Source organism: Trifolium pratense, linkage group LG2 (assembly GCF_020283565.1).
Source record: "Trifolium pratense cultivar HEN17-A07 linkage group LG2, ARS_RC_1.1, whole genome shotgun sequence".
Lineage (NCBI taxonomy): Eukaryota > Viridiplantae > Streptophyta > Magnoliopsida > Fabales > Fabaceae > Trifolium > Trifolium pratense.
Genome location: NC_060060.1, coordinates 54543322 through 54613344, shown reverse-complemented (window position 1 = coordinate 54613344; position 70023 = coordinate 54543322). Strand labels below are relative to the sequence as shown.

The following is a 70023-nucleotide window of genomic DNA, read 5'->3' as shown; positions in this document are numbered from 1 at the left end:
CACTCCAATCATAATTATTCACATGATAATTATCTGCATACTCATTTTATACACACAAGGTTTCATTTACACTTATGTCATAAAACATACCTCATTCTCTTATCATTGCAAATTAATGATAAACCATCACATTGCTCACTTTAAACTGCAACTTATTGCATACACGTTTATCAATCATATAACGATTAACAATAAGCATTAACAACATCAACATGTATCAACAAACATGTAAGGATACCCTTAAACCATGTTACAAGTGCCTAATTGCACTTAAAACAATTATCAAAAAGTTGCTGTCACAGTGCTGTTCGCTAAGCGAATCCGTAGCGAACACGTAGCGAACCCGTAGCGAACACGTAGCGAACCCGTAGCGAACATGTTCGCTGTAGCGAACAGGTAGCGAACTACATCAGAGGGTTACAGGTACATGGCGAACAGATAGCGAATCCGTAGCGAGCATGTTCGCTGTAGCGAACAGGTAGCGAACCACACCAGAAAATATCTGTTCTTGAGTTTCTAAGGCGGTTTAACCTTGAATCCACTCAAAAATCCATCTAGACATGTTATAAATTCTTATAAACAGCTAATTCAAGCATATATGATATCAAGGAACATTAATCATCCCTTCCAAACATCCAAATACATCAAACAATCAAAATCATGCCAATTTCTTGCAAAATAAGCAAAGTTGCATAAACATGCAAATCATTGATCAAACATCTACATATTACCATTTTCAACTCCCCAAAGTTGTTTACCTCATCTACCATGAGTTCACTACACATGTTAGGATCAAAAGAATCCATTTTCCATTAAGAAAATCACCCACAAAACCCACAAGAAAATAGAGTGGAAAGAGTTTGGGAATGGAGGAATCGACATCCTCCCCTCTTCCGAATCACTCACGAATATGTAATCTAACTCTCGTACCTTAGCTCGACGAATCCACAAGCTTGCTCTTCTCTTTCTCTCCCACGAGCTCTCCCTCTCCCTCATGAGCTCCTCCTCTTGCTCTTTCTCAAGAATTGCAACTTATGAGACTATTCATTGGTTTGACTTGCTACTTATAGCTCTCTCTATTCTCATGGATCAAAGCCCAATTGGCTTAGGCCCAATGCCTATTCCACGCCCAAAGGCCCAAACAACATAACTTCTCGCTCATTAACTTACGTTCTCGCTAAACGATTATTCGCCGCTTAATAATTTAATTATAAATCACGCCCTCGCGAAATAAAATAATTAAATAACGAATACTAAATTTTGGGTCGTTACAATTCTCCCCCACTTAAAAATATTTTCGCCCTCGAAAATGGCTCGACTAAGAACAACCTCGGATGAACTCTCTCATCCGACTTTCTAATTCCAACTTACATTCTAACCAATGGGTTTCCTCATACCTTAACCAAAACATACAAAACACTTCATGCAAATTCGCCCATGATGGCGGCAAAGCAATCCTATACGTCACTTTTCCGAATCATTTTACTTCCCTCAGTATTCCTTTATACTATCTCCGGTCAAAATAACACTTCTTCCGGATTCGTACCAACAAAACATACAAACTCCAAACCAAACCAAGTTTGACAAAATCAGTCAATCCCAATCGACACAATCTCGTCTACTCATCAACAATAGATCAAGGACAGCTAATCCCTTGATTTGTCGATAGATAGTCAACAATCGTGATGATGGCATAAACCATTCTCATCAAACTACTTAAAACTTTCTCTTAACATCCTACGGTACTCGCAGCACCACTCCAAAACAAAACCACTTAACCCAAAATACTCCAAAAGACCCTTCCGTTGCATACTTCACAACTTTCCAAATTCCATAAGTTCTTAACTGCGTCGAATCTTACTCCAACCATTCATTCGGTAGCACAACTTCTACACTCATTTGTTGTCCAACTTCTCAAAGTTCTTAACACATTCCAAAAATATATTATCTCCAACCGTCAAATTCTTTTCCTTCGCAATTCCCAAATCGTTTCGTCGAACCCCATCATAACTGTTTTATTTTCCAAACAATCTCTTATCCAAATTTCTAGGTTCCTTAACACGACATTTCCAATGTCACTTTTCCGTCGAGGTACTTTTACCCAAAACATTACCTTAAGTCACTCGTCGACTAACTATCATTTCATCGTCCATGATGAAAATATCCAAAATATTTTATTTCCTTACCACATAGTATTACTATACTACTCCTACATATACGATGTTCCCAACATCACTTAGTCTCCACCGACTATTTCCATTCCAAGAAATAATTTTCCAATTGCTACAAAACATCTCTGATACTTACTTCAAGCATCACTTCTAAATTCTCAACACACATTTTCCAAACACAACAATCACTTATGTGTGAGATAGTCCTTTCCGCAAATTCTTACTTGACATAAGTCACTTTCTTACGTCTCTCTAATACTCGTGCTCGACACGTTTCCAAAGGCTAACTTTCTTATCCCCAAACATCCAAAGGTAACACTTCGCACTTAGCTTCTCATCAACCTCTAAGGTTTCGTCCAATCTTAGACACTAGTTGTCTGATTATCGTCCAAATGGATTCATTTCCTTCCTCTATAAACTTCTTATGAAATCCTTCGATTTGTTATCCCACTTCCATCTTGGAATAACTCTACTACTTGTACAATCATATGCCACTTGGTAACTTAAAAAGTTTGCTAATCTTATTATGATATCTTCATAACTTCATTCTCATTCCGTGGTTAACTAACACTAACGGTTTACAAGGCTCCACCTCTATTTCTAAGCTTCTCAAATCCTTCCAAGAAATGACTACTCGGTTCAAACATACTCAACCTTTATAAATCCTTCTTAGGCTCTTCTTGATCACCTAGTAATTCTGTATTTAAATCTCAGCTACTATCAAAAGTTGATTTCCAAACAATCATGATCTCCGTCTTGTTGATTCCAACACAACTCTCATCAGATTCCTCCGAAAACTTTTCATCAACAAAGCTTCCATCTTTATCACTCTTCCTCCTCTTTGAGGATGAACCATCAAGTGAAAGACAACCAAACAATGGAACATTCTTCCTACGAGTTCCGCTAGAAACACCACCAGTCCCACTTATTGTAGTCGGGTTTTCAGTTCCCTAACCACACCTTCAATCCTTGACATCAATCTCCCACTTAACTTAACCCTCAAGGTATCCACCATTCGCATACTCGTCGTATGATCATCACTAGGTTTTCTTACCCTCGACGCACACGTCTTCTCCGTTTCCCAGCAACGGTTTTCACTTAACATTCAATCTGCTCCATCGTTCCCCAATGGCCACATTCTCCTTACGGCTAAACAACTTCATTCCGACTCACTCCGAAATGATCATCTGATACTTCCTCCAAAATATTCTCCAAATAAGAACTCCACTTCGAACAACGCTACTCAATCTTAAACAATCCTCTTCAAGAACATCTCTATTCGTCCTTACTTCTCGCGTTCGAACATCTTGGAGAGACAAAATCTTCTCCCCCACTTATCTCAAACCCACCTTTACACTTCCACTAGAACATTCGGTGTAAGCACCTAACCGTCCTATCGATTCCAAATCTATTCCTCCCAAGAGAAATCTAATACCGACAGCATTCACATGCATGTCGCATGAAAAGGGTAAACATAAGGTAAGATATCTAAGCATCTACTCAAAACCCCGGTGCAGTCCTCTTGACACACACACCACTACAAAATACATAAACACACTATTCCCATCTATGCTAATGTAACAACCTACGTAACAACTAGCATACATAATTACTACCACATGTCTATACATATATTTATAACTAAACTATATGTAAGACAATGAAACATCCATGTACACAAGACATCGAGTCAAGTACATGCATTACATTTCATATCACTCACAGATATGAATCCCACAAAATCAATTCAAACATGTATATATATATATATACATATAAAATATAGCATGTTCTCAAACAAGTTCTCATCATGAGAATACATTCACATAGTTCAATTAAAGAACCACACTAAGTAGTAGTAATCAATCTACCACATGTTATAAACAAACATATAACAACACACATCAGGATCTACTTACATCCTACTCCTTTCTCACTCTAGTGAAAAATTCATTTTCACTTACTCAAAAGAAAATAATCTTATATTTTCAACAAAATCTTCAAGAAATAATATTAGTTTTTAAAATTATTTCAAATCATTACCACATGCAGTTTTATATCATGCCGGATCGTCACATGCAGTTTTACATCATGCCGGATCATCAACAATTAGCAATAAGCATCAATCCACCAAGTTTAAACTACAAAAAGGTTAAACTCTAAGCATATACAACTATTATAAAGAAAGAAGTATAGCACTCACACTACTACTCAACAAAAGAATGGATAATCTAATCCAATTCACACCACTCATAGTTCCTAAATGAACAACATGAATGATCTCACAAAACAAACAACACAAAATCGTTAGACAAACACGACTGGCACACACGCTCACTCGATCTGACTGCACAGAACGGCTCTGATTGACACATAACCTCACAGTCCGAAGACAACCAGGCTCTGATACCACTTTGTAACACCCAAACCCGTTATTTAATTAACTCTGCCTTTATAAAATCTTTTTCGAAAATACGCAGCGGAAAAATTGAAAATCTGATTTATAGAGCGCTGGTTTGAGTATCACAAACTTCATTCAAAGATAATACTAATACATTTATCTAGTAAAATATTCGAATGAACTAAAAACAAAACCTCGCATCGAACGATGCGTTATTAGTTATACAAAACGGATACTTTTCAAATGAAAGCTTAAGACCAACAGAGTATACTAAGAGGACTACATGCATATACATATAAAAACCCCTTTTTCCCGTGTCTCAATCAGAGCAGAGCTTCACCATTGCACTCGGACGAGGCTAACATATAACCTGTCAACCTGGACCCCCAAAGGTCCAGCAATTACACATAGCAGAGAGTTAGAAAACATAAACATAAATATAAGTGTGAGTAGTATACTACACACTTCACACGCTATCATGCATTTCTAACTCACGCACATACATCGTCAAATACGACTACCAATTAATCATTCATTTACAAATACACCAATCATATAGTTTCACGTCTTCTCGGACACTACCAAAGTGTTCATTTTATAGTCATGACGGACTCTACACTTGTTCATTTTATAGTCATGACGGACTCTACACTTGTTCATTTTATAGTCATGACGGACTCTACTCACATACCAAGTCATGGTAACAATCATAGTATTAAACAATTAGTAAATACCAAAGCTTAACACATACGGAAAACACATTACAATCCAATCAGATAATGTCACTTAACAATTATCAAATACATGTGCATTTACCCTAATGCATCTAATGCCAATTATCCAATGTCATGTCATCCCTAGACACGACTAATGCATGTGGTACCAATTGCCTTTTACCCCTCATGGATAAGTTAAACAGTTTTACATCTTGCCGGATTGTTCGGAACTTACCAAACCTTCATATCCCTCATGGATAAGTTAAACAGTTTTATATCCTGCTGGATAGCAGCTCTAGATCTTATGGATTCATCTAATCCGATCCTCGGCTTCCTTATGGACTCAAAAATCCATTTAAATCTATTGGAACCCAAGTTTCCAATTCAACATATATATATACATGAATGCATGTATGTTTGCACATATCATCAATATGATATTTCTAGCTCGAAGCTACTCATTATGAATGCGGAAACACAATTCCAACATCTAACACATTAGGATAACACAATATCCTATCACTCCAATCATAATTATTCACATGATAATTATCTGCATACTCATTTTATACACACAAGGTTTCATTTACACTTATGTCATAAAACATACCTCATTCTCTTATCATTGCAAATTAATGATAAACCATCACATTGCTCACTTTAAACTGCAACTTATTGCATACACGTTTATCAATCATATAACGATTAACAATAAGCATTAACAACATCAACATGTATCAACAAACATGTAAGGATACCCTTAAACCATGTTACAAGTGCCTAATTGCACTTAAAACAATTATCAAAAAGTTGCTGTCACAGTGCTGTTCGCTAAGCGAATCCGTAGCGAACACGTAGCGAACCCGTAGCGAACACGTAGCGAACCCGTAGCGAACATGTTCGCTGTAGCGAACAGGTAGCGAACTACATCAGAGGGTTACAGGTACATGGCGAACAGATAGCGAATCCGTAGCGAGCATGTTCGCTGTAGCGAACAGGTAGCGAACCACACCAGAAAATATCTGTTCTTGAGTTTCTAAGGCGGTTTAACCTTGAATCCACTCAAAAATCCATCTAGACATGTTATAAATTCTTATAAACAGCTAATTCAAGCATATATGATATCAAGGAACATTAATCATCCCTTCCAAACATCCAAATACATCAAACAATCAAAATCATGCCAATTTCTTGCAAAATAAGCAAAGTTGCATAAACATGCAAATCATTGATCAAACATCTACATATTCCCATTTTCAACTCCCCAAAGTTGTTTACCTCATCTACCATGAGTTCACTACACATGTTAGGATCAAAAGAATCCATTTTCCATTAAGAAAATCACCCACAAAACCCACAAGAAAATAGAGTGGAAAGAGTTTGGGAATGGAGGAATCGACATCCTCCCCTCTTCCGAATCACTCACGAATATGTAATCTAACTCTTGTACCTTAGCTCGACGAATCCACAAGCTTGCTCTTCTCTTTCTCTCCCACGAGCTCTCCCTCTCCCTCATGAGCTCCTCCTCTTGCTCTTTCTCAAGAATTGCAACTTATGAGACTATTCATTGGTTTGACTTGCTACTTATAGCTCTCTCTATTCTCATGGATCAAAGCCCAATTGGCTTAGGCCCAATGCCTATTCCACGCCCAAAGGCCCAAACAACATAACTTCTCGCTCATTAACTTACGTTCTCGCTAAACGATTATTCGCCGCTTAATAATTTAATTATAAATCACGCCCTCGCGAAATAAAATAATTAAATAACGAATACTAAATTTTGGGTCGTTACAGCGAACCTCACCAGGAAGTCACCTGCTCATGGCGAGCATTGGCGAGCTTCAGCGAACATGTTCGCTACAGCGAACTCCTGGTCGCTTAGCGAACTACACCAGAAAAATATCTGTTCTTGAGTTTCAATAAGGCGGTTTAACATTGAATCCAACCAAAAATTCATTCAAACATGTTATAAATTCTCTTAAACAACAATTCCAAGCATATATGATATCAAGGAACATTAATCATCCCTTCCAAACATCCAAATACATCAAACAATCAAAATCATGTCAATTTCTTGCAAAATAAGCAAAGTTGCATAAACATGCAAAACCATCATCAAACATATACATATTCCCTCCTAGATGTTCATTAAGCATACTAAGATGAAAAGGACATGTTTATGATAAAGAAATTTCACCCAAACCCAAAGAAATTGGGTGAGAGAGTTTGGGAATGGAGGCTAGACACCTCCCCTCTCTTGGATCACCCAAGCTTATGCTTAACCACTCTCACCTTGGATTGAATGATGATTCTTGGCCTCTAAATCTCTTCTCCTTGCTCGTGTTCTTCTAGCCAAAACCCTAGCTTAGCTTGTTCTTGCTTCTAAGCTTACAACTTCTAACTTCTCATGAAAAATGAATTGTGATACTATTCATGGTTTTGACTTGTTACTTATACTTCTCTCTATTGGTCATGAACCAAGCCCAATGGCTTAGGCCCATTAAGCTCTCACACACGCCCAAAGCCCACTAACACGACAAAGGTTTCGCTCACAAACTTATGTTCGCGATAAATAATTATAGGTCGCGTAAATAAATATTTAACACTAACCCAAAATATATGCAAATATATAAAATATCGATTTACTAAAAATCGGGTCGTTACAACTCTACCCCCCCTTAAAAGAATTTCGCCCTCGAAATTACCTAAGAGATAAAACAGAGAACGAACCCTCAACGCGGCATCTTCGGTTTCTTGCATGCCGGACTCTTGTGACCTTCCTCGCCACAATTGAAACAAAACACTTTCACCCGACAAGCATCGGCCTTGTGCCCAAACTGTCCACAATTGAAACACTTGTCGCTTTTCCTCGGGCAATCATATGACATATGACCCCGCTCTCCACATTTGTAACAACTTCCACTTCCTTGCTTCTTCTTTCCACTTCCATTGCCCTTGTTCTCATACGGCTTACCACGATCCAAACCTTTTCCTTTCCTATCATTCAGAACCTTATAGTAGTTGGTCTTGGCTTTGCTATCTTCATCACAAATCCTTGCCTTGGTCATAAGGGTCGGAAAATCCCTGATTTCAGAAAATCCAATCAAAAGCTTGATATCCGGACGAAGTCCACTCTCGAACTTGACACACTTATCCTCTTCGGCTCCCACCGTGTTGTAGTGTGGACTAAACACACACAAAGCTTCAAACTTAGCCGAATACTCGGCGACCGATAAATTTCCTTGCTTGAGCTCCATGAACTCGATCACTTTCTTATTCTTCACATCAGCCGGAAAGTACTTCCTTAAAAATTCCCTTTTGAAAGTTTCCCAAACGATAGCAACACCGTCCACTCCTATCCTGAGTCTCACATTCCTCCACCAAACGATTGCCTCCTCTCTAAGGGCGTAAGTTCCCAAAGTAGTCTTGTTCTCCTCAGAACAACCCATTGCTTCAAAGATGATCTCAACCTCATCTAACCACTTGATAGCCCCCTCCGGGTTATAGCCTCCGGTAAACAGAGTTGGTTTATGCGACATAAACCTTTCCAATCTTTTCTCACTATCCCTTCCCGGGTCATTATCCCTTACCACCAATGTAGTCAAAGCAGTCAAAGCTTGTGCAATCTGAGCGTTGGTCCTAGCAGCAGCCATGATTCCTGAACGAATCACAACTCGACGTTAGAATGTATTAACAGTGTACCCAACACATGCTTCATACAAGAGAAAGAAAATCCTAATGGCTCACATGAACCGACCTGCTCTGATACCACTATTGTAACACCCCGAACTAACTACCCTTAAAAGACGTGATCTTAAAAACTTTTTAAAGATAAGTAGCCGGAGCGCTACGGAAAACATTTTATAAAACGATCGTGCACATGACACGAAACGTCGCAGCGGAAAACACAACATAAAGGATTTTCAAAGCAATGAACAAAATAGTTCAAAAGATAATTCATCTACATAAAACATAAGTTAAGATGTTCGCATTGATATACGACGGAATACAAACGATCCCCGACTCGATGTTACAACATACCAGAGCACTAATATACATCACAACCCAACTAAACTTAACAAAACTATACAAAGGTAGCCTACACTAGCTCCTCACCAAAAGTGCTCCACACCAAAACGATCTGCAGCTAAAGCTCGATCGAAACCTCGACCTGAATACCTGAACCCCCAAAGGTCCAGCACATAACAATTAGGTAGAGAGTTAGTAAACATAATCACATACATACGAATATAGAAACGCACCTATATTCAACCTATCACGTATTACTAACTCACACACATGCCTCAATAAGCAATACACCAAATAACACATACTCACAAATACACAACCAGATAGTTTCACGTCGTTTCGGACAACACAAAGAACTCACATAACACATAACACATTTACTCAAGTGCGACTAATGACAAACATTCAATGTCATGCCAACCTAGACACGACTAATGCATGTGGTACCATCTTCTTTATCAAGGAACTTACCATTGATATCCTTCTTTATTGGACAAGTCCAATATCCTTCTTTATCAGACAAGTCTGATATCCCTAAATAATGCATGAATTTATGAATGCCATGCATTTACCAAACATATGATAATCACTTAGCACGAAGCTACTGCTCACTACATGGATAACATAATCCATTAAACTTCTTTATCAGACAAACTGATATTCTTCTTTATCGGACAACCCGATATACAAAAATACATATACTTCTTTGACATTTTATATAAATGCCATTACACAACACAATTATTAAACATATAATAATTCCAAACCAAAACGAAACCAAATACATGGATACACACTTTACAAACATTAACAAAAATTGCTGTCCCAGAGGCCTTCGCTAAGCGAGGGCTTAGCGAGACATGGCGAACCTCACCAGGAAGTCACCTGCTCATGGCGAGCATTGGCGAGCTTCAGCGAACATGTTCGCTACAGCGAACTCCTGGTCGCTTAGCGAACTACACCAGAAAAATATCTGTTCTTGAGTTTCAATAAGGCGGTTTAACATTGAATCCAACCAAAAATTCATTCAAACATGTTATAAATTCTCTTAAACAACAATTCCAAGCATATATGATATCAAGGAACATTAATCATCCCTTCCAAACATCCAAATACATCAAACAATCAAAATCATGTCAATTTCTTGCAAAATAAGCAAAGTTGCATAAACATGCAAAACCATCATCAAACATATACATATTCCCTCCTAGATGTTCATTAAGCATACTAAGATGAAAAGGACATGTTTATGATAAAGAAATTTCACCCAAACCCAAAGAAATTGGGTGAGAGAGTTTGGGAATGGAGGCTAGACACCTCCCCTCTCTTGGATCACCCAAGCTTATGCTTAACCACTCTCACCTTGGATTGAATGATGATTCTTGGCCTCTAAATCTCTTCTCCTTGCTCGTGTTCTTCTAGCCAAAACCCTAGCTTAGCTTGTTCTTGCTTCTAAGCTTACAACTTCTAACTTCTCATGAAAAATGAATTGTGATACTATTCATGGTTTTGACTTGTTACTTATACTACTCTCTATTGGTCATGAACCAAGCCCAATGGCTTAGGCCCATTAAGCTCTCACACACACCCAAAGCCCACTAACACGACAAAGGTTTCGCTCACAAACTTATGTTCGCGATAAATAATTATAGGTCGCGTAAATAAATATTTAACACTAACCCAAAATATATGCAAATATATAAAATATCGATTTACTAAAAATCGGGTCGTTACAGTATGTTTCTAACAAGAGTCTTCAACAAGTTCAAAGTAAGCTTCGAAGGAGAAGAAGGAAAGAATTCATCTACCACATTCTCTCTAAAGAATATTGGAAGAATGAAGTTCATAGGAGATATTGAAGACCACACCATTAGTGAACAAAGCCAGAAAAGGAAAAGAGAAGAATTTGAAAAGGACAACAATCTGGACCTTCTAGCTGAAGTCATGACTACACAACAGGAAGACCATCCAGAGACTGTTCTCCCTGTCTCAGCCAGTGAAAAAAGCAAGGAAAGTGTAAGTGAGAAAACCACCTCCATTCAGTTTAATCCCTTTGTATCCTTAGAATTTGATAACTTAGGACACAACTCTGAAAATCAATTCACCACTGTCTTAAATGATGGTTTTTCAAACAATCCAGTGAATACATCAATTTTCTCACCTTTGATGACATCACCTCAAACCTCTTTCAACACCACCACTTCAGATTTTCTGAAAAATTTCATTTCAACTCCTTCAGATTTTTCAAAAATCCATCAGCCTATCTATACTGATGCTGGTCCATCTCTGCCATCCTTCCCTCAAAACTTTGCTTCCATGAACTCTTTCTGCACTAGCTATCCATCAACTGATTCTGCTGCATTCCAAAACTCTGCAAATATACCTCCTTTTGACTCAAGACCCATCAAAAAGTCAAAAGTTGAGAAAGATATGGCTAAGCTCTTTCAAGCCATCAAGATCAACAACACTCTGATGAACTACACTATCCATGAGCACCAGCTCTTTAGGACCTGGCTCATTGAAGAATTTTGCCCAGCAATGCGTATCAATCCACCTCCATCAAATCCTCTTCCACAAGTTCCAGATTTTCCAGCATTTGAGAAAGAATCCTCCTCTGATCCTACCTCTCCTGCAGATCCTCAGTAGCACTCCTTCATACCTCCCAGGCCTTTTTGCTGTTGACAAAAGGGGGAGAATGAATTCTGTAGTAATTAGGGGGAGATTGTGATATTTTGAAATGTTTTAAAAACTCTTTTGATCATGTTGTTATCAGTCTTAGAATTTGTAGATATAGTTGGAAGTTGTTTTGGTTTCAACTTCTAATTGTATGTTGTTTGAATTCTAAGAACTTAGATTATGTTTTTTATTATGTTTTGATCATTAATCATGTACTTGAACAATGCTATATTTCCTGATTATGAGGTTGATTAATGAATGATATGTTTGATTTATGTATTTACATATTTTACTCAATTTGCATTTGCATATTTTATAAATTGATAAAGAATGCTAAAATTGAGGGGGAGCTTTATATGATTAAATCACAAGTATTATTACTGAATATGGTTTAATCAGAATCACAATCAAAAATTAATTAAAGGTTTTGTCATCATCAAAAAGGGGGAGATTGTTGAGACAAAATCCTATTTTGATGTTTTAAAGATAACAACCCTTAATTAAATTTTAATTTGATTCTGATCATTTTGTGATCTAACAAGTGCTCTTGAGTGATTTAATTTAAGAACAGATGCAATGGATTAAATTAACCTTGTTTCACTCATAAGAAAAGAATCAAACAAGTTTTAGACAAATCTGCAGTAGAAGAATGATCTCAGATTGGTCTCCAGACTTGTGTATTCTAAGGCATAAGCACTTATTCAAGTCAACTTGGTACAAGACAAGAAAGAACTTTTAAGTTGGACTTATTAAAGGATCATAACAGTACAAATAAGTCATTTAAGGCAATGAATTAATTTTGGTTCTTGAGCTTACTCAAATAAGCTTCTTTAAGGAATAATAACTTCACATCTTGCAACAAGGCTTTATGTTCTCATAGAACATCATTAAAGAAGATAATCTAGACCAATAAGAACTCAGCAACAAGTACATACAGCTTGCATAGAAGCCTCACATCTGAATCAAGTACAAAGCTTATGACAAGGGTGGCTACATTCCCCCATAAAATAGTACTCATCTTACTATTCATGTGTCCTTTGAAGGACAAGTGAATAGTGGCTACTCTATGCCTTTGATGAAGTGTTTACAGCTGGTTTACAACTTGCAACAACTTGCAACAGCTATATTTACGTTGGACCTCATCCACACCATCTCAGAGAATGGTCTCCAACGTCCTGGAGAATGATCTCCCAGTTTCTGCACTTAGGTGGCAATCTTATCCAAATGATTTTAAATCTTATTTTCCCACATGGGAAATACATTTGCAAGGGATATACACTCAGAGACAACTCATTGACAGTTGGTGGAAGAATATTTCTGACCAACAAGTACAATGTGACAGTCAGAGACCATTAGAAGAATGATCTCCTGAAGCATCTCAAAGACAAAATCACATGGGCTGTTTTGTTTCTCTCACAACGGCTAGTTTCTCACTCACAACGTATATGTGTGATGTCCAAGCAACAAAGGAGCATCTCCATCTATAAATAGCACGTTGGTTCAATTGGAAGAGCAAGAACTTGAAACACACAAAGCAATCTAATACATTCTCAAGCAATCAAGCTCTTCTTTTCACTCTTACTCTAAAGCTCTTTAGAAATCTAGGATCTTATATTTGTAGAGTACTTTGAGTGTATCAATTTGTAAGCTTCACATCCGGTTAGGTGTATAAGCTTAGATCCAAAGAAATCATTGAAAATCTTAGGATTCTCTCAAGTCAATTGGGTATAATTGATTGAGGTAGAGCAGCTGGTTATAGCTGGTTACTTTGTGATCTTGGTTTAGATCATAAAGGGTCTTTGATCTGGGCTTAGATCAAAGGGAAGTTTTCTGTAATCTTGGTCTAGATTATAGTGGATAATCTCACGCAAGTGGGGACTGGAGTAGCCCATACTATTAAGGGGTGAACCAGGATAAAATCTTTGTGTTATCTTCTCTTCCCTTACTCTTTTATTTGTGCAAACACTAACACACTCAAATCACTATTTTGCACTCACAAGGAGAACGTTCTCCATCTAAACTAACCATTTACTTTTATAGTGTGTTATTGTGCTTAATCTATTTTGCAGTTAAAATTTTAAAGGGTCACAATTCAAACCCCCCTTTCTTGTGACAAATATTGTTACTTCAGAGCCATGAGCAATACTTCTCCAGTTTCATCAAAGGCTGCATATTTTGCATCTTTTTCTTCCCAACTTGGACAATCACTCTGATAATGACCCAACTTATGGCATTTGAAACATTCAACATTTTCTCTGTCAGTTCTTCCTCTCCCTCTGCCTCTGTAGCCACCTCTTCCTCTGCCACGTGTGCTTCCACCACGCCCAGAACCAGCTACTTTGAGGACTTGATCATCAACCTTCTCAGCCTGAGATTTCAATCTTTGTTCTTGAACCAATAAAGAACTCTGCAACTCATCAATTGACATTGTTGTAACATCATTGGATTCTTCTATTAAGCAAACAACATAGTTGAACTTAGGAGTTAAAGATCGCAAAATCTTTTCAACAATGGTATTAGTTTCCATTCTTTGGCCTTGAGCTGTCATGCGATTTGCAATCGCCAATGTTCTTGCAAAGTAGTCATTGACTGACTCACTTTCAGTCATGCCAAGAACCTCAAAATCTCTTCTCAGAGCTTGCAACTGAGCTCGTTTCACCTTGCTTGAGCCTTGGTACTTCATTCTCATAGAATCCCAAATCTCTTTTGCAGATCCTCGATTAAGAATGGTTTCAATAATCTCTCTGTCAATAGCTTGAAAGAGGTAATTCTTTACCTTTAGATCTTTCAATCTGCTATCTGATGCTGCTTTGAGTTGTTCTTCATTCGCATTTGGTGGTGCTGTTATGATTCCATCTTCAATCTGATTCCAAATTTCTTTGGAACGAAGCAAATTCTCCATTAACATGGCCCAATGCTCATAATATCCTTCGAATTTGGGAACTGAAGGACGATATTTCTCAGTCATGGTGAGAAAGGAAGAAAGAATTGCAGGATCAAGATCAAGAAAGAATGGAAGAAGATGAAGATAACCGTTTTCTGGTTTTGTAACTAACTTTTCTTATGCACACAACTAACAAACCGAGTTTGTTATGAGAAAAGATCTTTCAGGCCTGTGATACCACTTGTTAAGATCATAAGTGTGCATTCTATTCATTCACAACAAGGGAAGCTCCTTATATAGGAGTTACAACACTTAGCTTATGGGCCAAGCAAGCTAACTAGCACAAGCCACAAGCCCATAGGCAAGCCCAACGCTTACAAGCCAAACTAGATTCTTAGAGGGTAGATTACACCTAACACACCAGGGGGTTGTGATGATCTAACGTGTGGTTGTTGGGTGATTTGGAAAATAAGAAATGATGCAATTTTTGTTCTAAGATCCCACGACATATATGAGGCGGCGATTGAGAAGATTAAACGAGTTGTTTTACAATGGCTATTGGCGAAGAAAATTCGCTTTCTATGCTTGTATTATGAATGGTGTGTCAATCTTCTTTATTGTTTAGCTAGTCAATGAATATATAGCATTTGGGGTTGTAGGAGCCTTTTGTCTCTTACATTTAGAGGTTTTCGAATTGTACTTAGGATTTGTAGAGTACCATTTGTACTTGTCCGACTACGAAGAGTGAAGTACCGCTTGTACTTTATTTTGATACTTCTTTTATCAATATATATACTTTCTTGTTGCTGTTAAAAAAAATTTACTTGGAAAACCAATATTCGGGAATTTTAAATTGTCTTGCTGGTATTCTTCTCGCAGAAAAAAAAATATAAAGAAACTAGTTTAATTTTTATTCGATATTTAAGTTTGTCATTATATTATGTAGAAAATTTATTTAGAATAAAATATTTAAGAATTTATTATATATTATTGTTAAAATATAAGTGAACTATTGTGCTATTTTTTGTAAAACATATTACATGAATAAATTTGATTATAATTATCAATGATAAATTATCAAATTTTTTATGTATATGTCACAAATAATAGTCTCGTGTATATTTTTTAATAAAAAATTAGAAATTTTATTAAGAATATTTAAGATAATTTAGTAAATTTGATAGTAATTAACTTTATTGTATTATTATTAGTTAATAGTATATATTTTTTATTTTTTTTATGAAAAATATTGTTTATGTTTCTACTTCTATATTTCTAATTTTATGCATATTCATTTTATTTTTTCTATAAATTAAATTTTTATTGACTATTTTATTCTCTTTTTTCTTTTAATAGATTATTGCGTTTTGCTGTAACAAAAAAAAAAGATTATTGAGTTTTGTTGCTATTTTTATGAGTATAGAATATTCTGTTTTATTCCAATCTATAATATGTTTTGTTTCTATTTTTAAGCATATTTTTTTTGTATTTATTTTATATTCTTTCTATATATATTTTTTTAGTAAAATTACAATAAATGATATAAAACTTTCAACATAGTTAAAGCTGATAAGAATAAATTAGTAATTTTGGTGGAAATCGATTTTAATTTAGTAACTGAGTTACCGAGACATATTAGTCAGACAATTCAAAAACTAAAGAATAAAAATTGTGTGATAGGGACGAACAGCCTATTAGATAAGAACACCTGTACAATATAATTTTTTTTGGAAACCTGTACAATAATTGTGGAATGATGTTGATGGCTCAATCTCATGACGACACCACATATTCTATATTGGTTGTTTGGCTTAACAATAATTCTATATTAATTTTTTCTTATAATAATAATTCAATATTCAACTAATCAACTTCTTTAAAAATCATACACTATTATATACTTAGTTTTTTTTTTATCCTCTAGAGGAAAGAGGTCCTAATAGTTCAGAATTCAGGGCGAATTTTGACATCAAATGGTTCCAATCTCCTCCCAAATACAGTTGCGAGGATCGAACCGTAACTTTCGCTACTAAGTCAAGTGCCAAATACACTATTATACTTAGATTTACTTAGTTTTCAACATCTCTTTCTCTTTTCTTTACTACGGACTATTATTTAAACATAGAATTAACAAAATAAGCAATGCACCCAATAATTGAGACTAGTTGACCAGTGATTCTTGCCGAATGTGAAAAATGGTTTTTAATTCCAAATTATTAAAGTACTGTATGCTATACTCTTCTAAGTGACAGCTTATTTTAGAAAATAAAATGAGTAATATTACTTTCTTAAGCAAATTATTAATGAGATTTGGAAGAGGCTCTTCTTTTTTTTTGGGTACATGGAAGAGGCTCTTCTTTTGAATGAATAACAATATTTTTATAAAGGGTCTTGTACCATTAGCCTTTAAGTTATGTTTGCACTATCATCTCTCTAAAATTGAGCTCTCCATTTCTTTTGAAAATTGGAGATGATAATAGCTCCTAATTATAAGGAGACAAAGGAAGTAGTAGGCTTTTATAAGGGTATTGTTTTTTTAGTTTTGATTAGTTTGCACTAATAATATTATATAATAAAATTCTAATATTATATAATAGAATTTTATACAAATCTTAATTGATCATATTTAACCATATAGATAATAAATACTAATGATATAAAATTATGATTAACTTAGTGAACCAAAAGTGTTTCTTCCTAACCAAGACATTGAATTCAAGTGGTTAATGAACTCATCATAGGACTAATTGTTCGAGAGAACCCGAGTTCGATTCTTGACAGAAATTTTTTTGACCAGGCTTTTCTAACTTCACGGTCGAACTTTGCATTATGGGTCCCTTCCTCTGAGAACCAAAGAACTAATGTCAAAAAAAAAAGTGTCTCTTCCTTTTTATATCTATATATATGTGCTTTATTTTCCTAACATTAAAAGATTTCTGAACCATGAAAATTAAAATCCATTCATCACTTAACTAATAACTCCTTGCAATTTTAACTACTCCCTCCGTACCACAATATATGTCACTTTAGAGAGAAAATTTGTACCACAATATATGTCGCTTTATATTACCAATGAAACATTTAATGTTATTTTTCCTATTATACCCTTAACTATCTATTACTCTCTCTTCTTTCAATTCTTCAATTTATTTTTTCCATATCATAAATGAAGGACAATTTTGTAAATCAACTCATAATCTCTCTTTTCCACACAACATTAATTACCTTTCTTAATATGTATAAAAGTATCAAAGCGACATATATTGTGGTACGGAGGAAATCCAAACTTTGCTAAATAACTTTGTGTGAAGACTTTGCAATGTTAAGTAGTCTGCTAAAAAAAAACTATAAAGTATTTAATAGATTATATGAAACCTATAATGTTATGAAAATAGGAATTATTGATTATTGCAAAGTAACATAAAATATTGCAGCAATAAAACAAAAATACGTTAAACCACAGCATATTTTTCTTACACCACAAAAATAGGATCGTGACTGAATATATGAACTGTAGTACCCCACGAGATGTGGAGAAAAAGTACGGACAAGATGCATATAGAGGCCAAAGAGTAATAATAATAATAGGGTATCAATTGTGCTTTTGTGCCCATTTGCCTAATCATTGTCATTTTGATGGGATCTCCAATTTGTCCACATTGCTCGGTCATCACTCTAGCCAACAGCACTAAATTCTTTTTAATGAAATAAATATTTGGGTTAAATATGTTTTTATTAGATTTTGAATATAAAAATATTTTACATAAGTATTCAATGATGTCTTGAAACATCATTTTATTTTGTGTGGGCAAAATTAGGCCGGTACAACATAATTAAAGGTGATGTCTTGAAACATCATTTTATTTTGTGTGGGCAAAATTAGGCCGGCACAACATAATTAAAGGTCTACGAATCGTTAGTTGTTTCTGTGGTGATCGGCGCTGAACTTGGTAGGGAGGACCACGGTTCGATCTCCCGCAACTGTAATCGAGAAGAGGTTGGAACAACTTGATGTCATAACTGATTCCCAAACCAGATTAAACTGGTAATGAAACAAAAAAAAAAGTCTAAAACAAGTTTTATTATGAGCCCTTGCTTGGCCTTTAGGCCAATCTTGTGCAAAATTATATTCAATATAAACATATTTATCTTACCCTAAAACTATAATCAACACAAATATGATTCACTTGCTTAATATATAAGAAAATAATAAAATTGATGAAAAGTTAATATTTAACTTCATTTGTTGGTCCTTGTTTGGGAGTTCGGAGAAACTCAGAAGAAACATCATCAGATCAAAAGTATCATAACCATAAGAGAGATATGAGACATCTTAACCAAAAACTTTAAGACATTAGGTTAATGAGTCACATCTCTTAATCTTTTATTCACATCCGATTGGGATGCTTATGTTTTTCGTTGTTTCCGAGAGGCTAATTTTATGTGAATTTGGCGGTTCATCATGCTCCATATTTTATAATAGAAAATATCATTATTGATCTTTTATTAAATTCTTATACAGAATAATTGTAGTGGTCAAACTACTAAGTTTGATCTAGTGACAAAACATTTACGTAGTATGTTAGAGGTCATCGACAAGCATCAACTCAATTATAAACAAAAATATAAATAAAATAATAACCGTAGTGGTCTTTCTTCTCTTATAAATTTAACATTTTTTTCATGCCTAGTCGATGTAAAACTTATCACTCATTCGTGAAAAATCCAAGGATCCGGGCTTTGTGACTTTGTCTAATATGAAACAACATGGTAAGTCTTTTACGGTGCACTTGTGGCCTGGATATCTCTTAATAAGTTCTTTTTTGAAGTTGATTATCTTTTAATTATAACATAAATGATGCTTTTATATTCTATTTTAAATTATTCTCTTAAAGTCTCATAAGTTTAGTTCAAATGGTAGCTATCAAAAATATTATTGGAGTGACTGAGGTTCGAACCTCGAATTCCACACTTCTTCACAATTATGTGAGAGTCTAGCTACTAGGCTACTTGACAAAAAAAAAAACTCTCTTAGAGCTTCTTAATCTTTTATTCACATCCGATTGGGAAGCTTATGGTTTTCGTTGTTTATGAGAGGCTAATTTTATGCGAATTTGGTGGTTCATCATATATGCCATTTTTTATAATAAAAAATATCATTATTGATCTTTTATTAAATTCTTATACAAAAAGTTAGACACACCTTGTGCTTGTTTTTCACGATTGTTTTTTCGATTATAGTATTTATAAATTTTGTAATTTTTTTTGACACATCTTGTGCTGAAGAGACTAATTAGTTGATTAATATATATCTCATTTTATCTTGTTCAATTTTTTTTTTACTATAATTCAGTTGACTTATTCAAAAATAATAAAGTGTCTATGTAATAAAAGAAAATTAAATGTCGTTGTACTACATTAGTATCACCGGCAAATCTTACAAGATCTAGCATAGGAATGGCAGAAATTGTAAACTATAACCTTGCTTCAATGTTTTCGCATCCACCCAATAATATTCAATTGAATCCAATATTATAATGGCTCTCATCAATAACAACAACGAGATAAAGAAATATAGAACCGAATAATGTTATAAAAAAATGATTATAGAAGAAAATAATTTTGTTTAAATTATAATATTTTCTATATATGTGTTCAATAAAAGTTTACATATAGTTTTTGTCCACATATATTTGTTGATTCACGATTTTTGTTCATTTATTTTCGAAGAGCCACATAAATATATTAAAATAAATCCACTTATTTCCAACGGATTTTTTCATTTCAAGGATTATTTTTATAACAATTCTTTAGATGATGTAGAAAATAGGCTTAAATGCACTTAAAATTAGAAATTGGATGCTAAAAACAGGTAAAATAAGATATCAAATGTTTACATAAAAAAAAAAAAAAAAATGTGTATGTAAACTTAATAAAACATAAAATTTAATCTAAAGTTGCATTAACACACGGACTTGCAAGCTTATTATTTAACTTGACATGTTAGTAAAATTAAGTATCAAAATCTAGTGGTTGAAAAAATTTATGAAATTTTATAAACTAGTGTACAGTATTTTTAAATTTAAAAATGAATAATGAACATCATAATGAGAGATAATTGTGTTATATTTTTTTTTTACTAAATGATAATTGTGTTATTTAAACATTAAAAATTAAAATACACATATTATACGTGTGTCTTTATTTTTTCTATTTTCTCTTAATTTTTTATTTTTTAGAGCTTGCAACACATGTATTTTGTAAACGAATTGACAATAACACTATATATAAACTTATACAAATGATGTGTATGAAAAGAATTCCATTGGAAGAAAAAATTCACCTTATGTATTTATATGTTCAAATTCGTTGAGGAAGATTAATTGTCACTAATAGTGATAAAGAATTTATATGATATGATATCAATAACAATCTTTTTTTTTTTTTTTCATATGATATAGAAATTTTTTTATTTGAGTAATTATTATTTTTTTTAAACAATAAGATGAATATGAAAATCTAGTGGTTGTATATATATAAAGAGGATCGTAGGTGCTTTGAACGGACATAACTTATTCTTCAAAATGGAAGAGGTAGGTGATTGATATAGTGATTTCAGCTAGTTTATGAAAGCGAAATGTACCTGCAAAATTGTTAGTACTCGAACGCTCAAGTCGGTATTTGAAATAAAGGAAAAACTGAGTAAATTGCATACCTTAAACTATGTTTGAAATGAGATGAAATAGAATGGAAATGGATGGAATGGAATAATGTTCCATTATTTGAATTTGAAAAATAATAATGGAATGAAATTGGATGGAATGAATTTCATTTCATGGCATCACTTGCCTTCAATTTTGTTCCTCTCATTTTTAAAATATCCAAACAATGTAATGGAAGATTTGTTCCATTACGCTCCATTCCATTTCACTCTACTCTATTTCGCTCGGCACCATTCTATTATATTTCATCAATCCAAACAGAGCCTTAGGTTTTAAATGTGTGTATTTATAGGTCAAACTTTGTATGAGTATGCATGGAGAGTCACAATTTTACTATGTGAATGGGGCTCAAAATAGTACAATTTTAATACTATATGCTGAATTCTTCTTGACTAATTAAGGTCATGTGTTGTAGAGAACATGGTTGTCCTTTCCTTGAATAATTATCTAATGCTTGGTAACATGTATCGGAGATATGCGCCTTTGGGCTATTGGACTTTAGTCTAGTCTGGAACATACTCAAACCAATACACGAGTCAGGGGCAAAAAGTGAGGAACAATTAATATTACTCACTTTACACTCCAAGTGTCTGTTTGGTAAGTCTAACTTATTGGACTAGCTTATCAGATTGTTAGATAAAAACGAGACATGTTTAGTAACAAGTTTCTTTAATTAGCTTATAACATTTTTTGAGATGTTATTTAAACTACCGTTTGAGTTTATCGCTTTTTACATTTTATTCAATTTTTACCCTTATTATTTTTTAAAAAATATATAATTATTATCCACTAATCATGTACTTCTATGTCATTTTTACTTACAACAATTAAATTTGTCAAACACTAATTTCATTTTACTAGTTTTTCAGCTATAAGTTAACTTTTCAGCTATCAACTAGCTTATAGCTTAAACACTTATAGCTTATAAGTGTTTGTTTGGCAAGTTCAATAAGCTAGATAAACTTGTTCAATAAAAATAAGACATGTTTGGTAACAAACTTCTCTAATTAGCTTATAACATTTTTTGAGATGTTATTTCAACTAACGTTTGAACTTATAGCTTAACATTTATTTATTTATTTTTTTAAAAAAATATAATAATTATTCATTAACCATGTATTTTTATGTTATTTTAAACTTACAACAGCTAAATTTACCAAACATTTTAAGTTTATTCTACTAAATTTTCAGTTATAAACTACCAGTTATTAACTATCAAGTATAAACTAACTTTAGCTGAGTTTACAAAAAAAAGTATAAACTAACTTTTCAACTACCAAATAGTTTTTAACTTAATTTTACCGAACAATATATATAATAAATCACTCACTTTAAATTAGCGGAATCCATTAAAGTGACACTTAATTGACATAAAAAACTTTGATGTGAACAATTTATTTCTCATTTATAAAGGCATGACGTGGGCAAGATGAAGAAGATTCCCGCAAGCAACGGACGGCTAAGATTGAGTGTGAGGGTTGACACGTTTCGTTTATCTTTGGAGTCCCATTGCCACCATTTCTTCTCAGTCACAGACACCCTCCTCTGTTTTTGTGTGAACTCAACTCAACTCCACTCATCATCATCAATTTCTTCTTCTTCTTCTTCTTCTTCTCTCTCACACACACATAACATGTTTTGTATTATGATTTTGTAGCTATACATAACCGTTTCTAACATCTAAACATAGAATCTAAAAGAGAGGAAGAATCTAGAAGATGCTGCTTGGAAAACGTCCTCGGCCACCAGTTATGAGAAGAACAAGAAGCATGAGTGGTGGTCTATCCGTGGACATGCATACACCTGATAATCATGATCAGACAAACAACAACTTAGAACCACATCACGAGGAACAACAACAATCATCAATGATGTCTGATGTTCATAATCCCCTGCATCCACAACCAAACCATGATGATCCACATGCGGTTGTGATGACTGGAACAGAAGAAACACCAGCAGAATTAACGGTGACTGATGAGTGTTTAGTGGAAAGTACAGTGATGTTCCCTTCACACACAAACACAATCACAATCACTAACAATATTGTTAATCATAATAATATTCCTGTGAGTGCGAGTGCACATATCATACACAGTACACCTCACTTTCTCCGAATTTGTGGCCTCTGTAACTGTCGTTTGGCTCCCGGTCGAGACATCTACATGTATAGGTACCTACTATTACTTTTATATTTTATTTTTTTATTTATTTAATTTTGTCCGTAGACATGAGATATCCCAGGTTCGAATCCGAATAGCCACATAAAATGTGCAGTTCAACCTACTAATAATATTTACACCTTCAACAACATGTGCAGCCCATTGGAATCGAGCCTCCGATTTATGGGCTCAAAATTTCAATAATGTAGTTGTAGTATCAAGTCCATTAAGAGAAACAAAAATATAAAAAAAAAAGTATAAGTATAACTTAATTTGACGATTAGAATATGACCTTTTTTATGTTAATTCTATTCTCTTTAATTTTTATATTATTGATATTATTTACAATTTATCTGAATTATTTTTATTTGAATATTTTGACTTCTTGTTTTTTATTGTGATTTCATTTTTAATATTCAAGCAGAACTCCAAATAGTTAGTTCATTCAATTGTAATTTACAAGGCTATAGCGATTTAATTTAGTTTAAAGGAAATTGTGCTTATATAGTAGTTTTTTTTATACAAATTGTGCTAATTAATTTTGTTCGGAGGAAATTGTGCTTATATAGTTTTTTTTTTGGGGTACAAATTGTGCTAATTAATTTTGTTTAGAGGAAATTGTGCTTATAATATAGAGGGAGTATAAAGTAGTTAAGTCTTGTTTTGAGCTAGCTGATTAATTGATTGAAACAAAATTATTATTGATTTCAGGGGAGATACAGCATTTTGCAGTTTGGAGTGTAGGGAGGAGCAAATGAAACAAGATAGGAGGAAAGAAAAGTGGAAAATGGGCGTTTCCAAGAAAGAAGACCACCGTGTATCACCACCGTGCACGGCCACCGCTAAAGCTTCAACTGCAACTTGTACTTGAAGTTGAAGGGTTGCAAACTTGAATAATTATAATAATAGAATAGTATTAGTATTATTATTATTATTAACTAAGAATGAAAAAAGTTTGTTCACGCTTACCATGCTTCTCATGTGTGTGCACTTAGGACAAAGAAGGACCACCCCATTTCTCTCCCTTGTCCCAATCAATATGTTCCTTATGGCTATTTTATATTGATCTTTGTTAACATAATGATTCTGCTAGAAACTTTGTAAAGAAGGACTTATTGCTGTATTATTAGTATTACTACAGCTATTCAACTTTACTGATATCTTAATCTTTTAAATTTCTCATGTCTATTATTATTATTATGCCATAAATTCAAGTATTTCCTCCATAAAAAAAATACAACTTTGGTTGTAAGATACCTTATCATCTCCACAATGCTCTTAATATAGTAAGATACCTTACCTAAAGAATTTTAAGTCAAGTTTCACTTGAATAAATGATAATAATGTTGCATTAATAATTTTTCGATGGATAGACCAAATGACAACTCGTTAAAAACTCACCCATTTAAACTGGAAATTGAATTTGAATCATAATATCTAACTTAACAATTTTGACAGCGGTAAAACTATATTATACTGAATTTGCTTCCCTTTGGTTTGTTCCAAAAAGTCACACCTCATAGTATATTTATTAAGTTTTACTAGAACATCGACCCGTGCGGTGCACGGGTCTGATTAGTTGTAAGTTATATAATGATGAAATAAGATATGATAATTCCAATAATGTAAGGTATATGAAAAAAGTCGAGTAACATTAAACGATAGTTCAACAATTATTTTGGAAAAATATTCATACAAAGAAAATTTGTTATATTGTGGAAGACTTCCTTATAGACCACATTCGAAGTCTTAGTCGTATCTTCACCGTCGTCATCGATGATCAATATTTTAATCCTTTTCTAGAAGTAACTCTTGAAATTGCAATATACAACTGATCATGTGAAAACACTGGCGACGGAAGATATATCCCAACATGCTTTAAAGATTGTCCCTGACTCTTATTAATAGTCATTGCAAAAGAAATCATTATAGGAAATTGTCTCCGTTGAAATTTAAAAGGAATTCTCACGTCAGATGGTGTCAGAGAAAATCTAGGTATGAAAACCTGATCACCAATATTACTCCCTGAAATAATTTTTCCTTCAAGAGCATGTTTTCCCAATCTCATAATAATAAGTCTTGTTTCATTGCATAATCCTAATTTTTGATTCAAATTCCTTAATAGCATAACTGGAGCTACAACTTTAAGTCTCAACTTGTGATTTGGAAGTCCTGGCGTAGAAATCGTGTTAAAAAATTCGGGAGTATGAACATCATCCACTGTTTGACCGTCTACATTTTGTGTGAGTGGAATATCATAACTCAAATATGTTTTTTCTTCACCATGAATTAAATCCAACATATAATCATTTATTGTGTCGACTATTGAATTTTTAGGAGCTAGTATAGCTCTATTTTGGAAATACGTTATATCGTTCATGTATTGTAAAAGTTAGGGATAGGTGCTTTCAACGATAGAAGCAAGAGGATCACCTGAATTTGGAATCAATAAATCTGATGGAATGTCAAGTTCTAAATCATCGTCGTTGTCATCTCCAATTTCTCCATCGCCAACACCCAAAATCCATTCAAAAAACAATCTTCTTTGTTCAACGTCTGCACTCGAAGCACCACTGAGAAACCCCATGTTTTTAAAACTTCACAAAAATTCCAAAGTACCGAAGAATTAATAGTAGCATAAACAACTTCTGGCCTTGTACCTTTGGGTATTACTGGTAGAGTTTGTCTAAAATCTCCGCCAAAAACAACAATTTTTCCACCGAAGGGAACGTGTTTATTTTTTTCATCAACAGACTTGAGAATATATTTTAAAGTTCGATCAACAGCTTCGAAACAATGTTTGTGCATCATTGGTGCTTCATCCCATATAATGAGCTTTGCTTTTTGTATTAATAGCGCCAAAGGGCTTTTAGGAACTATGGTACATGTTGAAAACTCGTCAACATTTAGAGGAATACAAAACCTTGAATGTGTTGTTCTACCGCCAGGTATAAGCAATGCAGCGATCCCACTTGAGACAACTGTTAAAACTATCTCACCTTTTGAGCGTAATGCGGCTGACATGACCATCTAGATAAATGTCCTCTCTGGACCGCCATAACCATAAAGAAAAAACACACCAGGTTTGTTTTCGTAAAGTCTTGTCATGATTGTGTCGTATACTTTACGTTGCTCTAAAGTCATAGTTGACATCAATCTAATATGCTCCTCAGCTAATGATTTTCTGTTATAATTCAATTCGTCGTGTATTAAACTATTTTGTATACCAGGAACTAATAATGTGTCTGCTCTAGGCATTAGAGGATATTCTTTTAAACTCTTCCCACAACTACGTAACATCATCTCAATATCTGCTAGTGCATATTGTTTAATTGATCATCAGTTAGTATTAAATCTGCAATGTTAAAATCAAAATAATGAATTTGATTAGTGACATGACTATGGTTGTGTTTGGTTGTATTGCAAAAAAAAATTGATTTAGCAGAATTGAGTTTGATAATAACTTTCCAAATCACCCGTGATAATAACTTTCCAAATCTCACATGATAATTATTCTCTAAATTTATGATCCGGTAGAAAAAAAACATTGATCAGGAAAGACATAGGCTCTGATTGGTAAAAATAAGCTAGCTGATAGCTGATAAGCTAGCTTATAGCTGAAAAGCTAGCTTATAGCTGATAGCTAATGGCTGGTAGCTTATAGCTGAAAAGCTAGTAGAATAAAATTAAAGTGTTTGGCAAATTTAGCTGTTGTAAGTACAAAATGACATAAAAATACATGGTTAGTGGGTAGTTTTTTTTTTGGTAAGTGTTAGTGGGTAGTTATTATAATTTTTAAAAAATAAATAAATAAAATTAATGAGGGTAAATATGGAATAAAATGAAAAAGCTATAAACTATAAGCTCATACGCTACTTGAAATAGCATATCAAAAAAAGCTATAAGCTAGTTAGAGAAGCTCGTTACCAAACACTTCACATTTTTTTCAAACAAGCTTATAAGCTAGTTCAATAAGCTATAAGCTAGCTTATTGGACTTACCAAACAGTGCCATAAAAATATTTCGTGATGAATAATATAGTTAATAATAATTTTGATATGATATACTTTTAAAATTGATGATGCTTATCTATTATTGCACATAATTTTAATTATAATTGATATACTTGTCATAGTGGTTGTAAATATTGTCTTGCACCAAAGGGTTGCGGGTTCGAATCCTAATTAAGACAATTTGTATTATTTTTTAATAAAAATTGTAAGATAAAATGGAGGGAAAACATGAAAAACAAATTAGGATTTAGGATTTGCTTGTGTATACAAGCTTATAATATAAAAAATATGACGCACAGCATTAACATTTAACACTAGCAAACTCCAATATATATGTGTTACTTTTGCAAAGTGGTAAACGTAATAGAGAGGCAGTTGACAAATTCAAATACAACAAAACTAAAGAAATTAATATTGGACCCACTTCAAATTCATAAAAGCCATGTATGAGCTATCAAGTATCAACAAAAAACAAGAATCTCAAGCTTTAATTTTTTTTTAGTCCATTTCTTTATCACTCTCTCATTGAGTGGTAGATCTTAGGGCCACGAAAGCATGCACATTCTTTTCCTTTTGTCTTTTCCTCCCTAAAATAATTGAAAAGTTTAATAAACTAAAAAATGTGATTAAAGAATGAAGGAGATTGATGGTACATCAACTCATCACACCTCTAAAGATCGAAGAGGGAACTTGGTTTGGTGACGCCATGTAGCACTCTTTATTTCTCTTTATTTTCTCCCACATATTATAATGTTTTATTTAGAGCCTTAAAATATGGTCACTTACCACTATAAAAAGTAAAATAGTCACATAATTATTTAGTGTCACTCACAATGCAGACACTACTTATGTATGTCGTAATCAACTTAAGTATATACTTTAAAATTAATTTTGAATAAAATAATTTTGGAAAAATATTGAATAATGAAATGAGTTAAAAATAAAATTGAGATTAAAATCTAGATCTAACTACACAAAATCAACATAAAAAAAAAAACTACACAAAATCAAATATTAACTCTAAATTGAAATCAAACATACTTTTATAATATATTTTATTTGTGTTTTTCTTATAAACTATTAAAAACTTACACATATAAGTGGATGGACTATTTGTCAAAAAAAAAAAATTAGTGTCATTGTGTCCAACACAAAGAAGATATTAAAGTAATAATAGGAAGACAAATTATTCCCTCGACAACCGTCTCTCTCTTAGAAATTGCCACAATGGTCATCTACTCATCTTAGAGGTCGATTTCAAGAGAAGGTTAGAGTATGTATCTTATGACTCTTTCGATGATCGGCGAAGCATTATCCATGATAGAGAGGGTTTTAATTTCCAACCCATACCCTTGTGACAGTCAGATTGATGATAATTTTATTTGATATTAGTGATTGTTTAAGCGACTTTAAATCCAATGTTCACTTAACTAATTATGGGTACATATACAACTTTATCTTTCAGTCTCAAATTAAAAGCCAAGATAGACTACTACATGAAATTATATATGTGAAATTGCAATTATATAAAATTTGGCTCCCAAAATATAACTAGATTGATGATATTTTCATCTGATGGCTGAAAATAATTCATTTTATTCTCATATGGCATGCGCTACAATTGATAATTTGTAACTATTTATCCAAAATGAGAACAAGACATGCATGTGAAATAAAATATGATTAAAAATTAGTTGTGGGTATTACATGCAAATCTATTTATGTTTCATGATGAATACATAGATATAAAATGCAGTGTTCAACAATAAATGGAATAGACTGAATTGGGGTCTTGTGGCGAAAGAGATGCACCTCCGTAGGGACGTGGGGGTCGTTATAGCAAGTTGTAATAACACATAAAAGTCCCACTTCTTTTTGTCACGATCGAACCATATTTCAAGAGGTCCCCCTCCCATCCCAATTGGCACTTTTGTTCAATCAATGAACCTGAAGATTCCATGAATATCATCAGTGCACTTGAAGGTAAAAAAAGAGCTGAAGAGAAAGGAAAAGAAAAGTACAAAATAAAAAGGTGAAAAAAGAAAAAGTTTGTGACCGTGAAATGCACTGGTTGTTTGTTGGTAATAAAGGGTGAAGTTTTGGGTGGGCACAAAAATTTGGTTCATACACATAAAAAGTAGAAAAATATAATAAAAGAAAATGCTATGAATTTTACCTATTTATTTTTTTTTTATTGTTTCCATTTTTTGACACCTAATTAAATTAAATGGTACAAATATCAATTTGCAACATCTCAAGTCAAAAAAATATTAAAATAAACCTTGACAAAAAATATTAAAATAATCAACTATACACCCATATTAAAAATTATTAAAATATTAAAATAATCGACTTCATCTCAAGTCAAATTAGGAAATGAATCAAGTAAACATGATAAAAATAGTAATTTCACTTTAAAATAGTAATTCATATTTTTTTAATATTAATAATTTTTACCGAAACCTATATTCTACTGATATATATTTAGGGATGAATATAGTAATTTGTATGGATCTATATTTTTACTCATATATATTTAAAGTTGGAGGTAATAATTTTTACGGGACCTATATTTTTTTTTAAAAAATAATACAAACAAAGATTTCAAAGGTGATACTATGAAACTTAGATAATATTTTCTTAATTGGGATAGCATGCCAAAGAGATAACACATTTTCACATAAAAATTGTTGCATAATGAAAGATATTGTAGCTTCCGTTTGGTTGGCGGTAAACCAACTAACCAAACGGTGTTCAACAATATTAACAAAGTAAGTATATTCTTTTGAATTTAATTTATATGTACTGTCAGTGTAAAGTTATTTTACACATGCATTCAGTAATATACTAACACATCATGTATGGTATTTAAAAATACATGATGTGTCACGTTCATTAAGGCCATGTTTTGGATTGATGGTACATAACGGAATGAAGCAGAATGGAACATAATGGAATGGAATGGAGCGGAACGGAATGGAACACAAATTATATTCCATTGTTTGGATATTCAATGATGGAATGGAACAAAATTACCACTCCGTTGTTTGGGAAGTGAACGAAATGGAATAAAATATAACATTTTTATTCCAATTTTACCCTTATTGTAAAACATATGTTATAGACAATAACTTCAACATTGACTATCAATTTGAAAGTTTTTTCAATTATGAATTGTCTTATTTAATTAACTATACTGATGATCAAGACTTATTTAATTATCAAAACCTACTGATGGAACTAACATACTTTACTACTTTCTTATCTCTGCATATATTTGAGATATTGCTTAGCTTTCAAAGTTGGATGTTTAGGGCTCCAAAACCAATCAATCATATTGTAGCACATTCATGACTGATTTCAAAACTGAACTGACAGTCTAATAGAACACCTTCAAATGAATCTGTCATGGTGGTGGGTAGGAAGGATGAAAAAGATACAATAAAGAAAATGTTGCTATCACAGAATAGTCAAATAGCAAATAGCAAATTCATAATCAAGTCTTTTGGATTCATAATCAAATAGCAAAAGTATGGCTTTTGGAAGTCAATCCATAAGACAGAGAAAATTCCAAAACCTGGTCTTAAAATAAAATTACAATCCATAAACATCCAAATCACAACTTGGACTGAAAATCAGTACTTAAAACAAAATTACAATCCATAAGCAACTAAATCACAACTTGGACTCAAAATCAGTACTTAAACAAAATAAGTCAAGCATTAGATTCACTACATATGTTAATACTCTTCTTTAAGGTTTGTTCGGCACAATGAAAGGTAACATTGCCTTGCGCTTATCAATTGGAACTCCATTAAAAGCTTTCAATGAAAGGTATGTGGCCAAACTTTTACGCTGTTCTACTTGATTAACCAGGCTTCCTCATAATGTCTTGTTTCTTGGAACAAAATATATGTACTTAATAATTTAATCAAGCATGACACAATAAGTTAATTTGACGAGAGAAAAAAACAATTCAAGTAATCTTATATGCATAACTGAAACCAGACAACAAAGAAAAACCAACAGAACCAGGAACAATCTATTTTAAAGAAAATGCATCACAAATATATGTATTAATCAGAACAATTTATTTTCAATTTCTGGGCAAACAATGATCAATAAAAATGGCATACCTTGTTGGGAAAACGTGAAGAAATGAGCCATTAGAAGAACACAGAGGAAGAGGTGAAGTAGAGAGTGTTGTGAAAAAATAAACCCTTCTTGCGTGAAATATGAGTATTTGAGAAGAGGAAGAGACAAATAGAATAAGGGTAAAAAGGTAATATAAAAAATATGAAATTCCATTCCATTGAATACACCCCAAATTGAGGGGAATGGAAAATTGGAGGATTGACTGGTATACAATGGAATTGGTTCCATTGGGTTGGATTCCATTTCATCAGCTTTTTGCAAATCCAAACAATGGAATTCAATTATTTACCTTTCCATTCCATTTCATTCCACCATATACCACCAATCCAAACATACCCTAAATGATGTGGCAACACACCATTGAATGCATGTGTAAAAAATCTTTACACTGACAGTCCACAACAATTAAACTCTATTCTTTTAGGCCCGTGTCAAATAATAAAAGGAGAAACCTTAGGTTAAATACCATATATTTTTTTGTCCACTTCTTCACTTAAAATTTGACACATCAACAATTTTTTTTATGTCAGTTTTTAACAAATTAACGCTAAAAATGGAAACATAGGATGTATATGGAGCCCTGATACGTGACACGATATCAATACGATACTACACCGATACGGCGATATGGGAAAATTTTAAAAATTCTCGATACGATGCGTCCGGGATACGTTATTTAAAAATTAAATTTAAAATTAAATATATAAATGCATAATATATAAACATAACTAAAGTCGATAATGATAAAAATTAACATTCAAATTACTCAAAATAAGAAAACAAGTGACAATTACATATATTAAGTTAAGTACTACCCAAAAAGGGGGTTGGATGGGTAGCTTAATTGGTTAAGCTAGTTGAACTAAGGGTTAAGGAGTTTGAGGTCCAGAGTTAAAGTCATGACAAGGAGAAAAACTAATAAAAACATAGTTGGTAACATCATACTCTAACATTCAATACTTCAGAGAAAATATGAATTGTATCAGTCTCCTCTCCTACGTTTCCATCATCAAAGAACATTAATTGCCCGATACTTTTTCGATCGATACGCGTATCAGAGAAGTATCCGACAAGTATTGGTTATATTTTATTTTAAAATATGATATTAATTGTCGATACTTCTCTGATACGTGTATCGGACGAGTATCTGTATCGAGTACGTATCGGACACGATACTTTGTCATTTTTGGAGTATCGGGACTTCACGTGATGTATGGTAAAAAACTGTTGTTGTGTCAAATTTTAAGTGGAGAACAAGAGCAAAAGGATGTATGGTACTTTACCTAAGTTTTCTCCATAATAAAAATGGATTCATAACGAAGAAAAAAAAATCAACAACTTTTTTTTTAAAAAAAAAATCTCTGTTTAAATTGCAAATAACAACATAATAACATTAAAAATAATAGTCAATTATCCTAACATTAAAAAAGTTATAGTAAAAAAAAAATTAAAAAAAGTTGAAGTTGAACTAAATAGACAACGTTGAAGTTGCACTAGTAAATAAAAAATTAAGAGTTGATTAGCAAATTGGGTTGGGTTGGGGTAGCTGAATCTGTTTGAGCCGAGTTAAGAAATAAAAGTACATGATTCAAGTTATGGTGAGGTGAAAAAATTAACACTAACAACTTAATAGTAGTAACTTTGGCCGTTTAATGTACCAAAAAAAAAAAAAACTTTGGCAGTTTAAACAAAAATTATGTTGGAGAAAAAATGGTTTTTGCATTCAAATCAATGTGTAGTTACATGCCAAGAGGCTTGTTATATAGGAATACAAGCTAACTGAATTCCCTAAGAACACTCAACATAACAAACTAACTGAAAAACTACTAACTAACTAGCTTGCTTGTCGGGCAAGTTAGCTTTAAGCCACAATTAGTTCAACATTCCCTCCCTTAAACTTAGTTGTGCTGATCAACTGAGTTTACATCTTCAGCCATATTTGAGATGCTGCACAAGCCCATCATCTGTTTCAGCTTTTCAAATGATTCCAACTTTAAAGCTTTTGTCATTATGTCAGCAATTTGATTTTGAGAAGCACAGTGCTTTAATTCAACAATTCCTTCACAACTCAGATTTCTTAAGAAATGAAATCTTATATCTATATGTTTACTCCTTCCATGAAGCACAGGGTTTTTGCTCAATTTGATGGTTGAGCTGTTATCACAGAAAACATCTAGACACTTTTGCTGCTTCAAACCCATACTTTCAAGTATTCTTTTCAACCAGATTCCTTGACATACACAATGTGCTGCAGCAATGAATTCAGCTTCTGTAGTAGATAGTGTGACAATAGGTTGTTTTCTTGATGACCATGACACTGCACCTGATCCAAGCATGAATACATACCCTGATGTACTCTTTCTATCATCCACATATCCACCATAATCACTATCATAATAAGCTATGAGTTCAGTTTGATTGTCCTTCCTGTAGAGAATTCCAACCTCAAGAGTGCTTCTTATGTACCTTAGTATTCGTTTGGCTGCCATCATGTGAGTTTCAACAGGGTGTTCCATGAATCTAGCTATCATATGTACAACAAACATCAAATCTGGTCTAGTAGCAGTCAAATACATCAAGCTTCCTACAATTTGTTTGAACTGTGTAGGGTTTACTTCTTCACCTTTATCATGCTTTGAGAGTTTAGTACCCGTTACTATAGGGCTACACACAACATTACTTTTATCCATCTTGAATCTTTCCAATACTTCTTTAGCATATCTTTGTTGACATACAAAAATTCCTTTTTCACTTTGAATTACTTCAATGCCAAGAAAGTGCCTCATTTTTCCCAAATCTGTTAGGTCAAAAGTTTTCATCATAGATTCCTTGAATCTTTTGACCATAACACTATTGTTTCCAGTAAAAATCAAGTCATCAACATAGAGGCTAATGATCAACAAATCAGTATCACCATTTCTCTTCACAAATAAAGTGTGCTCATGAGGGCATTTTTCAAATCCTTCCTTAGTGAAGTATTGCTTAATTTTGCTATACCAAGCTCTTGGAGCTTGTTTCAATCCATATAGTGCTTTGTGAAGTCTATAAACTTTGTTCTCACTTCCTTCCTTTATGTAGCCTAAAAGCTGTTCTACATAAACTGTCTCATTTAGTTCTCCACGGAGGAAAGCACTCTTCACATCTAGTTGGTATACTATCCACCCCTTCATTGCTGCAATAGCCAATAAACATCTTATTGTGTCCCATCTAGCCACAGGTGCAAACACCTCCTTGTAGTCAGTACCATATTTCTGAGCATACCCTTTGGCTACAAGTCTAGCTTTGAATTTTTCAATCTCTCCTTTTTCATTTAACTTGGTCTTGTATATCCATTTAACTCCAATAACTTTGGCTCCTTTAGGGAGGTCAGTGAGTTCCCGAGTGTTATTTCTCTCTATAGATTCAATTTCATTTTTCATAGCAGCTTTCCATTTTTGACTTTTTTCTGCATCTTCAAACTTTAGAGGATCTTCTTGAACACAGGGACCAAAGACTATCAAATTCATAGATTCTTCATCTATAAAGTCCTCTTCATCCATTGTAGTATCATAATCAGCATGCCATGATGATGGCTTTCTAATTCTCCCTTGATCCAAGTTTGAATTAGAAGCACTTGCATTTGTTGTAGTAGAAGTACCTGTGTGTTCAGTGATTGGTACATCTGCAGATGTATCTTCCTGTGTGTTGTCAACAAGTTCTTCATTCACATTGTCTCCTCCACCTGCTTCTTCATCACTATCTGTACTCATAGTGTTGGCAGGATCCTTTGAGTTATTCCATTTCCATCTTTCTTGTTCAGCAAACTTCACATCTCTGCTAATAATGATTCTTTTTGTTGGTGGGTGGTAGAGTCTATATGCCTTAGATTCTTCACTGATTCCAAGAAAAATACACTTTATACTCTTATCATCTAGCTTTTTTCTTTGAGCATCTGGAACATGTGTGTATGCAATGCATCCAAAGACCTTGAAGTGTTTCACAGTGGGCTTGTTGAAACTCCATGCTTCTTCAGGTGTTTTGTCAGGTATAGCAGCTGCAAGACTTCTATTTAGCACATATATAGCCCAATTGACTGCTTCAGGCCAGAATTCTTTAGGTATACTTTTGCTTGCCAACATGCTTCTTACCATATCCATAATGGTTCTATTCTTTCTCTCTGCTATCCCATTCTGTTGAGGTGTGTAAGCTGTTGTGAGCTGTCTTTTGATACCATTTTCTTCACAAAATTCTTTGAATTCATTGGAGTTGAATTCACCTCCTCTATCAGTTCTCAAGCAGCAGATAGCTTCACTAGTTTCCTTCTCTACCATGCTTTTGAACTTCTTAAAGTAGTCAAAGGCACTTGATTTATTCTTCAGAAAATACACCCAAGTTTTCCTACTGAAATCATCAATAAAAGTAAGTACATATTTGTTGTCCCTGTTGGATGAAGGAGTTATGGGACCACATATGTCAGAGTGAATCAATTCTAACCTCTTTGTTGATTTCCAGTTACTAGTCTTTGGAATGCTGTCTTTGTGTTGCTTTCCAATTAAGCAATCTTCACACACAAGTTTTGAGTCTTTTATCTTAGGTAAGTCTCTTACCATGTTCTTCTGATTCAAGAGTTGCAGACCTTTGTAGTTAAGGTGGCCATATCTGCAGTGCCAGAGATGATTCATGTCTCCAATTTTCTCTTGAAAACATGCCATCTTTGCTTCAGTGATGATGGGATAGAGATTGTTGGAAGCAATTTGAGAAGACATAATCAACCCCTCTTCTTGATGGTAAACTTTACACCAGTTATTCTTGATCACAAAAGTGAGATTTTTCTTTTGAAGTTGTTCTATACTTAGCAGATTATTTTTCAACTCAGGGATGTAATATACTGCAGTGATGACTTGTGTTAAACCATTCATTTGCAGCTTAACATTGCCTCTTCCTACCACACTCATTTGTGAGTTATCTCCCAATCTTACAGTTTCTCTAAATTTGTATCAAGATCCAAGAACCATTCCTTAATTCCACACACATGGTTACTACAACCTGAATCTAGATACCAAATTTTACTCTTTGCACTGTTGGTTAAAGATCTATCAAATGCCATCAGCAAAACCTCTTTACTTTCATTATAGTCAGCATAATTTGCATAATCTTCACTATCAGGACATTCATATTGAAAGTGACCAAGTTTATGACATTTATAACATTCTATGCTTTCTTTATTCAATCTTTTACCTCTTCCTTGGTTAGTTCTGCCACCACGACCTCTGCCCCTAGTTGAGTTTCCACCTCCATGTGTGATCTTTAAGGCTTGATCTTCTTCTTTTGCTAGTTTCATCTTCTGCTCATGAACCAACAAAGATCCTTGGAGTTCATCAATAGACAAAGTCTCCACATTATTTGATTCTTCTATAGCACAGACCACATAGTTAAATCTTCTAGTCATGGATCTAAGAATTTTCTCAACCACAATGCGTTGTTCCATTGTTTCTCCTTGTTTACAGTGGCAAGAACTCTTCCAAAGTAATCATTCACTGATTCATCATCTTTCATACGCAAGATTTCAAATTCTCCTCTCAAAGCCTGCAACTGAGCCCTCTTGACCTTAGTTGATCCTTGATACTTGTGCTTCATGGAATCCCAAATTGCCTTTGATGAAGATTTGTCAAGAATTGTTTCAATGATTGTTCTATCAATTGCTTGAAACAAATAATTCTTGGCTTCGAGATCCTTCAATCTTGCTTCATTGACAATTCTTGTTTGTTCAGCATTAGCATTTGCTGCAAGAATTGGCACACCTGTTTCTACAATGCTCCAATATTCCTTCGATTGAAGCAGGTTTTCCATCAACATGCTCCAATGATCATAGTGACCATCGAATTTTGGTATTGGAAAACCAAAATCCTTGCTCTCCGCCATTGAAGAACCTTCAAGAAATCACCAATTGAGTTTAAAGAACACACCAAGATGTTGTGTATGCACACACACACACGTTTCCCTCTCTCAAGAAGAAAAATCAAACAAAAAACTCAAGCTCACACAGTGTTTCCCTGGATTTCTGATTGAATGCACCATCAGATGTGGCTCTGATACCACTTGTTGGAGAAAAAATGACTTTTGCATTCAAATCAATGTGTAGTTACATGCCAAGAGGCTTGTTATATAGGAATACAAGCTAACTGAATTCCCTAAGAACACTCAACATAACAAACTAACTGAAAAACTACTAACTAACTAGCTTGCTTGTCGGGCAAGTTAGCTTTAAGCCACAATTAGTTCAACAAATTAAAGGGTTGATTTGCAAATTAGTAAATAAAAGTAACTTTTAAACAACATTTACAAATTTCAATTTGATGCCAAAGTATGAAGCATCAACACAACATCATTAACAAGATATGATATAATTCTTTTTAATGATATGAAGCATTTTCACAATTAAGAATTCACACGTTAACATTACCAGGATGAAAGGGGTGTGAGTTACTGGTGTGGGAGGGAGATGGTTCCTTGATATGGTGAAAGAGGCCTAGGAGGAAGATAAGCAAGCCAACGTGACTTACAAATTCAGGAAGAGAGAAGTTTGAAATTTGATGTTCTATATGATATTTCAATTTTATCCTTGCAGAAAAATTCGGTTCGCATAAATCGAATTTTTTCTAGTGCAAATTCAGAGTAAATTTCGGTTTTTAGAAATCAAATTTTTTTTTCAAAACAAAGAAAAATTCGGTTTCTAGAAACCGAAGTTTTTTGCAAGAGCAAAATTGGAAATTCAGGGGTATAAAAAAAATACGAGGATCAGAAGGGAAAACATCTTGAAATTTGTTAGGCCTAATTGGGCTTTTTTCACATATATTCCTCTTCTTTTTTGAGATTTACTTTTACCACCCTACTAGTTTTCAGGCGCACCCTATAAAATTACCAAAATACCCCTGTCTGCTACTTAAGTAGCGAATTCTACGTAGGAGGGTGTTTTTCTCTCAAAAATCTCATTTTTATAACATCCGCTACTTAAGTAGCGGATTTTAATGAGAAATTTTCATGTTAGAGGGTTGTTTTTTCTCTCAAAATTTCTCATTTTTATAACGTCTGCTACTTAAGTAGCGGAAGGGTAAAATGGAAAACGTGTAGGGTGCGCGAATAACCAGTAGGATGACAAAAGTAAATCTCTTTTTTATTTTGGTCTGGGCTTGAACTACCTTAATTTTGTTAGGCCCTGACATCAAGATGTTTTCTCTTCCGACCCCCCCTGTTTCTTTTATACCCCCTGAATTTCCAATTTTACCCTTGAAAAAACTTCGATTTGTAGAAACCGGAGTTTTTTCTGCCTTTGAAACAAATTTCGGTTTCTAAAAACCGAAATTTACTCTGAATTTTCACTAGAAATAATTCGGTTTCTGCGAACCGAAATTTTCTGCAAGGGCAAAATTGAAATATTGGAGGGTAGAAAAGAATCACGGGGGGTCGGGAATCTGACATCAATCATTACATGAGCAAATTGTCGTATAATTCCAGAATTGGTTGCTTAATCAAGTTGTATCTTAGGCTAAATTGAGGAAAATATGTTTATGTCTTCAACACATCTTTAACTGATGTAAAAGTGTTAAAAATGTGTCGAAATAAAGATTTTTTTTTTAAAAAAAACACTTGTCAAAGTTGACGGATATGTTTCCTACGAGTGTTTGACACCGATGCGTATTGGACACACCTAATTCTAGAAAATGTATGTCCATGCTTCATAGTTTAGAGTGGGGTTGAACAACAATGATGTTGATCAACAGTGAGGTTGAATTTGGTTATGCTAACATACCGATGAATTCTCTTTAGGCTTTTAATATACCCTAACGCCCCAACGTACTTGGAAAATTTGGGGGACTTAGAGATATTGAGAAGTCCAACGAGAATCATCAAACATACTTTAAGAATTATTGTGGGTTGAGTAGAGCTTTAAACCCAATTTTATTTAATCCAATCGACCCAACTTGAATTGGGTCAGGCTGGGTCGGGTCATACATTAAGGTGTTGAAAACTACAAATCTATTACACTTACACCAGAGAAAAAGAAGAAACATAAAAAGGTAGCATATGGAAAGACCTTTGCACCAGACATCCAAACTAGGCAACAATAACTAATACAATGTAAAGTTTCCATACGTGACACGATACCGATACAATACGACATCGATACGGGAAAATTTTCAAAATTCTCGATACGATACGACCGCGATACGTTATTTAAAAATTAAATTTAAAATTAAATATACATAAATGCACAATATACAAACATAACTAAAATTGATAATGATAAAAAAATTAACATTCAAATTACTCAAATTGAGCAAACAAGTAACAATTACCAAAAAAAGGGAGTGGGATGAGTAACTTAACTGGTTAAGCTAATTGAGCTAAGAGTTAAGAAGTTGGAGATTCAGGTTCAAGTCCTGACAAGGAGAAAAACTAATATAACAATATAATATACTAATAATTTGTTTATAAAAAAAATACGTACTATCAAAAAACATAGTTGGTAACATCATACTCTAACATTCAATACTTAAGAGAAAACATGAATTGTATCAGTCTCCTTTCTTACATTTCCATTATCAAAGAATATTAATTGTCCGACATTTTTCCGATATGCGTATCTGAGAAGTATCTGACACGTATCAGTTATATTTTTTTAAAAAAAATTAATATTAATTTCTGATACTTTTCCGATACATGTATCGGAGAGTATCGAATGAGTATCGATATCGAGTACGTATCTGACATGATACTTCACTATTTTTAGAATATCGGGACTTTGCAGCTAATACAAAGATACAACTTGTGACTTCTACTCTCTTCGACCTTTTTGATGTTGTGAGATTCTTTAATGTTTCAAAGAGTTTGAGAGAGAAAAGGGGCAATTGAACTAGAACGATTTAATGTATTTTTAGAAGTTTAAAACAAATTTTAAAATGATACAGTATTTCTATATTTATACTTATATATAAATAGATACAAAAAAATTTGGTATCGACTTTTATAATACCAACAATACCCTTAACTTTTATTTTTACCAGCAAAAATTTTTTATTAACACACTCACAATAACATAAAACTTTTTTTTGACATAAATTTACATAATAAAAAATATGGATCACACATACAAGCGTGTGGTTACTAGTTTTATATAAACAAAATCATGGATGACCCCAAGGTACAATAGTATGCATCCGCACTTGACCAATTGAAGTATATGGGAATTATACAAAATATCAACTTGTTGGTCTTAAATAATTTTTTTCCAAAACCGAAAAACTTTTAAAAAAACTGTTTTTCTTTTTTTAGATTTAAAGCAAGAGTTTGAACCGTCCGACATCATCAAACACATAAAAAAGTTATGAGACTTATCAAGATAACTAAGGAAGTACATAATTAAAACATTGAATCCACATAGAAAAAATAGTTTATGATTTATCTCTCTTAACTAGTAAAAACATTGAACCATTTTTTTTTTTGGGTACAAATTGAACCATTTAATTTAGTTTTATAATATTTTATATCATATATGGTTGTCTAACATTCCTACATGGTTCGAAGATGATGATAAAAGCTAACTCAATTTCTAGGAACGTCATACATAAATATGCAGATATCAGAACTCGAACACTCCACTTAGGGATGTCAATGGGGCAGGGAATGTGCGGAGGAAGTTTCCCCGTTCCCCGCCCCAAAGTGCATGAGTGGGAGATTTTGCCTCCATCCCCGTCCCCACGAGGGAATATTTATCCCCATCCCCATCTCCACAGATCCCACAGTTCCCGCGGAGATCCACGAATATCAAATATTAACAAAATTTCTATATTTTTTTGGTCAAATAATGACAGTTGTATGACGTTATTTTTTCTTATCTTATTTAAAAAAACAAATATTTTGCATCTTTCTTTTTTAAAAAAATGAAAACAACACATAATGCATTCATAACCAAAAAATATTGTAAAAACATTTGGCTACTAATAATCATACAAAACCTAACAGCCAAATATTCCATAGGAAAGTATGCATAATCATACAAAAGTTCATATGGACGGATTCGAGGAATCCGCGGGGACGGATGCTTCGTCTTCGATCCCCGTCCCAAAGTGTCTGCGGGGGAGTTTTTGGCTCCATCTCCGTCCCCACGGGAATAAAATCCTTGTTTTCGGAGCTCCGAACGGGGCAATCCCTGCGAAGATCCGCTCTGGCAGATGCAAATTGACAACCCTAACTCCACTCATTCATTTAAGGGTGAAATTTCAACTACTAAACTATTTAACCCTTAAACAAAACAAAACAAAGAAAAGTGTCTGTAAGTGAACATGATTGAAGGTTTGATAGAAGACAGGATGTCCATTCGAAGAAATGGGCCATGGAAGAATTCTGGACTGGTACCATAAGAAAATTGCTCTTCCGACCCCCCTATGTTGCTCTAAGGACTCCCGTTCTAACTAAATTACCCCTAGTTAGTTTTGGAACTTACATTCCGAAATGACTTTTTTTTCAGATATTTCGGAAGTTACAATTCAAAATTAACTAATGTTGAAACGTACGTTCCAAAGTGACTTTTTTTTTCTTTCAATTTTTGGTATATTTCGGAAGTTACAATCCAAAATTAACTAATTTTGGATTGTAGGATCCGAAATTAATTTTTTGGATTGATAGAAGACAGGATGTCCATTCGAAGAAATGGGCCATGGAAGAATTCTGGACTGGTACCATAAGAAAATTGCTCTTCCGACCCCCCTATGTTGCTCTAAGGACTCCCGTTCTAACTAAATTACCCCTAGTTAGTTTTGGAACTTACATTCCGAAATGACTTTTTTTTCAGATATTTCGGAAGTTACAATTCAAAATTAACTAATGTTGAAACGTACGTTCCAAAGTGACTTTTTTTTTCTTTCAATTTTTGGTATATTTCGGAAGTTACAATCCAAAATTAACTAATTTTGGATTGTAGGATCCGAAATTAATTTTTTATTTTCAGTTTTTTATTTTATTTCGGAAGTTACAATCCAAAATTAGGCGTTTTCAGATTGTATCTTCCAAACCATCCCAAATCCAAAAAGCAAGTGTATTTTTGGGTTTTTGAGTGCAGTGACCAGTGATGTTGAAACCATGGAAGATCCATTCTATTGTAGGGTCTCATAACTAATTATTGTATTGGTACCACGTTGCTAAATTTCACTAATAATTCAGCTCTTTTATGTATGACTGATTGTGATTTTTTTTTTTTTTTTTATCAAGACTGATTGTGATATTGTTGATTCCTTATTGTGGAAAAAACAAACCATAGTCGACATTGTTTGGTAATGACATGTTGATAATGAGTAAATTTAATCAAGGGTTAAAGGAATAAATACACGTGATTACTCAGATGATTTGTTAAAATACCCGTGAAATATTTGGTTTGGTAGGTTGTGTAGTGTAATCTACTTGGTTAATGAGAAACAATATTTTATTTAAAGATGAGTTAGCAGGTTATAGTACATGAAGTTTTCTCTCCTGAACCCCCCAATTCTTTTATACCCCCCAAAAATCTCATTTTGCACCTTGCGGTATAAAATTTTTTTGCCAAGAAACTTCGGTTTTTACGAACCGCAGGCCATGGACTTCGGTTTATATAAACCACTCGCTGAATTACTTCGGTTTATGTTAACCGAAGTGTTTCTTTATATAAATACTCTGGTGTCAGTTCTTATTCACAAAACGAGAATTTAAAAAGGTTACGGAAAGAAGATCAATTTTTGACGCATTTGAGGCTTGAAATCAACATTGAAGCATCATCTAATGGATTCAACACGCACCAAAGCACAAAACTCAGGTAACCACCGATTTAAATTCGTTTTTTCTTGCTATCATAGGCTCTGTTTTCGTAGGGGTTCTGACAGTAACCCTTCGGGGAATATAAACCGAAGTCAAGTTATGTGACCTTCGGTTTATACGAACCGAAATGTTGATCCTCTGCCTTAGGCTTAGGCTTGGCTTGACTTGACTTCATATTGACTTATAAATTGTACTTCATATTGACTTGGCTTTATTTTGGCTTCATATTGACTTCATAGTGTCCTATGTGTTTAATTAGTGTTGTAATAGGATTGTAAATATTATGTGTGGTTGATTGATTGTTTTTTCATTTGCGTATGCTGTAGTTACGGAAGGCGAAATTAACGAAGTTGTCGAAGTTAGGCGACCTGTTGTGCTTGGCCTTTTTGCAACGGCATTGTTCCAGCTGATCAACCAAGAAGTCCTCCTAATGTGCCGCAGCCGATAGAAATTGACACATCGTCTCATTTTGCGACTGATAGGGAAGAGAACGACAGAGATGAGTTGATCAAATGGGCTCGAAGCGTGTCGCAAAGTTTAAGGTTCGCAATTATAGTTAGGCGATCCGATTCGGGCGAGAAGAGAAAGGCTCAATTGGTGTTAGAGTGTGAACGTAGTGGGAAGTATGTTCCAGCCAAGAAGAAGTTGAAATCCGATACCTCCGGAACAAGAAAATGCGAATGTCCTTTCCGACTCCGTGGGTATTACAACAAGGCAACAAAACTATGGCGTTTGACTGTTGTCAACGGTATGCATAACCACGAGTTGGACAAAGGGCTTGAAGGGCATCTCATGGCGGGGCGTTTGAAACCGCAAGAGAAGGATTTTATGGACGAGATGACAAGGAATGCGGTGGCTCCAAAAAACATATTGTCCACATTAAAGGAGAGAGATCCGGAAAACAAGACCTCTGCAAAGCAAGTGTACAACGCTCGTCATAGGTACAGAGTTAAAATGAGGGCGTCCATGACTGAGATGCAACACTTATGCAAGAAGCTTGACGATAACAAGTACTACTACAAGTATCGGACGGTTGTTGAAGATGGAGTTGAACATCTTCAAGATATATTCTTTGCACATCCGAGGTCCATAAATTTATTAAACTCTTTTCATACTGTGCTGATGATGGACTCCACATACAAAACCAGCAAGTACAAAATGCCGCTGTTTGAGATAGTCGGATTCACTTCGACCGAGAGGACATTCAACGTTGCTTTTGCCTGGCTCAGTAACGAAAAGGAAGACAACTTTATATGGGCTCTGCAACAACTACGTTGTTTGTTAAGGCGTGAGACAAATTTGCCGAAGGTTATCTTGACGGATCGAGATTTAGCTTTGATGAATGCTATTCCGGCTGTGTTTCCAGAAGCGGCGGCGTTGGTTTGTCGGTTCCATGTTAAGAAGAATGTGAGGACCAAGGCAGCCGAGCTGGTCAAGGTGAGGGATGGGGAAAAGGTCAAGGCGGCGGACATGAGGGAAAGAGTCTGTTTGGCGTTTGAGGATGTGTTAGATTCGTCTACTGAGGCCGAGTATACTGAAAATGTTATGGCTTTTAGGAAGTTATGTGAGAGGTGGCCAAAATTTGTTCGGTACGTTGAAGAGACAATTTTGGACACCGACAAAGAGAAGGTCGTGAGTGCATGGGTGGACAAGTATATGCACATGGGCAACCATACGACAAATAGAGCCGAAAGCGCACACGGTGTTTTGAAAAGTTACTTGACCGACGGTCTCGGTGATTTGGTGAAGGGTTGGGAATCGATGCACAGAATGTTAGGCAATCAATTCACCCAAGTGCAAACTGAATTTGGCCAGAACATGTCTGTGTATGGACACACATACCGGAAGAAAACACTTTACTCGACTTTGATGTTTAAAGTCTCTAGACGTGCATTGAGATACATCCACACTGAATCAAAAAGAGTCGAGTTTACTGGTATGGATAACATGAAGTGTGGTTGTCTGATGAGGACTAACTACGGGCTGCCATGTGCGTGTTTGATTGCCAAGAAACTGCACCACAATAGGCCTATTAGACTCGATGAGGTTTACAAACATTGGAAGATAATTTGTTTCCAAGATGAAGAAGTTGGTGGCGACGTCGAGGACGATTATGCGTGCACGGCAGAGTGGCAAGCAATTCAGATGCGTGTTTATTAAAGGCATAATATATTTATTTTATGATTTTACGATCATTATGCGTTGGTTTTAAATTTTTAATGGCATGTTTTTTTTTTGTTTGTTTTAGGAACGATTGAGGACAGCTGATGTAAGCATGAAAAATGAGATCCGAGATCAACTCCGAAAGATTGCGTATCCTACAACCACCGATGTGGAGCCTCCGACCACAAATGTAAAATCAAAAGGGGCTAAAAAGAAAAAGGTGGTCCGTGGAACAAGATCCACCAGCAGAGATAAGTCTCGATGGGAGCATGTTGAAGAATATTTCACGGAGACACAAGCGTCGCAATCGTCAAAGCCGTCTCCGTCAATTCCGTCCCACTCAAGGCCATCATCATCATAACCTACCGCATCAAACCCTATACCTACGGTGTCTGAAGCTCCGCTCACTGTGTCCAACCCATTGCCACTAACCTCATCATCTCAAATTTTTGGAATTAACCACATGTCAAAATTCATGCATCCCTTCATTGAAGATATCATCAACGTGGACGGCGACGGCTATTGTGGTTACCGTGCCGTTGCATTGGCTCAGAGAGGCAACGAAGATGATTTTGAACTGATACGGTGCAACATGAGCAGGGAGTTGCGATTGAATAAGGATATGTATGTTGCTATATTTGGTTGCGAGGAGCGTTACCAATATATCTATGATGCACTACTCCCACCCCCGAGGATGAGACAACGTAATAGTATTAGGAATAGTGTTGCACCGATGGATAAATGGTTCACGTTGCCGGATATGGGACATATCGTGGCCACCATATTGGATAGAGTAGTTGTTCAGCTCTCCATACTTCAAAACGGCCCTTGTGAAACTTTTTTCCCATTGCGTTCCATTCCGTCACCAAACCCGTCTTCAAGGGTTATTTGCCTTGGCGCGTTACCGGATCACTATGTTTTGGTAAAGCTTAAAGTTGGGTGTCCGATACCCAAATCAAACAAATCGTGGAAGCAATATTGTGCTAAACAAAGTTTGGGCTGTGAAGCTTCATTCACATCTGCGCAGCATAAGTTCGAGGAGATGATGAGCACCGAGAACGTTGTCACCGTCAAAACAGTTGGTGCAGACAGTAGAGAAACTCCGTTGGTGATTGACTGATCATTTGGCCTATTTTGATGTATTTTATGTTGTTATATATTTTGATGTAACGAACATCCATTTTGTAATGAAATTATTCGAGATGTAATGACATCCATTTTGTTATGAAACATATTGGAGTGATTTGGTGTTGTTTAATTGTTTGTGTCGATATAATGATATTGGTGTTTGAAATAATTTTAATGTTGTATACTTGTATGAATTTCTTTTCCAATATGAATGTGTCTGAATGAACAGCATTAACAATGGATTTCGTGTGGATGTCATTCCATGGAGGGTCGTGAGTTACAATATCATTGGTTGTCATGAAAATATATTTCGGTAATTAGGTACCGGAATTTACCCAGATTTCGGTAAATATCTGCCGAACCGGCCTATTTCCAGTGAACAACCGAAATGTTCGGTAGATTGGTACCGAAGTATGGTGATATTCCGGCAAATAGTTACCGAACTATATAGTTCGGTAAACATATGCCGAATCCTACAAATTCCTGTGAACCACTGAAATGTTCGGTAGATTGGTACCGAAATAAGGGGGTATGACAGTTAACTTCGGTGAATATTAACCGAACGCATAAACTTCGGGGAATGCGAACCGAAATATGGTTAAATTTTCAACTGTTGACTGGGGGTATAAAAGAAAACTGGGGGGTAGAAAAGATGTAAGCATATGCCTAAAAACTTGTTAAAAATCATATAAATAACTTAATCGATACGAACCCGTCAAATAATTTATGGTTGAGATTACACCGACACTTTTTGTGGTCGAGATTGGACTGACAATTTTTTTTTTTTTTTTTTGTGTTCAAGATTACACCGACATTTAGTTGTGGTTAAAATTACACCGACGAAATTATGTGGCCGTAATTAGATTGAATGTAGTATAAAACCGCCGTATGTGTATAGTTGTGAAAAACACGTTTTCACAATTACGCAAAATGAGTGCTTCAAATCGGTTTGTTAATAACAATAGGGCGACATATCATGCATTTTCAGTTAAGTTTCGCGGTAACGACGAGTTGTTCTGCGTTGACCTGTCGAACAATTTGACAACTATTCAAGCTCTTAAACGCCAGATCGAAGTCATGTATCGCTTCAAATACGGCAGACAAATCAAAATAGAAAAAATTGCGTATTATGAATCGACAATCGATATGGCCAGTGATAATGTCGGTGGATATGATGAGCAACCGCGAAAATACGAGTGGAAGGAGTTGAAAAATGATGACGATGTGAACGACATGTTCAATGGGGTAGAAGTGGATCCGAAGTATCCACGTTTGTATGCTACCTTAGTAGTTACAAACTGAAATTTTGTTATTCATGTTGTTGAATTCTCAGTTATGTTGTCGGTGCATTTTCGTTTACGTTATCGCTGATTTTTCAGTTATGTTGATGTTGACTTTTTAATTAATGAATGCTTTTATGTTGCACATTTTTTATGCTCCATCTAAATGCTCGCCAAACGAATCAACACCCACCTACCGCATTTAAGCCCACATAACTCCGTTAACTACCAATCCACCTCATTAACGCTCACCTATCGCCATAATGTGCACCAAACCCATCTTTAAATTCATGTGTTTTGTTGAATTCAACACTCGACAGAAAAAAAATAAAGGGAAAATGGATGTCTCACTCACACAACGAATGAGATCTACTCTTGCGGCAGTTTACTTTGGCGATGGAAAACCGCATTTGTTTCGAATCAATGACGGTGAAACGTTCGAAGGTCTGAAACAGCAGCTGTACCAACTGAATCGCACCGTAAACAACCCGAACGACAATAGAACGGTATCAAATCTCCTGTATCGAAAGCCATCGATTGGTTCTGACGGACACGTTGCTTTCACTCGTATGACTGTTGAAAACAACGATGATGTAGAAACTATGTTTTCAATCTTCGAGCAGTACTCCTCCACGGGGCCTATCGAGCTAGATGCGACACTGACAAGATCAGTTGAAGCCATCCTTGCTTGTCTTGTTGGGCCGGAAGACCCAAATTATGTTACTAAGTGATGCGACCGTGTTGTTATCGTTTTGTTTTTTAATTTGCCTAAGTGTGTTTCCTTTTCATCTTTGTTGTGATTTTTAGTTTGCCTAAGTGTGTTTCATTTTCTTGAAGTTATAATTAATACTAGTCGGTGTAATTTCAAAGATTTCGATGAGATTGAATTCCAAATTTTATTTCGGTAAAAGCATACCAAATTGTTCCCAGATTTCGGTATTTAGGTACCGGAATTTTCACTCGCTTACTGGAAATACGTAGTTTCGGCAAAAATTTACCGAACTCGTTATTTCGGTAACTGAACGTCGAATATTACCCAGATTTCGGTAATATCCTCCCGAATTTTTCTCTAGCTCACTGTTTTTATATGTTTCGGCAGAGTTTTACCGAAATAAGTCTTTTCCCAACAAATGACTTTAAACTATGTATCACCCGTGTGATCATATCCACGCGAAATCACCTGTTCGGATATAATCGTATTTCAAATGAAATTCATACATTTCAATCCAAATCCAATAAAAAAACAAATTAAATAGAAACCGCATTCAATATAAATCCATGTTCATACATCCCAAGCAAAATGAAATTATACGGACAAATTGTTCCATTGTACACGGCAGGATTAAAAAAAAAATAAAACATAGCGAAAACAAAAAATAAAAAACTACAAGCTGTTTGTTCCGGCATCTTCCGTTGTCTTCTTCTTCTTCTTCTTCCTCTTCTTTGTTCCTTCACCCGAGTCTCTTTTCCTCTTCCGTCGCACCAAATATGCATCAACAGGCTCCAAATCAGTGTAGGCTTTTTCAATAACCACCAAAGCATCGGCCAAATTGAGTTGACCATCGAGCGCTTTCCTCAAATCCGCTCGAACCTTCTTAGTCACTTCGGACACGTCGCATTCATCACTCACGTTGTCCTTCTCAAGTTTAGCATGTGTTGGTGGATCCGCTTCAACCGGTGGCAATATCTTCGGATGAGAAACACGGTATAACCATGGAATGTATCCGGGTACGGTATCAAATGCACGCACAACTTTTGGTCCTCGCATCTCCTCTGTCACATAGTTGGCAGTCAGGTAGGAAGCAAATGCATCAGCAATCGTAAACCGATTCATATCAGCCTTTGCAGATACATCAGGGTGCCTAGGGATAGACTTGACATGTCCAAATTGTCGGAGGACACGCTCTGGCAAGTGTGGATTGATAATAGCACTTCCACACATAATCCAACCAGTGTACCAACTGATATCTTGCACGTTTATGTAACATCATAAAATATCATAACATAGCTGAGTATTAGACACATCACGTTAGCGGAAATTAAAAAAAGGTAACGGGTAATTAAACGTAGTCAAATACACCAAATTGTTTGAATCAAACTACATCCAAATTCGACAAATTCAAATAATAAAATTACATTAAACAACAACTGAGTTACAATATTAGCTAAGCCTACTCTCGAGTGTTGTACCGTCTCCCTCTACCCCGCTTAAGTCGCCGACACGTCAAAACAGGGTTAAGCAAATTCAAAATCCTCCGCAAAGTACCATGAACAGGAGTTCCTTCCACCGCCTCACCTTCGCGAAGTGACCTCTCCACCTCATCCCTAACACCACGGCATACCTGAAGCATATTAGGGTCATTCCTTGCTTCTGCGGCCTCTATCAACACCTCTAAGTTAGGTGGCCTTGGTGGTGACGCGGGAGCTTGTACGGGTCGCATAACTGGATGCGACACTTTGTAAAACCATGTCATGTATCCAGGTTCATGGTCCCATGCGCTAACCACAACCTGACCCCTCATCTCTTCAGCAATCACCCTCAAATCCAACTCCTCCATAAAAACGCGATCAATCTCACATAGGCTCATCCCCGGAGTCGCAGACAAATCCGGTTTTCTTGGAATGCCTTGGACATGTTTAAATTGTCTAAGCACGCGTTCAGGCAAGTGCTTTGCTTTCAAATTACCACATCTCAACCATCCAGAAAACCAGCATGAATTTATCAAAGGGCGGACGTGTCGGTGATCATCATATGGACTGAATACGCAGCCGTACGTCTGAATATTATCCAAACTGTTTCTATAGCCACTTGGTTCCCTATGTCCAGCTCCGGGAACAAACTTTGCATTTCGAGGCATGCCCTCAGAATAGATAGGATCCTGCGCCCACACACTAAGTCCTGGAAAAAAATATTTATCCAGCCCTGAAAGCATGACAAACAAGTTTCATTATATTGACGGACATTACATATCATACATGTTGAATAATTTTCGTAAGCGCATGTTTATGTTACCTGAAGCAAAGACATGTACCCAGCCATCTGATTCACTGTCACCAAACACGCATCATCCAGATAATGTTGCAAATGAACCAGAGCAGCAGCACCCCAATTCCATTCACGTACAGCCGACAAATCCTGAAAATACTGCAGGTATACTACGTCCACGTAGTAACTACTTTTGTTGCTAAATATGGTACAACAGACCAAAAATAGCAAGAAAGCCCGTATGGACCTGTCCCTATACAGCTTAATCTCATGCGCCGACTTACCTTCAGCAACAACCTTATCAGCTAATCTATGGTTAACACTATAAATATCCTCCACGTCAGAATGCTTCAGATGGAGTCCGTTCATTTTGGCAAAATGACCCATAACAACATCGCGATCAACTCCTAGAAATGAATTAACCATGTCAGCCGCTTCATCCCTCGACATTTTGCCATGGTTCAAAAACTTTCCCTCGATCGGAATATGCAGTAGACATTGGACATCGTCCAATGTGATGGCCAGCTCACCCAATGGAATGTGGAATGAACTCGTCTCCGAATGCCATCTTTCAACAAATGCCCAGAGGAGCCCGTAGTCAAGCACGCTAAAATTAGTCCGGGTAAGCGGCTCCAAACCCGATGCTTCAACTACATCCCAAAACCACCTGTTCGTGCGGCGGGACGGTTTTTGTATATTAATAACTTTTTTTCCGCTGGCGATGCAACGTAAATTTACCGCTAAAATCTGAAAAATTCCAATAACACAAAAAATTATTGAGCTAACGTAATCACAATATTTTTAATAAAATAATCGTCGTATTTTAAATTTGTTTACCTCTTTGTCATTTGGGTCTGCATACCATATCGGAAGAGCCATATGCTTATCGTACTCTGTTAACAAGGACAAATCCGTCGGTCCTCCTCCAAAACCTACTTCATCATCATTACGTGAACACTTTGGTGGTGGTCGGCGTACTGGTTTGCGCCGTTGTTGTCGAGGTGGTTGTTGCGGTGGGTCTTGCGGTTCATCTTGCGGTGAGTGTTGCGGTGAGACTTGTGGTGAGACTTGTGGTGATCCAAGATCATCATAATCAAAACACGCATTTAAAAATTGGTCGGCATCAAATTCATCTTGCACCACCAATGATTGTCCTAGACGTGTCCGTCCACGTGTATGCGACCCACCCGCCTCAGCATCATGTGTACCTTGCCCCGGAGTTGGTCCTTTGCGACGACCTCGTTTGGACGGATGATTTGCAGCAAGCTCTCTACGAGCGGAAGCATGTGCATTGATTGCCTTTCCATGCCTACCCCTAGGTAGATTTTCTTCCATATCTATACATAGATAAATAAATTCACAATCAATACAAACAATTAATCTATGATAAATTCATACTTATAATTCAATCGAACACATGATTCTTGCAACAATGGAAACATAATTCAAATGGAAACATGCATTCATATTCACTCGTACATTTTGACAAACACTTAGAGTACACTATAACTCAATTAGCTTCATATTCACATTTAACTCAATTAGCAACATTCATTCATGCTAGTATGTAACCAATCTAACAACTAACCAATAATCAACGATTCAAACAACATAATCAACAATTTAACTCAATAATCAGATATTGAAATTTTGGAATTTTTATAGGGAAGAACAAAAAATGAATTTGAAATGTCATGGTGATGAGGAATGCATAGAATGACAAAAAAAGGAAAGAAACTTACTTGATGAAATGTGATTTGAAGTTGGATGTTGAAGTTGGCCGCAAATGTGTGGAAGAAAGGAATAGAGGAGTTTTGTGGTTTGTTTTTCAAAATAAAACGAACTTACTGAAATTGTTCATATGTAAGGCAACTTCGGTTAATATCAACCGAAGCAACCCTACATTCGGTTCTCAGTTACCGAACGATGTCAACACCACGTTCGGTTCGCAGTTACCGAAATGTTTCAACATGTCAAAAGACTTCGGTTTTTATAAACCGCTGTACCCCCCAAGGGTAAAAACGGAAATTCAGGGGGTAGAAAAGAAATGAGGGGGGTCGGGAGAGAAAACTTCATAGTACATTAGTGGCAAAGATAAAAAAGCTGGTGTCTATATGGTTCATAGGAAAAATGAGTAGAAAAGTTGGATTAACTTTTTCTATGATTGGTGTTTGTTTGCTCTATAATGTTTGTAATGTGATTTTTGTTGTTTTCTTGTGTTGGGATTAGGGTTGTCAATTTGCATCCGGTGGAGCGGATCCCACGGAGATTGTCCCGTTCGGAGCTTCGAAAACAAAGTTTTTATCCCCGTGGGGATGGAGGCAAAAATCCCCCCGTAGGCACTTTGGGGTAGGGATTGGAGACGAATCATCCGTCCTCGCGGATTCCCCGAATCCATCCATATATACACTATATATTATTATTAGTATGATTATTAGTAGCCAAATGTTTTTGCAATGTTTTCAGTATGATTATTAGTCCATTCCCCGAACTGCCATACTTTGCAGGACCGGTCCAAGTATTTGGAGGCCCTGTTTGAAAATTAAAACTATATCTTTAATAAAAAATACAATTTTTTTTAAAAAGTTATTCTCTATTTGAATTGTAAATAACATAAAAAATAGTCACCATAGTAAATACCATCTAAAAGCAACATATTTTAATCAATAACATTAAAATATTCCCCCGTGGGGATGGAGATGGAGGCAAAATCTTCCCGCGGGAAACGGGGAAGCTTCCTTTGCACATTCCCTGCCCCGTTCACATCCCTAGTTGGGATACCCTTGTACAGTTGTACTCTTTAGAATAATATTTATTTTGATTATGAAAAAAAGTAAACAGGTTGCTAAATTAAAGGTTATATATATTATATTATACCATTAAAAGAAAATGTAGAGCCATAAACACTAATTGAGCACAAAGCACATAAATATTTATAGATTTTCATGTACTAAAACACAAGCTAAGCTCTGCTCTAAAGCCACTTGGGAGCAAAGACTACCAAATATTACACTTGTGAAAACATCAGCAAACATTCTCAAAAGAAGAATAAAAGGGATGAAAAGAGCAAGTTCTGATTCAGCTAGAGGGAGTTCCGACTATGATTCTATCCACCGGCTTCACTTGTACTCGAGGATCATGTTGTTCTCTGGAGCCAATCCAACACAAGCCCTCATGATGTTTTCGAGCATTGCTCTCTGCTTGGACAATGCATTCACCACTGGTGTGCCCGGTGGAACCTGTGATATAATGATGTAATATTATAATAACAGGATTTGTTTCTTAAAACTGAATTTCTATATGAAAGTAAAAATAATCATGTGGATATGTAATCCAAATTGAATCAGATAGATTGAACTCACCAAAGGAGCCTTGGTCAGGTAACTGAGGATGGTAGCTACAGGGTGGAATGTGTGAAACTTGTTCTGCAAGAACCAAAACATAGTTAACCTCAAATAATACACAGATTATATAGTACAGCCAAGAAAAGAAATTAATTAGCATTGCATACAGACCTCAGCTTCAGATTTGAACTGAATTCTAGTGCTGAGCTCAGCAAGAAGAACCAAATCCAAGATAATAGGAGCAGCCAAGAGGGAATCTTCACACGTGTTGTGCAACACGATAGTGTTCTTTCCACCCATGAAAATTTCTGAAGTGTACTCATCCATGGCTCTCTTGCTGTCACCAACATAAGGCACATACTACAAAGGCACCAAAGTGAAGAGAATAAAAGCCTTGAAAAGGTGTGACAGTATAGAGAATCATAGAAAAGTTGTGTGAAATAAAAATTACCTTAATGACTACAACATGGTCTGGATGCTCGCCAGGCGCATAGAGGATGGCATTGCTGTTGACCATATCGTCAACAACATTGCTCTTTGAAATTTCCTTGGAGCGGAAAGTTTGTGGTGCTGAGAGGTTCATACCATCATTGTTTCCAAGATGATTGTAACTCACTATTGATGTTGGCTGCAATTATCAACAAGACGCTTAAAATTCTTTCCATGTTGCCAAAATTAAATCAGCATAATGCAAACATAACATACACAGAAATGCTGAAATTCATACATAAAAGTAACACCGAAAACACATGATATAACAATAATCTAAAGAATAATAATGTACCTTGATACCAGCTCCTACAAGGAAATCAACCAAAACAGATTTCATTTTGGTTTGACCACTCTTGAAGTCATCACCACCAATCAAACTGTTGTTCTTGATGGCAAGATCAATCAGCCCTGACAAGAAAAAAAGCAAAGTTAACAACCATGAACAAATACAATCAAGTGAAAGATTTAGGGAAAATAATGACAAACAACAAACCTGGGACAAAGGTGTTCTGAGGGCTTCCATTAATGAAAGGAACATTTTCCAAAACACAAGCAATACCAAACAAGGTGGAAGGAGAAATCTCAGACTCATTTCTGTCCACAGCAGCAAAAAGGTTCTCTGTGGTGTCATTGAGTCCAACAACCAAATTACTGTACCTCTCTGTGTTAGCAGTCCAGAGGACAACAACCCTGTCCACTTTGTTAGCTTCCTTAAATTCCCTGAGTTCATGTCAACACAGGAACATATTCAGCAAATTTTAAGCTGGTTAAAAGTACAAGTGTATTATTAACATAAACCTGAAAGTAGGTAGATTAAAATCAGACATACCTAATGTCTTTGATGATTTGGTTAATTTGTTCTCTCTTTGTACCCTTGATAACATTATTAGCACGTTCTCCTTGATTGGCAGCAATGAAATCCGGGTCATAAATACCGGGAAGTGGAACCATGGATTCCATATAAGGCCTCAATTGCTTTTGCAAATCGATGTCGAAAACCCTGGCCCTTGCCATGGCATCAGCAAGGTTCATGTTACTGATATCCCATCCGCCAAAAACAATGTCATCAGGGTTGACCTGCATATGATTTTTAACAAAAATAAGGTCAAGTTTATCATCCTTAATTCAAAGCCTCTACGACTCCAATTGTTTTTCATAAAAAAAAATAAGAATGTCACATATTAAAAGCTTCAATTCCAACATTTTTTTTCTTCCAATTCACTGTAATTAGGATCTTTGACCCAGTAGGGGCCAAGGTTCCCACAAGTTAGGCCCATTGGGCCCACTATGGAACTAATTCTCGAGTCGGCAGCGGAATATCTATTTTTGTTTTTTGCCAGGTTGGACTACCTCCCAAATGGTTCGTAGGCTCCACGAATCAAACCCGGATTCTTTTATGGTAGAGTGTTTCCAACTTTCCACATCATGTTGGTTCAATAACTACTAACCCTTACTTATAGTATGCTTAGACTGATAGAAACTTACTAAATAAGTAATACAGAAAAGAACACTAAATTTCATCATTAATTTACAACGCTCAAATAAAGAATGGTTCAAATAACCATTAGTGCTCTTTTATTTAACAGGACAAGAAATGATTCATTCATTTCTTTTATTCTTATATTTAATCACATCATTTTATTTCTTCACATCATAGTATCATAGTATAATATAATTAAACAATAAAATAATCGTCCCCATGAACCTAACTCAATTGGTATAGATGTTGCATTTTATATGTAGAGGGTAGAGGTTCGAACCCAGGATCTTCCACTTATTCATCTCAAGTGGTGAATTTTCAGTCAGGAGTCTACTAGACCAAAATAAATAAATAAATAAATAACTGATTTATTTTATTTTATAACAATAATCACATATGAAAATTAAAGTTTCAATTAAACCAATTAATTAAAACAAAAGGGGTTAAGAAATTGTTTACCATTGGAAGCAAGCTCTTGAAGGGAGCATGAATTTCCTCTCCTTGGAAAGATCCAACACGGATAGCTGAAGCTTGAGTTAGGGATCCAAAGTAATTAGCTTGTTGAATATTATCTTTGGTTGCCCATGAAATTCCCCTAAAAATCATAATCAATGTTAATCAACCATAATTATTTATCACTTCTCATCAATTAGTAAAATACACAAATCAAGAATTAAGAAACTAACTCTCGATTAGCAATAACACCACCAGTCAGGGTTGAACCGTTGTTTCCACCCCATCCCACAAGCATTACCCTAACAAAATCAAACCAATAAGTAAATAAATAAATAAATCAGAAAATAGGAAATTAAATAAAGAAAAAAGAGATTATGAATGAGATTAGGGAACTAACCCCAATTTAGGAACCTTGATATCAGTTTTAAATTCATATTTAACAGTTTTAGGTTTAACAATCCACTGATAAGTGCCATTTCTGTTTTCATGAACGAGTTCAGTGGTTTCATAATTGTACACAGACTGAATCTCAGTTTCAGTGTACTTAACATTGGGACTTTCAACTTTGAAATTCTCGATAAACATTTTTAGTGATTCTACTTCCTAATTAACAAAAATGAATTTCAAAGTAGAAGAAGAAAGTGAAGAAAAGGAAGATGGTTGATCTATGCATCTAAATGAAGAAGAAGGTGGTTGTATATATAGAAGAAAAAATAGAACATGTGACTGTGCTGATCACGTGAGATGAATTGAATGGGTTTTACTTTTTCATTTTTTTGATAACTGAATGGGTTTTACTGATTCCTCTGTAGAGTATTATTTGACTCTTTAGTGAAGTGGCACCACATCACTCTCATATTCCTCCAAATCAACATCTTCAAATATTATTAAATAAATACACTATCTTTTTTGAAAATGGTTAACAAAACTTTCTTTTTCAAAAATTAAATTATTCAACTCAAATAATTAATGAGATTTTTTTATTTATATTGCGACTAAACTCTAAATTATCATGATTTATTTATATAGGATCTATTTTTAAAATGAAAAATAAACATTGATAAAAACGTTCTATTTCAAAGGCTCGCGTCTTGCCATATAGAGCCGTGTTTTCTTTGTCCTCCACTGTTTCATTCCCTTCTACTTTTCGGTTATCAACCAATTTCATATACTGTAACTTTTTTTTTTAAGTTTTATATAGTGACTAAATTCCACTTTTAAAATGAATACGTTAAATATTTAGAGTTGAACTTCAATTCATGTATGTATAACGTAATATCTCTACTAATTAAGTTAAACTCGCGAGAATCTCAAACACTAACTTCTTTTTTTTTTCTTCCCCTTTTCTATTTTTTATTATTATTAAATTTGAAATTAATAATAATAATAATAATAATAATTTATTTGACAATAATAATAATAATTCTTATTTTACTTCAACTTGACAAAAACACATAAATTTAAATTATATACACTGTAGATTTTTGTCAAGTAATGGGAAATGATTAAATTAAGTGAAAATAATAATAATCTTGTTGTCTTATTTTATAAAGGTTTTTTTTTAAAAGTTAAGATGTATTAATTAAATTTACACAATAATAATTTTTTTGTAGTTTAGTGGACTAAAATTTCACTCTTAAGGTAGATAAGTAGGATGACCGGAATTCAAACTTCGGCCTCTTGCATATATAATGTGATGTCTCTATCAACTAAATTAAGTTCACGGGACTACAAAATAATAACTCTAATTAAATGAGAAAAAAAAATGAAAGATCACAATATTTATCACTTTAATAATTGAAAAATAGTTTTAAAAAGAGAATATATGTATATTATTGATAAATTTAATCTAAAAATAATTTTTCTTAATTTTTATTCTTTTGTCAAAGAATATATTCTTTTTCAATATGTGGCTTATATTTCACTCAAGGAGCTTTTTACATGAGCGAGAATTCACTCTTTCAATGTGTGTGGCTTATATTTTGCTTAAGGAGCTTTTTATATGAGAGAATTCTCTCTTTCAATGATGTATTGTCGTTTTATTTAATGGATTAAAAAATATATACTTCTATTTTTGGTACAAAGCATCTCATACTTATTAAATAATGGGTTAAATATATTTGTTTGCTCCTATAAGATTAACAAAAAAAAAAATTCTCATGTGTATAGTGTATATAAATTAAATAAAATATATATTACGATATCATATGAAATTCATATTACATTTTTCTTTTCCAATATGAGTCCATAACCAATAGAAGATAAAAAATTTCATCAATTTTTTAAATAAAAATTGAAATGGGAATTATAACTAGTTCTGCATAAAACAAATAATTTATAAATTATTGATTGTAAAATATCCCTATTATTACACAACTAAATGTATTTAATTAGCTAACCTTATTATAAACGTAATAAAATTAATATCAAACGAATTGAGGTCTTATTACTTAGGCGTGTAGTCATGATATTATTAGGCTTTTTGCTTAGGTGTGTAGTCAAATTCTTGGAGAAAATTTTGATTAATTAAAATTAAATTAATTATTACAATTAAATTTATACCCCATGGACAATTTTTCATGAGATTAATCTTGCAAACTATTTACAAAAAAATTATTTAAAAATACAAAGTTTCAGCTAGTTTAAAGACTCATCTTACATATAATTTACTTTGAACTTTAATACAAATTATGTATAAGTTTTTTTTTTTATCAAAATTATATGTACAAGTTATGCTTATAAAAAATAATTTCAACTAATGAATGTTGATTTAGTTGTTAAATATATAGTCGGCATATTTCCTTAGTTTAAATATTAATTTTCATCTATATGTTGAGTTTCAAGTGTGAGTGGTTAAGTCTCACATTGATTTTGTATTGAAAGAATGTTGGATTTATAAGAGAGGTACCCGATTAACCTAATGTCTTAAGGTTTTTGGTGGAGATGTGGTGCCTCCCGTCTTTTGAGAATCCTAGAGCATTAACTCATTGTTTCTCCCGAGTTCCTCCAGACTCTCCAACAAGTGGTGGTTCGGCTTGGTGAGGAAATGGAAGGGGATCCTGGTATTGGATCAACTATAGGATGTGAGAATTCATACTTGGGAGAAAATGTTGGGTTTCAAGTGTTAGTGGTCAAGTCCCACATGGACTTTGTATGAGAAGAATGTTTGATTTATAAGAGATGTAACCTATTATAACCTAATGTCTTAAAGTTTTGGGTGGAGATGTGGCGTCTCCAATCTCTTGAGAATCCTGGAGCATTGACCAATTGTTTCTTCTGAGCTCCCCCAAACTCACCAACACGATCTTTGTTATAAGAAACAATTTATATTTTTAAATTTATTGAATAATTTGATCTATAATTTAGTCTAAATAGTATTCAATTAATCTAAAAGTGTAAAATGTTGTGGCAGTACAAGTTAAGTCTTATATTATTTAGAAAAGTGAAGGTTCAACACTTTATAAATAATATGACTCATAAACCTAACACATTAAAGTTTTGAGTTAAAATGTGATATTAAACCCACTTATAAAATTGTTCTTAAACATAATGCAGATGATCTCCGGCTGGCTCCTTATGAACGAGTGACCCAACATAAATTGTCTCGTATATAAAGAACACGAGGGAGTAGTAAATTATTGATATATGAGGGGTCGGGGACATGCATGTAACAGTCATTGAAAATTGAGATGTTTGATTCAAAGGTATATTCGTGGCAATGGGGTTAGAGGCCAAGTGCATAATAATGGTGGGTTTGTGAAAAGAAGAAGTAAAAGACAATTGTAAAATGGGACCAAAGCAACAATAGCATGAGCGAGACTCGTGAATACGTAACACAGATTCAGGAAAATTCGATGAGTTCTGGAATCTTGAACTTGGCGCGTATTTGCACGCTCAAATGCTACCGGTTAGTTATCACTTGTCACACATTCATTCAGTGCATGACTGTTAACAAGTGCTCCTCAAGACACGTGGTATGGATTGATCAATAAAGTTGAAGATGACTCGGTCTCAGTGAAAATAATTGCAGGATCAAATGCCAAGTAGGATTTTCACCATGACCATTAATATGATTGGTCCAGATCATAATAAGAGTGTGATTTATTAATCATTTGGTACAAGATCACATAATGGTTTCATAAAGACATACCGTAAAGACATTGTATCGCTCATGTCAAAATATAAATAAAAAAAAGGAAAATGCTAACCAGTGCCTAGGGACACTAGTTAAGGATACTAATTATAGTAAAATTACATTGAAACTTGTGTAGTCAATGTTTGTAAAGTATAAAAAGTGTCATCTCCAATACAAAAATTGTTTTTTTTGTATCCTTAACTAGTGCCCCGGGGGCACTAGTTAGCATAACCCATAAAAAAATTCCTTAAATAAAATTGGTGTATTTAATCCAAATTTATATTTTGAGACGAATGGAGTATAAGAGTTGGATTTTAAGTTTATTTATTTTAAAGAGTGAGTTTCAAGAATTCACCAGTGCCCCGGAGGCACCGGTTAGCATGACCCTTTAGTTATTAAATTACTCGATAAAAAAATGTTCTATTAACTTTAAAGAATTCACATACTCCAAAATAAGTATATGTGAATGAAACACAAACCGACAATAAATTGCACCATTAAAACTAATATTTTTGAAAACAATGCGGACAAATCTCTTTGATGCTAGGGGTGGCCATAGCCACACCAGCCCAATTTATTTTTTAAAAAAATATATCTATAATCTATAATAACAATAATAAAGGCAAAACATTGTTTTGGTGTAACTTTTTTTTTTCTTCCAAGTATACCCTTCAACTTACTATTTCATTGGTATTTTTTTTCATATCTCTTTCTCTCTATTATCTTTAATCCATTGTATATCTCCAACACAAACTTTAAAATAACTGATATATTATCAATTATGCCTCTCTTCCTCTCTTTTTTATGTTTCTCTCATATCTATTTTGCTTCACAACGAGGGTACATGCGCTGCAATGTATAGGCACTTGGTATGTGCTTTTTTTTTCCCCCTTTCTTTTCATCGAAACAAATTTAATTTACTTTGTCAAAGGAAACCATAAATTTTCACTTACTTGCAAGCAATCAATTATTATTTCAAAGTTTTTTTTTTTCCTTTTGTTTGGATGTCATGTCATTGTCTATGCATTTAACATTTCTTTTAATTGTTTTGTAGGCATATTGTATGGACATGTTTCAAATCAAAGATAAAGATTGAAGTAAAGAACTATGTTAATAAAATATGAATCACTTAATTTGTGTACTTATTTTTATTTTTGTCAAAAAACCACTCGATTTCTAAAGGTATATTACATTGTTGTGAACATCGACTAATTGATTAAATCATATTCTTTCTTGCCTTTTTTTAAATAAAAAAATTATTTTTGTATAGATGTCATTAATTTGTGTTTGCATCTATCATTCCTTAAATTTTTTGTTAACATCTTCTCTAAATATGGTTCAATGGTAGTTTATAATTTATATGGATTGTTTATAATTTATATACATGCATTAACGCAATAGAAAATCGTGTATCACACAAACGGACACGGAACGTGCCCGTTTGGCCAGTAGTATATAAAACCAATGTTGCTTTGTTGAGTGAATAGAGATAAATTGTCTTCCATCAAAAGCACCTTATGCGTTTCGTTTTTCTATTTTTTCCCGAGTTTTTCCACACCGACTCACCTCTCCTCTCAGTCTTACTCTCAACCTTTCCCCCGTTTCTCCTTGCATCACAACATCGTCACCCCCGTTTCTCCTCTCAACCTATCGTTGGTTGTTCGCTTTGAGGGTTGCTTGTCCCAAAGTATACTTCAGTCAAGTCCACACATGCATGTTTTTCTCCTACCCAACCATACATCAAAACATATGTAGGTGTCGATCTCCCTCCAGTTGATTCGTCCCAAATTATAAATCTTTATATATATATATATATATATATATATATATATATATCACAAATTATAAGTCGCTTTACAATTATATTCTTTAACTATTTATTACCATTTTTTCTTTTGTCTCTTTTTTTTTTTTTACAAGATCTTTCCTTTCAATTTTTTTTATTGACATTTCTCATACTAATCATTTTATACAATTACTCATAATTTATTTTTCTACACAAAATTTATTAATTTAACTTTTTAATTTGATTAAAGTGATCCAAACGAATTATAATTTCAGATAGAGGTAGTACTTTTTTTGGTTATGCAAAACAAAAATAAAAATGGATTGAAAGGTACTTTATTTTTAACCAAAGTGAGATATAGCTGGTGATGAATGAATAACAAGTGGAGAGAACATTGGAATAATAGAAAGAAGATAAAGAAATTACGCAAAAAGTGGCGGAACTAGAAAAAAAAAGTTGGGGTGGATCGAGAAAAAATTTATAATGTATAAATTAAAGAAAAAACTAAAATTTGCAATGATGATGTAAAATAATTTTATACTAATAGTAACAATTTATTCTATCAAATCATGCTATTACTTCCCATTAAACCGTAAACTAAATATAAATTTATATTTCATACAAAAAATTAAATTGTGTAACTTTAATTAATATATTTTTTTAAAAAGAAAAAAAAAAGTAGAAATCATTCTTCTTTTGTGTTGATTATGCCTATGGGTATTAAAATTATTTTTTTAAAAGAAAAAGGAAAAGAAAAAAGAATAAAATGAAGCAAATAAAAGCATAAAGAACAAAAATGTATGTAAATAAACAGGGTCTGCAGGATTCGAACCCGCATACTAGAGAAGTAGTCCTGCAACCTTGAGGTGCTAAGAGCCACTGGGCTAACATTTATATTTGTTAATTTCGTGAAGACATGAAGGAATGCCAATAAAGTACAAGAAACACTATGTACAAGACATGAAGCAGAAACTATAGAAGCTTCAACCAAATAAACCAAGGAATATAATCAACTCTTCCATAAAAAGTTAGCTGCAATTTGATAATTTGTTAATTTATATTCTCTATAATTTAGTAATCGTTATTAGTGATCATTAATGGATGCAGAAAAGAGGAAATTGCGTTCGGAATACCAATACCATGCTGCTCATTAGTTCTGGCATCTTTTCTTTTCTTTACAAGCAAGCATGTATCGATCAACCGTGGGTTGGATTCTCGTTAGACTATTTTTCTCAACATGATATGATTAAATCGGGAAAGAATATACTCCAATTGCATGCATGTATATATTTATTATTCTCTTGTTAATAGTGGATATTTATTTATGTTAACAAAAGTGAAAGTGACAACAATTATCATCGATCATTATTAGTTGGTTAAGTGGTGATTGACGGTGAACTTGTTAGGGAGGATCACGATTCTATCCCCGCAACTACGATCGGAAGAGGCTGGAACCACTTGATGCCGAAACTGACCCCCAAACCATATTAAACTGATGGTGAAAGGAAAAAAAAGACAACAACACCGAAAACCAAAAAAAGAAGAAGTGACAACAACATCACTCCCCGTGAGCTTAGCTCAGCTAGGTGGGACATCGCATTATATATGCAGGAGTTGAAGTTCGAATTCTGAACATCTCACTTGTTCAATTAAAGGTGAAATTTGTATCCACTAAGCAACTTGAAAAAAAATGACAACAACACCAAAAATTCTTATACGAAATTATGAAATTTTGAGTTCGAAATCAAATAAAGATATTCAACCTAATGATATTACCAGTTTTGTTAGATTTTATAAACAGAGTAATAATGATTTTTTTTTTGGTTAGGTAACCTATTAGTTAGAAATTTCACCATTAAGGAGAATAAATAAGGGTGTTTGGGTTCGAACCTCTACTCCTATATAATAATAATAATAAATCTATATAATATTATAAATGTATTATTAATGGATTATGATATTCAGATTGAGGTGTGTTATTTTTACACAATACTGAGACGTGTTATTTTTTTTGACTCAAAATACTGAGACGTGTTATTGAAAACACATATTTTGACACAAAATGACACATTTCACACGGCTCATAATATTTTTGTGGCTTGAGGCTTTGGGATGGTCAAGATTAAAAGCAAGAGGCATGACAATCGTGTGGCTCTTCTTAACCGAAAATTTTATTCATACTACAAAGTGTCAAATTAAAATTGCCAATTGTGTCCTGTAAATCCCTTCCACTCTTTTTGTTTCCCAATTGGCATCACAATCTCGATCAGAAACCAACTAAAAACTTCATACCAAATAGGGAAATAGAAATTACAAATCTAATACCTTAAATTTTATAAATATAAGAGGTCGAACATTTTATAAGTTAGATGACCAATAAATCTAAGATTTTAAATTTTTGGATAAAGATGTAGTGTCTTTCTCACTTGTGTAGTTGCACCCAATTTGGATGATATTCTAGTTACCCTCATATTTCAACAGTAGAATTAGAGTAGATGATCACTTTGCTTGGAAAAATAGCACTATATAACTAACTAACTAACTCCCCTTGTGCAAAAATATATTAGTGTCTAAGTCACTTGTTTGGTTGTTATTTATATATGAGTACATAAAATACACGAGATTGCTCTAGATTTGAATAATTGTGCTTTTGGAATGCCAATAAAATTGAATTTGAAAAAGAGTAGATGGTGTTGTTGTATCATTATACACCACAAAATTTCTTTGGATGCATTTGATGCTCTCTTCTTATTTTAGGCCATTTTGCTAGGAAAACACAATTTTATGAACCACAAATATAAAAGGGCCGATTGTGGGCCCTGTAAAATAAAAAGCTCAGCCTCCATTAGAAATTGCGTGTAATTTTGATGTATGAGTTTTTTTTTTTATAAGCAAAAAATTGTATTAATAAGGAGTACAAGAAGTACTCAAATCCTTACAATACAATGAAATTCCTCAAATGCTAATAATACATTCTACAGGATTAACACACCAGTCATAGTACGAATATGAGCAATCTCTACCCGACCGACCAATAAATCAAAACCACGAAATGAACTTAATTTGGTCTACCAACTGATTACAATCAAATATAGTCCCCCTAAAAATGATGTTATTACGTACCCTCCAAGTACACCAAGTGGTTGCTAGCCATATTAAATGTTTCACTTTCGATCCCTTTTTCGATTTAACAATATCACCAAAGAAATTAAAATGCTTCCATCCTTCCTCATAATGATGATACGCACAGCCTACCCATTGATAGATACTTTTTCACACTTGTTGCATCAAGTTACAATTGAAAAAGAGATGTTTACAGTCCTCTAATTCCTTGAAACAAAATACACAAAATAAATCATGAGAATTAGTTAAAATACCTCGATAAGCAAAAGCTGCTCTTGTAGGTAATTTTTCAATAAGTAATCGCCAACCAAAAACACCAACTTTTGATGGGATATCGTTATTCCACATCCCCAGCAAAGATGTTAATACATTTGTGTTCAATTCCCGCGCAGTTCTACCATTTTGCAGTAAAGAATAGACAGATTTAACTGAAAACATCCCCGTATTGTCTGGCGTCCATCTCCACTGATCTGACTTATCCTGCATCACATCCACATCCAGCAGCAGCTGCTGTAAGTATGAGTTGAATAATGGACGGGTTTTCCAGACGCAAATAGAATACACCAGTGTTTCAATTTTTTGAAAATATATAGTTATTTGGTGTTATTTTTGTTGACAAATTTGGTGTTTTGTTTTAGTTATTCCGAAATATGTTCATATAAAAATTAGTTGTTGTTGTCGTCGTCATCTTGTTTGTGTAGTTATGTTGTTAATTATTAGATATATTTCCTCCGTCCTATGTTATAAGCAAAAAAAATCTTTTTTTTTGTCCCAAATTATAAGCAAAAGTAATCAACTTTTATCATTTTCAAAATTTGCTTTTACTTATTCTCATGAAATTTGATGTAAATTGCATTTAATTTACTCTCTCTCTCTCTCTTCTTTTTTCCATAATCAATAACCTATCAAAATTCTTTTTACATCTTCCCATGAAATATCTTTCAAGAAATGTGATTTTTTTTTTGCATATAATATGGAACGGATGGAGTATTATAATAGAACTAGTATAACTTACCCGTGCAAATGCACGGGTTAATGTTCAATGAAAAATATAGATATTTTTTTGACACATGAAAAATATGGATTATTAAATTTTCAATATTTTGTGGTTTTTTTTAATTATTTGTAAAATTAATTTTATATTTAATGTAATAATTTATTTAAATATGATAAATGATCCAAATTTTGGAGATTTTAAGGAGAAATGGTAAAACGGAGAGTGATACTCCAGTCCCCGTTCCCAACCCACATGTTCATATATTTGTTCTTTTATTTTCATAAAAAAGGTCATTAAGCAAAAACTAATCTAACGGTTAATGTATATTAGTTCTTAATCGTCATCTCTCTCCTTTAGACATTTGTTTTCTTCTGAAGTATTTTAGTCCATGTCCCCGTGTGAAAAAATTTCACATTTGTGTAATGAACAGTAGAATTATTTGTCATTTGCTTGACACAAAAAAAATTTATATCATTTTTTTTTATGCATATCTCATTTGTTAATGGTGCAAATTTTAAAAAATTTATCTATTTGTTTATCTTACAGTGATGTTTGGAAAATAAAAACAAAGTAATACATGATATTATTACTTTTAATTCTTTCTTTTTTTTTATATATAAAATCATTGTTACTTTCCTTACTTTCAATTGATATTTATCGTATTTTTTATATAATAAAATCTACAAATGTATGTCCTACCCCGTGTAAGTTATTTTTTGCTTAATACCTCCATGTAGATTATTTTTTTATCAATACCCCCTATTGTAATATTATGTTTGGTATAAATCACTATGTAACTTTTTTTTATTAATAAAATTAATAAAATAATAAAATAAAATAGAAAAATAATCTATGAAGTCAATTACTTCATTCCTTTTATATTTCAGACAATCACACCATTTTCTCTGTTCGATAAGTATGAAGTTTAAGAATAACTTTTTTTGTGAACAATTAAATTACTATTTTTTTTTTTATATTCCTTTTAAGGTAAGTATTTTTGTTCAGAGATTCTTTAGCCTTCAATTTTGTTTTGAAACATATTAAGCCTTCAATTTCTCAGTTCCACATTTGGCCAATTCGTTCTATATAATTTTTTTTTATAAGCAACTTGTTCTATAGTATAGTCCTTCGAGGAGTTTCTATTATTTTATCAGTATATTTGTTAAATATCACATGAAAAATTAGACAAACAAAAAAATAATGAGTAAAAAAAAGAGTACAACATTTATTAATAATAGTAAAAAAAACATTTATAAGCATGATTTACACCAATAAAAAATAATATGAACAAAAAGTGTTTTTTAATAAGTAAACATGATTAAAAAAAATGACAATAAAATATAAAAAAATATAAATAAATACTTAAACTTTTTTATTTATAAGCAACCATTTTTTTTTTTTACAATACTATAACAATTTTTAAAACTATAATGTAAGAAAATTAAACTTATTTTTTAGGAAAATGTTTCGATAAACATCATTTAAATACAAAGCTTATATATATATATATATATATATATATATATATATATATATATATATATATATATATATATATATATATATATATATATATATATATATAAATGCATATAACATCTTCAAAAATAAGAAAATAGTACAACGAAAAAGTTGAAGATTATCTCCTTGTAAGCACAAAAAAGACGGGCACCTGGTGTAAAATAAGAAAAGAAGATTATCTCCTTGTAGGCACAAAAAATAATAGCATCAAAATACAAAAATATACTATATAATATTAAACTTGAAAAAAAAACATTGAAAGAAGAAAATAGAACAACGAAAAAGTTGAAGAAAATGAGAGTGAAATCACCCAAAAAAAGAATAGAGATAAAAGATTGCAAAAAGTATAATTTTGAATTGCAATAGTGTGTGAAATCGGTTGCAAATCACAACTATTTATATTAATAGAATGAAGATCGAAATTATAAATGTCATTTAATAGCAATTATCTAATTGACAAATTATGGGGCAAAATGATTTTGTTTCTAAAATATAATATAATAATAATAATGTAATGTAATAATAATAATAATGAATAAAATATCAAATAATCAAATTAGAAGTAAAAATTGACATTGTCATTAAAAAAATTGAAATGTATTCAATTGTTTCCTTTTGAATGATTATTTTTGAATTAGCATTAAATTTTGATTGAGAAGGACACAAAAAAAAAAGTAAAAATTGACATTGTCATTAAAAAAATTGAAATGTATTCAATTGTTTCCTTTTGAATGATTATTTTTGAATTAGCATTAAATTTGGTGAATTCTTCGGTACACATATTATGTGGACGTGTATCGGTACACTGTTGACGTGGTTAACAAGTGGCAAATATTTAATGCAGATTTTATTTCTTTATTAAAATTTCTATTTTAAACACTACTTTTTAATATTTATAAATATATCATCCACATAAATATAATTATCAATCATGTTCCACAATAAAAAAAAAAACATGCATCAAATCTTTTAGGGTCATGTTAACATGTGCACCAAATGCACATGTTAAGATTCTAAATATAGAAAATTGCATTTAATGTTAGAAAAAAAATTTAATGTTTAAAAAGTTAAATGCACAAATTTCAATATATTATTTCTACTTTTGCTTTCTTAACATGTGCCTTTGGTGCACATGTTAACATTTTCCAATCTTTTAATCTAGATTGTCACATTTTTTTAACAAGATTCAAATAATTTAATATTATTTAATATCCAATAAAATAATATAATTTTAGTATTTGAACAACACATGGTATTTTCAAAATAAAAAACGTATGATTTAAATAATTTTTTTTTATACTATCATCATCATCATCATCATCATCATTATTATTATTATTATTATTTCCTTTCATTTTTTATAATATTATTAGTTTA

The 70023-nt window shown here is 33.7% G+C and overlaps 6 protein-coding genes and 1 pseudogene across 6 annotated transcripts; 4 read left to right on the top strand and 3 right to left on the bottom strand.

Moving 5' to 3' along the window:
* Window positions 1-23131: 23131 nt before the first annotated feature.
* Window positions 23132-24936, top strand: LOC123911030 (FCS-Like Zinc finger 6-like). Its single transcript, XM_045962344.1, has 2 exons — window positions 23132-23772; window positions 24473-24936. The coding sequence occupies exons 1-2, from the start codon at window positions 23318-23320 to the stop codon at window positions 24630-24632; spliced, it is 615 nt and encodes a 204-aa protein (XP_045818300.1). The 5' UTR covers window positions 23132-23317; the 3' UTR covers window positions 24633-24936.
* Window positions 24937-25476: 540 nt separating this feature from the next.
* On the bottom strand, window positions 25477-28482 carry LOC123904959 (annotated as a pseudogene).
* A 16023-nt stretch (window positions 28483-44505) lies between these two features.
* Window positions 44506-46279, top strand: LOC123904958 (PKS-NRPS hybrid synthetase cheA-like). Its single transcript, XM_045954561.1, has 2 exons — window positions 44506-45906; window positions 46004-46279. The coding sequence occupies exons 1-2, from the start codon at window positions 44506-44508 to the stop codon at window positions 46277-46279; spliced, it is 1677 nt and encodes a 558-aa protein (XP_045810517.1).
* Window positions 46280-46381: 102 nt separating this feature from the next.
* Window positions 46382-47038, top strand: LOC123904957. The gene has a single exon (XM_045954560.1). The coding sequence runs from the start codon at window positions 46382-46384 to the stop codon at window positions 47036-47038; it is 657 nt and encodes a 218-aa protein (XP_045810516.1).
* A 1626-nt stretch (window positions 47039-48664) lies between these two features.
* LOC123904956 lies at window positions 48665-49057 on the top strand. Its single transcript, XM_045954559.1, has one exon. It carries the CDS (start codon window positions 48665-48667, stop codon window positions 49055-49057), a length of 393 nt encoding a protein of 130 aa, XP_045810515.1.
* A 1991-nt stretch (window positions 49058-51048) lies between these two features.
* On the bottom strand, window positions 51049-52191 carry LOC123904955 (protein MAIN-LIKE 1-like). Its single transcript, XM_045954558.1, has 3 exons — window positions 52150-52191; window positions 51340-52059; window positions 51049-51249 (listed from the first exon to the last, which is right to left on the bottom strand). The coding sequence occupies exons 1-3, from the start codon at window positions 52189-52191 to the stop codon at window positions 51049-51051; spliced, it is 963 nt and encodes a 320-aa protein (XP_045810514.1).
* A 2031-nt stretch (window positions 52192-54222) lies between these two features.
* LOC123907747 (inositol-3-phosphate synthase) lies at window positions 54223-57868 on the bottom strand. Its single transcript, XM_045958126.1, has 10 exons — window positions 57482-57868; window positions 57315-57383; window positions 57088-57223; window positions 55978-56225; window positions 55642-55868; window positions 55441-55556; window positions 55108-55284; window positions 54828-55016; window positions 54675-54737; window positions 54223-54551 (listed from the first exon to the last, which is right to left on the bottom strand). The coding sequence occupies exons 1-10, from the start codon at window positions 57667-57669 to the stop codon at window positions 54432-54434; spliced, it is 1533 nt and encodes a 510-aa protein (XP_045814082.1). The 5' UTR covers window positions 57670-57868; the 3' UTR covers window positions 54223-54431.
* Between the last annotated feature and the right edge of the window lie 12155 nt (window positions 57869-70023).

Excerpts from the sequence above, each read along its gene's own strand:
- LOC123911030 (XM_045962344.1), top strand. The coding sequence starts at position 23,318 with ATGCTGCTTGGAAAACGTCCTCGGCCACCAGTTATGAGAAGAACAAGA. Across the intron at positions 23,773-24,472 it reads CGAGACATCTACATGTATAG|GGGAGATACAGCATTTTGCA; the intron begins GTACCTACTATT and ends TATTGATTTCAG.
- LOC123904958 (XM_045954561.1), top strand. The coding sequence starts at position 44,506 with ATGCATAACCACGAGTTGGACAAAGGGCTTGAAGGGCATCTCATGGCG. Across the intron at positions 45,907-46,003 it reads GGCAAGCAATTCAGATGCGT|GAACGATTGAGGACAGCTGA; the intron begins GTTTATTAAAGG and ends TGTTTGTTTTAG.
- LOC123904957 (XM_045954560.1), top strand. The coding sequence starts at position 46,382 with ATGTCAAAATTCATGCATCCCTTCATTGAAGATATCATCAACGTGGAC.
- LOC123904956 (XM_045954559.1), top strand. The coding sequence starts at position 48,665 with ATGGATGTCTCACTCACACAACGAATGAGATCTACTCTTGCGGCAGTT.
- LOC123904955 (XM_045954558.1), bottom strand. The coding sequence starts at position 52,191 with ATGGCTCTTCCGATATGGTATGCAGACCCAAATGACAAAGAG. Across the intron at positions 52,060-52,149 it reads CAGACCCAAATGACAAAGAG|ATTTTAGCGGTAAATTTACG; the intron begins GTAAACAAATTT and ends GGAATTTTTCAG. Across the intron at positions 51,250-51,339 it reads GGTACATGTCTTTGCTTCAG|GGCTGGATAAATATTTTTTT; the intron begins GTAACATAAACA and ends TCATGCTTTCAG.
- LOC123907747 (XM_045958126.1), bottom strand. The coding sequence starts at position 57,669 with ATGTTTATCGAGAATTTCAAAGTTGAAAGTCCCAATGTTAAGTACACT. Across the intron at positions 57,384-57,481 it reads ATCAAGGTTCCTAAATTGGG|GGTAATGCTTGTGGGATGGG; the intron begins GTTAGTTCCCTA and ends TGATTTTGTTAG. Across the intron at positions 55,557-55,641 it reads TCAGAACACCTTTGTCCCAG|GGCTGATTGATCTTGCCATC; the intron begins GTTTGTTGTTTG and ends TTTTCTTGTCAG.